This window comes from Lactuca sativa, chromosome 3, assembly GCF_002870075.4.
Source record: "Lactuca sativa cultivar Salinas chromosome 3, Lsat_Salinas_v11, whole genome shotgun sequence".
Taxonomy (NCBI): Eukaryota; Viridiplantae; Streptophyta; class Magnoliopsida; order Asterales; family Asteraceae; genus Lactuca; species Lactuca sativa.
The window spans coordinates 13,312,023-13,384,111 of NC_056625.2; the positions used below are offsets into that span (position 1 = coordinate 13,312,023).

At 37.1% G+C, this 72,089-nt stretch overlaps 2 protein-coding genes across 2 annotated transcripts; one reads left to right on the top strand and one right to left on the bottom strand.

The window, feature by feature from the left end:
• The first annotated feature begins 29,178 nt into the window (after positions 1 to 29,178).
• Positions 29,179 to 31,322, top strand: LOC111886470 (reticulon-like protein B1). Its single transcript, XM_023882712.3, has 5 exons — positions 29,179 to 29,486; positions 30,269 to 30,449; positions 30,519 to 30,660; positions 30,745 to 30,814; positions 30,914 to 31,322. Exons 1-5 carry the CDS (start codon positions 29,300 to 29,302, stop codon positions 31,087 to 31,089), a joined length of 756 nt encoding a protein of 251 aa, XP_023738480.1. The 5' UTR covers positions 29,179 to 29,299; the 3' UTR covers positions 31,090 to 31,322.
• Positions 31,323 to 32,098: 776 nt separating this feature from the next.
• On the bottom strand, positions 32,099 to 40,400 carry LOC111886521 (uncharacterized). The gene is made up of 16 exons (XM_023882776.3): positions 39,672 to 40,400; positions 36,806 to 36,927; positions 36,611 to 36,699; positions 36,493 to 36,528; positions 36,306 to 36,402; positions 36,105 to 36,147; positions 35,925 to 36,025; positions 35,779 to 35,843; positions 35,178 to 35,674; positions 34,518 to 34,584; positions 34,290 to 34,421; positions 33,629 to 34,197; positions 33,406 to 33,544; positions 33,004 to 33,072; positions 32,794 to 32,913; positions 32,099 to 32,690 (listed from the first exon to the last, which is right to left on the bottom strand). Exons 1-16 carry the CDS (start codon positions 39,887 to 39,889, stop codon positions 32,577 to 32,579), a joined length of 2,478 nt encoding a protein of 825 aa, XP_023738544.1. The 5' UTR covers positions 39,890 to 40,400; the 3' UTR covers positions 32,099 to 32,576.
• Between the last annotated feature and the right edge of the window lie 31,689 nt (positions 40,401 to 72,089).

Below are 72,089 nucleotides of genomic sequence, written 5' to 3' on the forward strand. Positions count from 1 at the left end.
AATGGTTTTCAAAAAGGTTTTCAATTGTTTCAAAGCTCTTACTTATACTGTTGTATCTAAAATCATTTCAAAACTGGTTTATAAAGGTTCCAAAGATTTCTACAGGTTTTCAAACTTATTTTACCAAAGAATGCCAAAATGTGATTTTCCTAAGTATAAAGGTTTTCCAAGGTTTTCATCAAATTTCTCTTTCACGTTTGATACTGTCTGCGGTCTGTATTCTCTGTTTTGACCTTGCGAGATGTATCTTTCATTTGATACTGTCTGCGGTCTGTATTCTCTGTTTTGACCTTGCAAGATATATCTTTCATTTGATACTGTCTGCGGTCTGTATTCTCTGTTTTGACCTTGCAAGATGTATCTTTCATTTGATACTGTCTGCGGTCTGTATTCACTGTTTTAGACCTTACCAGCTATACCTTTCATTTGGTACCTTCTGGGGTCTGTGTCTCCATTTGTTAGACGGAACCAGGCGTGTCGTTCGTTCTATACTCTCCTAGAGTCTATGATTCCTTTGCCTTAGTCAGCAGTCCTCACTGCCGAGGCATATGTATTTCCCTGACTTCTCTGGCTTTCTTTAATAATCAAATTTCGTATTTTGATAATGATAGCGATTAAGGGAAAACTACTTTTTACCACGTAACTTTGTCCAGTCTTGGTAGAAGGCTGCTTTTATTAAAGAAAATATAGGATTTTCTGGAAAGAACTCTAATACACTGTAACCTCTTAAACTACTACTTTTATTAAAGTTATTTGAATAAAAACGTCACTAAATGCTTATGAACTCACCAACATTTGTAAAAATGCTGATACTCGCTTTTCAAATAACTTGTATTCTCAGGTTAGCAATTAGACAGGTACATCCCAGGAGCTGTTGATGAAGATAGCTTAGTACCATGTTGTATTTATTCTATTACTTGTATTACCTTGTTGTATTGTAAAGTAAACCATGTAAAACTATTACTATTAATGCAATGTTTTGTTGTACTTTGATTACTATAATGCATGTGTTGTGATACTTGACATGACGTCATCCACCCCAGAACGTTTCTGTCGTTCCGGTTTTGGGGTGTGACATAGTGTGGGCAAAGAATCATCATCATCACCATCTTTTCCTCCTTTTGGACCCTTGTAAGTATCAAAGGCTCCAAATTTATTGCTTATCATTGATAGATCTTGAGTTTTTTCCATCTTATTGATGTTATTGCATGCTTGAGCGGAATAAATCCATAAAGTTGGAAACTTTATGGATTCTAAGAGTCCATAGAGCATTATATTGTTCGGATCTGGAAATTGGTATGGATTTGAGGCATGCATGCAAGATTGAATCTCATTTCCTCCCTTTTTGACCTAGAAATGGATGATCATGTTTGGTGCATGCATGGCCATTGTGACATCCCCAATTTCTCGGCCAGAAACGACTGATTTGTTTATGCTTGTTTTTAAAATCAGAGTAATCTTCTAAAGAAAACAGTTGTGGAATTTGTTCCCAAAATATGATAAAGATTTATCAAAGCATTTCTTTAAAGAAATGTATTTTCATTATATAACAAAATCTCGGGATGTCATGTTCCGATACAGACACATAAGCATAAACATAAATTACATTATTTACACAAAAGATTTTACATCTCCTTTAATCTCTCCATGAAATATATCTTCGTATTGATACCTGTGATACAAAGGAAACTGAGTGGGTCAGGCTTGGGAGCCTGGTGAGCATATAGGGTTTTCAACCCACAATAATATAAATATTATATTCAATTATCAAACAATCAATTCAATTACCCACCCCCATTATCTCTATCTATTTCTTAAAGATTTATCCTAAGAACCGATTACCCTTCTCCCATTCATTCCTAAGGATTGCCCCAAGGAACTGGCACAAAATCTAGTGCTGCCAAGGTTCTTAGATTACCTCTGGTGAACATGTAATTCACAATAATTAATGAACACCTAGTTCAAGAAAACCTAATGAACACTTACTTCCAATATTACCCAATGAACACCTAGTTCACAAACATTTAATGAACACTTAGTTCAAATATTCCTGATGAACACTAAGTTCAAATATCTAACGAACACTTAGTTCGAATATCCCTGGTGAACCCAATCACCTAAGGAACACAGAGTATGAAAGCTCTTAGTTCAAACAACGTGATAATAAAGTATATCTCGATCCTGCAAAACCACTAATATTATAAACATATATAAATTATATTTCTAAAACAATATATCCCATCCCATCGATCCCCACATACTGACCCTATACTATGATCTTACGAGATCTAGCCTAAGGAATCGATATGAACAACAAACTGATGAAGCTGCTTCGGAAATTCCCTGGCAGCAAACGAGGATCAATAAAGACATCGAATGAGGGGAATGGAATAAGTTTCACCACGAACCTTCGTTCGTAAAAGAAAGAACCACAAGACAGTTAAGTCAGGGGTAGTTATCTAGATAACAATGCCTAGGCGTGGTCCGACTATCATGAGGTATTATACCCTTAGACTCTACCTATCCCAGCATCGAACTTTGCCTAGCAGTAGCCTGAATACATGAGGTATTTCACCCCCAGACGCACCCTATCCAGCAATATAACACCAGACATACCTAGCAGTGGTCTATTATCGACACACTTTATTAGGTAGTCTACAAAGTTCCCTTAATTACTTCGTGAAAGAAAACGCCGACATATGAATCTCGGTCGATCACTTCATAAAAGAAACGTTGACTCCAAAGCTCCCTCAAAATAAAAGTATGGGGAAGTACTAATAGAGTATTCCCATACGCTCCCGTAACCGACACACAAAACTGTCAGAAAGACTTTGTACATGATAGTACTTCTGGCACATTATACTACTCTGGTATGCGAAAGTGTAACATCCCAATTTTCAAGGCCAAAAATTTCCTTTTTAAATAAGTTATTACATAAAACCATTAGTATAAAAACATATTATCATAAAACCATATCAGAGTGTAATCCCTAAAGATCTCATGTGCGGAAAACATAGTGTGATGCGCTGCGATCAAGCTGACACCTTTCCTTTAAACACGAAGTACCTGAAACCAAAACTGGGATCAAGCTTAGTGAGTTCCCCCTATCATACCACATACCATACAATCACATAACATACATATATTGTCAGGCATATCTGGGTGCCTGACCTACCCCTTCGGTCCTCTCGACCGGATACTGGCTAACATATCTGGGTGTTGGCCTCCCCTTCGATCCTCTCGACCGGATACTGACTAGCATATCTGGGTGCTGGTCTCCCCTTCGGTCCTCTCGACCGGATACTAGGGAATATTTCACCCCTTAATACTACCACATAACACATATCACATAATCTATCTAGCATGGCTGGGCATGACTACCCCTTCGGCCCTATCGACCAGTAACCGGGGACTATTTCACCCCTACCACTACAACATAATAACATAACATAACATAAATGAATATAGTGTTAGGCATATCTGGGTGCCCGACCTACCCCTGCGGTATCTTTCAACCGGTATCCGGGGACTATTTCACCCCCTACTACTACCATATAATATCATATCACATGTATCATAATCTGTCTAGCACATAAACATCACAGGTAGTAGCAAACATAGACAATTATCACAAAGACAATCATCTATCAACTCCTACTGGTGGGCCGACATTGTGGCCGTAGACCCACCCCTACTGGAAGGTAACTCACCTCACACTGCTGAAGTCCCATAGACTAACCCCACATTGCTGAAGTCCCGTAGACTTCACCCCAGCTGCTAGATGACAGATTCCCGAACTGTCAACACCAAAATAACACCCAATTAATAATTAGGTCCCAACACATAATCATATATACTCACTTGGATAATTACTACATCACCCCAAGGTTGGCTTTATGCAAGCCCAAGGCCCAATCCTTAGGCCCAAAGTCCACTAGGAAATCAAAGCCCAACATATGGCCCAATTTTCCAAATTGGGCCTAGGCCTATACATGGTCTTATTCTAAGGCCCAACATCATATAATCATTAAGGCCCAACTATGGCCCAATTATCCAAATTGGGCCTAACCCCTTACATGGGCCTTACCCTAGGCCCATTAAATTATTTTATTCCATATGATTATTCTTGGATGACCCATTAATAATCCAATCATCAAGTCCCAAAAGAAAGGCCCAACAATAAACCCAAGTGAAATTAGGGTTTCACATAAAATGATGATTAGGGTTAAGTTTCCTACTTAACCTATTAAGGACTTAATCCATTAAGTCCAATATTGCTTAGATTAATCTTTGCCAATGATTATTATTTAATATCTCAACTTATTAAATAATTCTCGTGTGTGTGACCCGATTAATTCTTAAAGTTAGGTTTTCATTGGCATTAGGGTGTTCCAATCCAAATATGAGCCCATTTATTAATTTGTTGGCCTTTAATGACAATTAGGGCTTTATTGGGCCTAATAAGCCCACTAAAATCTTATTAAGCCCATATGGGTTTTATTGGGTCCATTAGAGTCCATTAAGCTTCATTGGGCCCATTAGAGCTCCTTTGAACCCATTTGGGTTTCTAGCACCCCAAACGAATCTATCACAAGAGGCAAAGCGCACCGCCACCCGACACGGCGGCTGGTGGCGGCAGCCACCACCCTAAGGTGGTAGAATTTCCTTTCATTATTCCATCTTACAATTTACAAAGAAAATACTAAAAATAAACGCACACACACACTACACTAAGCAAGGTAAACACACACACAGCCACCTAATGGTGGCCGGCAGTGGCGCATGGCGGCAGCCACCACCGGAGGTGATGGTGGCAGTGGCGTTCCAACAAAATCCGGACAAACAATATATGCAACATAGTACATCAAAACCCTACACACCTAAACCATTGGTGGAACACGCACACAGCCACCTTCCATGGTGGCTGGTGGCGACGAAGATGGCAGCAAGGGAGTGCCATGGTTGTTCTTTGCGGTTGTCGGGCATCAAACACATACACGGTGTGCACAGCAACGAAAAACACACATACACACACACTTCTTCTTTTGCTCATAAAGGAAACCCACACCCACCTGTGGTGGGTGGCGATGGCGGTGATTGATGATGACCGGAGCAATCGAGAATCGTTTGAGTGGCGGCGGCGATGGCTAGCAGCAGTCTGAACGAAAGCGGAAGGGGGAAAAATGATAGTGTTCTCAACCGAGGGGTGGTAGTGTCCGTCACTAGCCACAACAGCGACCACGACGAAAACTCTTGGCGGCTTCGTCTTCGACGTCAGCGGTGCAGCAATGGTATCCGGCGGCGATGTGGCAATGAAACAGTAACACGAACGTCATGCCGACAGCTAAATCGCATGACAGCTCCATGGTGGTTTCCGGTATCTACAACGACATTAACGGAGGAGTTGGAGGCACCGGAAGTGAGGGTGCCGGCTGGAGAGATAAGTAGGGTTAGGGTTTGGTAGCGATGGCTTTAAATAGGAAGGATGGTCACCGGGTTTAAATCCCGTGATCTTCAAACTTATATTCATTTTCCAAGTTCAACCCCTCCCCACAACATTCGTTTTCAATTTAAATCCAAAAGTTACCCTTTAGCCCTCCCTTTCCATAATTCCTTACAAAATAAATCCCTAATTTACCATACATCCCCTAAGCCTCAAAAATCCCTTCAAATGAAGTCCCAGAAGTTACCATTTAGACCCTCGGCATTAAAATCCTTTACACCTTAGGTACACAATTTACTCTATAGCCCCCAATATCTTAATTATGACATAATCAGCCCTCCCACCTCATTTCTTTTTAAATTAAATTCAAATAATTACCACGGAGCCCCTGTCTTCATAAATATTTATAAAATGAGTCCCAAAGTCACGCTTTTAACCCCCGACTTCTAAAAATGTGGCAATTAACTCCTCGAACCCAACACCCTGCATAAATAATTATTTATTTTAGGCTACCATTCGTTCATTAACTTATTCATTAACTTATTTATTTAACTTCGACATGTCATAACTTCTTCGTTATAACTCAGATTTCGGCGTTCTTTATATGTACGGAATCCTTGTAACATATACTAAAACTTAGTTAAGATTACTCCTTCTAAATAATCTTCCATCAAAAAGTCATTTTTGATGCTTATCGTCTCTAAATTGACTAGCCTGGATCTACGGGCGTTACAGCCATAAAGGAACATTTTTATGGACCTTATGGTCCCATTTAGCTTCTAGATGAAATGGAATCGAAGACGTAATGGAATAAGGAATTAATATGGTGACCCTTAGCCACAGACAGCGCTCACGACGTGAGTTGTAAGATCTCACGATGTGAGATTTAGAGCATCCCCGTCTTCTATTAGAACCCTTAGAACTCACGACGTGAGAATGGGTACTCACGTCGTAATGCCTGTTCAGGTGACTTCTTTGACTGAGTTGACTAGTTTGGGTCGATTCGAGTGGGAATCGGACTGGGTTTATTGTCAAGACGTGACCAATGCCTGGCCATGACGTGAGGTGAGTTGACTTTGACTAAGTTTGACTTAAGGATATTTTAGGTACTTCGGATTATGTTTGATATTTGGGTCATTCTGATGATTAGGTGTCAGTTTGAGCTGAGGTTCGGAGTCGGGACCTTATCAACTAGTGTTTAGTTTCTGAGGTGAGTTTTCCTCCCTATACTTAGGGGTCAAAGGCACCAAGGCCGACCTATTAGATTAAATATCTTGTTATGTTTTAGTATGATATCGTGTTGTAGTGATCTATTAGATCAGTACCCTGGTATATAGGACGATGATATGCTTAGTGATCTATAAGATCTATCTGATTGGCTGTTAACTGGTTATGTGAATATTTATCTGTTATGTATATGTTGGCATGTTGTGTGTGGTTGGGTTGAGGCAGACCAATATAGACTGAAGGTGTAGATGTAAAATTGTAAAAGTCGAAAATAGTGTTTTGTATAGTTTCGCATTTTATGTTATTTTACTAAGTCATCTTTATGCGAAGTGAAATGTCTAGACTTAGTATATTTTTTGTACACTCATGTTCCCTATAAATAGGAACTGAGGTTAGAAGTAGAGGGAGATTTTTTCGTAACTGATATCTCTTTTCTGCTTATGTTGTAATCAGTCTTTATCAATATGAGATCTGATTAATATTTACTCTTCGTGTTCTAAATCTTAAATTACTCAAATCAAACTTTGATTTCTCAAATCTGGATAACAATTCTCATCAATTGGTATCAGAGCAGGATTCAAACTGATTCGATCTGATTTTCGTGTTAGAATCATTTGCTTTTTGAGTTGCAACTTTACTCAAACTTTTCCGTGCATTTTGGTTTTCAAAATCGCATTTGATCTTCAGATTTGAATTGATTCTGTCTTTGAATTGTTAAGTCGAGTAATCGATTAGTGTTTTGTGATCAATTCAATTGATCAAATTCTCTAATTCATCAAGTTTTTCAAGCTTTCTGAAAATTTCTGTGTTCATCAATGGCGAACTTCAACATGAGTACAATGACTTCCTTCTCTCACTTGCTTGGTTCTTCAACCAAAATTCTGATGTTAATTCCAGAATACTATGATCAGTGGGCTGATAGAATGGAAGATTACTTAAATGGAATTGATGAAGAACTTTGGAATTGTATCGATGGAACAGTGCAAGCTCCTGTTAATACTGCATCTGCTGAAGTTGCTGATCAACAAAAACGGTTGAAGAATAATGAAAAGAGGTGCATGAGGGAACTAAGAGGTGCTCTACCTCCTGTGGTTTACAATTACATCCGTAGTTGTAAAACAGCCAAGGAGATCTGGAACACTCTAAAAGAGAAGTATCAAGGTAGCGAAAAGACGAAGATCAACTCTGTGAAGCAATGTCTAGTTGAATTGAAGGAATTCAGACAAAAGGATGCAGAAACTCTTGAAAATTACTATGATCGTCTGAATGAGCTTATGTTTCGCTGCAATAGGTATGGAATCACTAGGTCTCTCATGGAGTTCAATTTAACTTTCATTATGGGTCTTCGCAAGGAATGGCGAAGTGTGAGCATGATGATTAAGAATCAATAGAGTTTTGATACAACTAAATTGAATGATCTCTACAATCAACTGAAAACACATGAATGTGAGGTTTTAGAAATGTATGAAGAATCAAAACAGAGTATTGGAGGTCCTTTGGCTCTTGTTTCAAAGGTATCAGAAACTGATGTTAATGAAAAAGATGGTTCAGATGAAGAAGGATTTTTGATGAACTCTGATGATGAAGCTGTGGCATTCTATTCAAACAACAAAGTTAAGAAGTTTTTCAAAAAGCCTTTTAATCCAAAAGGAAAGGCTAGTGATGTGAAGAATGCAGCCATAAGAACTGGAGGGGAGGAGAGGAAGAAGTTGGAGAAAGCTGATGAGAAACAAAAAGATGCGAAAGAAGAAAAGAAGCTGAAATGTGATTCAGGAATTTACTGTCACTACTGCAACGGTGCGAATCACTTCGCAGCCGATTGCATGTTGCGAAAGAAAGAAGAGAAGAAGGAAAAAGTTAAAGATGAAGCATACTACTCTGAAAAGATTGAAGAGATACATGCTAAGACCAAAGGAGTGTCTTTGGTAGCGAAGGGTGAATCTATTGATGAAGAGAGTGGAACGTATCATATCTGGTCTTCAGGATCTGATGACGAGGAAATAAGGCATCCCACACATGGAGCAATGTACGCAAGTTTTGAAGATTGCGAAGAGGACATTTCAGGGAGATGCTTCGTATCTAAATCCACGGACAAATCACCCATGACAACCAAGGTACGTGCAATACTTGAATCTTTTAATATTCCTTTATCTGGTTATGATGTTGAAATTGTTTCATTTGATGATACTGTGGCTTATTTTGATTCTGTTATTGTGTCTGCTAGTACTGAAGCTCAAAAATTAAATTTGAAACTAGGTGAGACATGGAGAGAATTAGAAATAAAGAGGAGCATAGTAGAAAAACTTGAAATGCAGATCAAAAATATAGATTGTGATAGGAATAATCTTACAAATGATGTTAGGTTCTTACTAGCACAAAGGAACATATATTGTAATTCTGCTAAACGATTGTATGCAAAATTAACTGCTTTACATCATTCTTATGACATAGATATCCATACGGTATTGTCAAAATTGATGAATTTCTGAATGCTGATGAGTTGGTTAACATTGTCAATGAAAGTTTGACAAAGAGTGAACAAGTGAAAATCTTAAAGAAAACAGAAAATTCAACTCTTGCCTCACAATTCAATTATGCTGATATTGATGAAAATTCAGATAATGTAAGTGAAATCAGTGAGATAAAAGAGGAAGAAGAGGTTGATTGTTCTCAATTGTCAATTATTAATATCACATCTAAGATCAAAGGTAAAGAAATAATAGTTGATTCGATAGTAGAGGATGAAATTGATAAACCTTCAACTTCGCAACGTTGTAAGTTTGATAATGTGGAAGTTGAAAGCTAGAAATTTGATGATACTGATGAGAACAAAGAAGAAAAGAAAGATTCAAATGAAACACCTCAACGAGTTGTGGTTGATCAAGTGTTTGAGAATACAAAAGAATTTGACAAAATTTTAAATGACAAAGGCGCACATTATTTGGAAACCAACACTGTGGTATATCCAAATTTTGTATGCACTGATAAAACAATTTTTCCAAATCAAGTTTTTGTCACTACTGGAAATGCTGAGAAAGTGCATCCTGAATTCAACAAAATGATTGAAAAAGATAATCTAAAATCAACCACAGAAGGTTTTTTCGCAAATCAAAACACAGAAGCAAACAATTTAACTCAAAATTCTTATGTGTTTCAAAAACAAAAATCATTACAAAAATGGGTGGTTAAAGGTGAAAAACCAAACAAAATTTTTGAAAAAGTTGAAAAATCAAAGGCTGAAGTGAAATTAAATTCTCATGAATTCAAATTGATGGTTGAAAATTACTCAACGGAAAATAATGTTTAAAAAAGAAAAGCAAGAAAAGCAATTTTCTGGCAAGTTGTGTCTAATGACAAACCAAGAGCTGAAAAAGAACAAATTTCAAAAACAACATCATCAAAATTTCAAAGAAAAAATAAACCAACAGATTCGAGTTTTCATAAACCAATAAATTCTGTTGACAAAATTCCATATGTTCGCAAATATGACAACAATCGAAAATTTGAGAATTCGCAAAAATTTGCAAATAATCAAAAGTTTCAAAATGTTGGCAAATTCATGAATACTTCATCAAGTTTTAAAAATTCAACTCAAGAAAAAGTGAAATTTTCACCAAAACAACCAAATTTTCCAAATCCTTCAGTCTCAAAACCGACCAAAGTTTCATATACAAAAGGAAAATCTGATGTAAGTACGATCAATCGTTGGTTTGAAGGGAAAGGAAGAAAATATCAAAGTGGGATGTTTTCAGAAAAACAAATCAAGAATGCATTTGATAAGTTCGCAAATAACTCTTCCACTGCTAGTTCAACATCTCATAATTCGCAAGTTCCGGTTCAAAAATGGAAACCAGTTATCAAAAATGCGAATGTTGTGAAGGATAAGATTACAATCAATGGAAATCCAAAACTATTGAATGACTATATCTCAATATCTAGATCTGATGATGTTGATATAATGGATTCTGTCACAAACAAAGTGAAAACATGGTTTTTAAATTCCAAGAATTTGTTTCATTCTACTAATGATGGACCCAACAAGTCTTAGGTTCCTAAATTCTTTCAATAAATGCAGGTGATGTGTGACCAGCAATATGATACGAAATGGTATATTGATAGTGGTTGCTCTCGTCATATGACTGGAAGAAAGGAAAACTTACGAGATTATAGAAGCTTGGAAAATGCTGGAGTAGTCAAATTTGGAAATAATCACAAGTGGCAAGTGAAAGGCTATGGGAAAGTCACAAATGGAAAATTCACTGTGAACAAAGTTGCTTATGTTGAAGGACTTCAACATAATTTGATAAGCGTGTCACAACTTGTTGTTGGTACTGGAAATCAAGTTGTATTTAATGAAGAAGAAAGTATCATTTCAAATGCAAAGTCAAATGAAATACTTCTCAAATCCAAAAGATATGGTGATATGTTTACACTGAATATCAAACCAATTGTGGGAAAACCTGCTGTGTGTTTACTATCAAAAGCATCTAATGATCTCAGCTGGCTTTGGCATAGAAGATTGTCACACTTGAACTTTCGAAATATTAATAAACTTGTCACTGAAGATTTAGTTCGAGGGTTACCAGTACTAAAATTTGACAATGATTCTTTGTTTGCAGCTTGCGAACAAGGAAAACAACATCGAAAAGGTCATCCGATTGTGATAGATTCAAAAATCGTAGAGCCATTGGAACTTCTTCACATTGACTTATGTGGACCGTCGACTGTTGCAACAATCAATAAAAAGCGGTATATTTTAGTTGTTGTAGATGATTTCTATCGATTCACATGGGTGTTTTTTCTCAGGTTGAAATCTGAAGTTGCTCAGACGATGATTGATTTTATCAAAAAGATTGAACTTAGTCTGAAGAAGAATGTACGAAAAATTAAAAGTGATAATGGTTCTGAGTTTAAAAATCAAACTCTTGATATTTTCTCACAAGCAAAGGCATTTCGCATAATTTCTCATCACCATATACTCCACAACAAAATGGTGTTGTTGAAAGAAGAAATCGATCTCTATGCGAAGCAGCCAGGACCATGTTAACATATGCGAATCTACCTCAATATCTTTGGGCAGAAGCTGTAACATCCGGATATCCAGATATGGGAATTTGAGTATTTTATATTGGGGAATGAGGAGACTCGGCGAGTTGACGCCTCAACTCGTCGAGTAGGATCGCGTTTTGGGGACTAGTTTAATGAAGGGACTCGACGAGTCGGGTATTTGGACTCGCCGAGTCGGCGCTGTCAAGGAAAACCCTAATTGTCCGGGTTTGGGACCTATTTAAAGGCCCTTATGGCCTTCAGTGGCGGCCACCTACACCTTTGAGAGACTCCTATCGAACCAAAGAGCTGAGAGAGTGAAGAAGAGCCATTTTGGAGCATTCTTGAGGTGGTTGTGCAATGGAGTAGTCATTTCCAGCAAAGGGAGGTCAAGAGGGTGTCGATTCAGAGCTTCTGAGCTTGCATCTTCACCATTGAGGTATCAAATCGTTCTCCCTTTTCTGTTTTGGGTAAGATTGGTGATTTTAGGGTTTTCTAGCTTCTTTTATGGCTTGATTTGTGGAGTATAGTGTCCCATTGAGTGTGAAGCCATAGATCTGGACCCAAAGAGGTCCAGAGAGTCCCTTCCATCCTGCTTTATGCATTCTTTTTGGAGTTTTGAGCTAGGGCTGTTATGTAATGGAGGGTTTCACCCAAATGAGCTTGTAGAACCTTGCATGAGTGCCCAAGGTTCGACCTTTTCGTGGTTATTGGCTTTGAGGGAGTTGGATCTATGGTTTGGTGAAGCAGATCTGACCTCAGAAGTTCAGATGAGGGTTGTCATGGGAGCAACTCGCCGAGTCCATAGGCAAACTCGACGAGTCGAGTCGGGGTTGCCCCGCGTTTCGTTGCCGAGTAACTCGACGAGTGGAGAGGGAACTCGTCGTGTCTAAGAGGTTTAAAAAGGATTTAAAGAACCCGCATGGACTCGCTGAGTCACTCTTGTGTACTCGCCGAGTCTGGTCAGTGTTGACCGTTGACTTGAGTTGTCTTATGTTGACTTTGGGAGTTTTGGTCAACAGAGGTAATAGAGGTCAGGGAGGGGTAAAATGGTCTTTTACCCATTACCTGACTAGAGAGGGAAAAAGTAATCGCCGGTTAATTAGAGTTGGGACTTCGAGTACTAATTAGAGACATTTACCTTATGTGTTAGGCGGTGGCAAGTCCGAGGTTCGCATGTGCAGATAATTGCTTTCTGATTTCCAGGTGAGTCTTCTCATTGTACTTTACCTTGAGCAGGCAACCAGAGTTATGTGACAGAGTATTTGTATGATGTGTATGTTACGTGTTGTACTGCATTATTTCTATGTGATTTATGTTGTGCATGTTTACAGAGTTAGAACCGGAAGGTTCCCAGAGTTGGAACCGGAAGGTTCACAGAGTTAGAACCGGAAGGTTCACAGAGTAGGGTTCACAGACCCACAGAGTTATAGCCTCGAGTGGCTAATATGTGTTATGTGTGGTATTTTGTGGAACTCACTAAGCTTCGTGCTTACAGTGTTTTGTGTTATGTGTTTCAGGTTTCTCTCAGGATCACGGGACGGCACCGGCTCGATTGTACACACCAGAGAAAGAGTCATGTTTTGAGGATCCTGGTTTATTATGCAAGTGAAAATGGAATTATGTTTTGTAATTCGATTATGAATGAGATTTTAAGCAAAGTGTTTTTAAGAATTAAACGATTATTTTTAAATGAAAAATTGTTTTGAAATTTTTGGTGTTACAGAAGCAGTGTCCACTGCATGTTTTACTCAGAATCGATCATTCATTCATCGAAGATTCAATGTTACTCCATATGAAATAATCAATAATCGGAAACCTAATGTAAAATTCTTTCATGTTTTTGGTTGCAGGTGCTTTATCATGAATCTCAAAGATAATTTGTCCAAATTCCAAGCTAAAGCTGATGAAGGCATATTCTTAGGATATTCACAGAATTCAGTTGCATACAGAGTGCTTAATAAAAGAACAAGAAAAGTTGAAGAAACTTTCAATTTAACATTTGATGATTACTATCTTAAACAAATGGTTAGTAAATTTGAAAATAAATCAATACTTGTGGATTCAAATACTCAAATTGATAATTCTGAAATCAATGATTTTGATTATGACTTAATTTTTGGAATTCCTGACAGGGCAATTGACGCAGAAAATAATGCTCTTGATAATCAAACATCAGAATCCTCAAAACATACTGATGATTTAACAATAAATACAACATCGATATCTTGTGAAAGTACGACTGATATTCGTATGGAGGAGGAACATACGAGTATTCATGAAGATACTCAGCCAAATCTCGAGGGGGAGAATGAACTTATGGAACATCAAGTTGAAGGGGAGCATTCGCAGAATCAACAGGAACATCATTTTGAGGGGGAGCATCAAGATGAAGATCATGTTGAGGGGGATCATGATGAAACATAGACAATTAATCTTGATGAAAATGATGATTTTCATGAACTATATGATAACTTTTCTGTTGCAGGATCTGAAAATGAAGATATGTATGAAGATGCACCATTAGAATTTGATCCTAATTTTCCACCACTTGAGAAATGGACAAGAAATCATCCAAAAGAACAAGTAACTGGTAATCCACAAGATGGTGTGTCGACTAGAGCTCAAATTCGTGCGAAAAATGAGGTACTGAATGCGAACCAAGAACTATGTATGTTTAATGTCTTTATTTCGAAAATAGAGCCAAAAACAGTAAAAGATGCTATGGAACGCTCAGATTGGGTTGTTGCTATGCAATCTGAACTGGCTGAATTTGAACGAAACAAGGTTTGGAGATTAGTTTCTAAACCTTCTGATGTTTCAATTGTCAGATTAAAATGGATTTTTAAAAACAAAACTGACAAAGATGGCAATATTATTCGAAATAAAGCTAGCCTAGTGGTTAAAGGTTATTCGCAACAAGAAGGGATAGACTATGAAGAAACATTTGCACCTGTTGCAAGACTTGAAGCAGTTCGCATATTTTTAGCCTATGCAGCTCACAAAGACTTTGATGTTTATCAAATGGATGTTAAATGTGCATTCTTAAATGGAGAACTAGAAGAAACAGTGTATGTTGAACAACCACCAGGATTTATAAGCAATAAACATCCTAATCATGTTTACATCCTAGATAAGGCTGTATATGGATTAAAACAAGCACCAAGAGCCTGGTACACAACACTTACAAATTTCTTGAATCAATCTAAATTTAAACAAGGATCAGTTGACCCCACATTATTTCGCAAGAAAGTTGGGTGTCATCTAATGTTTGTTCAAATTTATGTTGATGATATTATCTTTGGCTCAACTGATCCAACATTGTCAATTGAATTTGAAAATCTAATGAAAAGTCAGTTTGAAATGAGCATGATGGGAAAAATTCATAATTTTCTTGGCTTAAACATAATACAGAACAGGGATGGAATCTTAATCAATCAAGAAAAATATACGAAGAACTTGCTTGAAAATTTTGGAATGTCTAATAGCACGAAACTCAGAGTACCAATGGCAGTAGGAACAAGACTAACTCCTTCGTTAGATGCTCCTGCTGTTGATTTAACACTTTATCGAAGCATGATAGGGTCTTTATTGTACTTAACTGCAAGTAGACCTGATATTATGTTTTCGGTTTGCAATTGTGCTAGATATCAAGCTAATCCCAGAGAACTTCATTTGACTGCAGTGAAAAATATTTTTCGCTATCTTAAGGGAACAGTTTCTTTAGGACTTTGGTATCCTACGGAAACGGGGTTTTTCATTCAAGCTTTTTCAGATTCTGATCTAGGAGGATGTACTTTGGATAGGAAAAGTACGAGTGGTGGATTTCAACTATTGGATGGGAAGTTGGTAAGTTGGCAATCAAAGAAACAAACTTGTGTGGCTATATCAACCGCTGAGGCGGAATACATTGTTGCTGCTGCTTGCACTTCGCAAATTCTTTGGATTCAGATTCAACTTCGTGACTATGCAATAAACATGAAAAAGATTCCTTTGTATTGTGATTCGCAAAGTGCAATTCGCATTTGTCATAATCCAGTACAACATTCAAAGACAAAACACATTGCTCTTCGATATCATTTTATCAAAGATCATGTGGAAGATGGGAATATTGAAATTCATTTTGTTAAAACAATTGAACAACTTGCTGATATTTTTACAAAACCTCTTGATGAAAAATCATTTGTTAGAATTTTAGCAGGTTTGGGGATGATTAATGCAAATTCAATTTCAAAAACTCATGCCTAAAAGTCTGGTTCAGCAGTTATGAGTCAAATTTGTTCAGACGTTACTGTTCATTCAGAGGCTTCGCATGGCTTCGCATTCACATCTTTTCGCAACTGAGATCATAACAACTAAGATAAGGTTTAAGACTAATTTTGAATTTTTTTTAACTTTTGAAAAATCAAAAATCCAAAAAGATTTTATTTTGTTGTGTTCTTAATTTTGAAAAATCAAAATTCCAAAAAGATTTTATTTTGTTATGTTCTTAATTTTGAAAAATCAAAAATCCAAAAAGATTTTATTTTGTTCTGTTCTTAATTTTGAAAAATTAAAAATCCAAAAAGATTTTATTTTGTTATGTTTTTAATTTTGAAAAATTCGAAAATCACAAAAATATTTTTGTTTTCTTTGTTCTTTAAATTTTGTGTGCTGAGAATTTAATACAGGGCTAAAATGCGAAGATGTCATACTTATGTGTTTCTACGGGAAGGTAACAAATTCTTTTAAAAACTAGTTAGGATGTCCCTAGAAGCATGCTGCTGTATGTAGACCAAAAGCCTCAACAAGACTCTATGTGTGAAAAGAAAGCCTTAATGAAATTATCACATGAAAATTTCTTCCCAAAAAGGCTTATATTCGCATAAGTCAACAGAGCTAACTTACTCTTCTCAAATGAGTTAAGAGTTTTCTGTTTTGTCCATTATAATAGAGGTACACTTCGATTCTTATCCAATCTTTTTAAACCAAACAATTCTTACACTCCATATTTTTGAAGAGATTTGTCCTTGAGGTCTTTGATAAAACCAATCAAAACCTAGACAAATCACAAGTCTGTGTTTATGATCTAACATCATGAGTCCGTGATGGAAGTGAAACCCAAAAATCATAAACCTTAAGGAATTGACGGGGAACTTTGTTCCAGATTTTTACGAAACCTTTGTTTCAGTATCAAAAAATTTCAAAACTTCAAATCATATTCAATTCGCATGTGTGGTCTTGATCAAATATTCACAACCAACAATGTTTGTTACCCAACAAGATCCAGAACAAATTTCTTTTGAATATGATTTCTGTGTAAGTTTCATTCGCAAATCCTAGTCATGATAAATATTTTCACAAGCCAACTTGTCACTGACTACACTGGTCAAACAAGTAATTTCATTTACAATTTCTCACCTTATGTTAAGGCTGATATGTAATGAAATTTCAAACCAATCCAAAATATCTTTTAAAAGAAGCCCTTCGATACTTCTCTACAAGTATTCGATTGTAATTCACGGGAAACTACACAAGCTGTTGATTATCTCTCTTGATGATTAACGAAGCAACCTTTGCCTGGGGTTTCACTGCATTCATGTCAAATTAAATTTTTGACATCACAAAATTCCAAATTTTTTGATTCTCATCTTATTCTGTTGACACAATGCACACACGAAATCCTTGAGGTTCTGAGTACAACCAACTCAGACTGATGATTTCGCAAATCTGGCATATGACTTCACTTTATATCCCAAAAGTGAAAGAGCCTTGACTCCATGCGAAAGGTCTTAACGGTTCAGATTCTATAACGGGAAACTTGACAGGCTGTGTACTCAAGATGGTTGGTATTCTATCCGGTTTTCAAGGAGTTGTGACAGTTACTTTTTGAAGCAAGGTTATCTTTTGCAGTCATGATCCAATTTTCAAGGTGCCACATCGGATAACATTAAATGCATCCCACTTTAATTTCAAATCAATTTGAGTAACCTATAAAAGGGGGATCAAGAACACTATGTACGGTTACACAAACAGAATTCTCACAAACCTCCAAAGTTTCAACCTTGATCAAACTTCATCTTTTTCAAACCCTAAAAATGGCAGCCACTCAATCCAACACTGATGAAGTTCTTTCTCACTCCCTAATGAAAATCCAAAGCACAAACTATCAAGTTGATCCAAATGTATCTTCTTATCCTGAAGGTTTGAAGATGCTTATCGTTGCCCTGAAACGATCCCCTCTGTCAACTGCCATGTTTAGTTCCTTCTCCGTTCCGATGACATGGTTATCCTTGGCAGTTTCAACGGCATCATACAATCATACAACGGATGTGATAACATTCAACTTAATCAACAACAAACGGGTCAAACTGTCCAAGAAGATGTTTGTTGAATTCTTGCAGATTCCAAACAACCCTCCATTTGTCAAACCTGTTAACTCTCAAATCATTCACATGTTCAACGAGATGGGTCATCAACCAGAGCTTGAGAAGATCAGTGACTTTCGAAAGTCTGGGTTGTCGTGCATATGGAATTTCTTATTTGGAATTTTTCTTAGATGCTTAACAGGAAGATCAGTTGGACTGGATAGAGGACGAATGGAAGTATATGCCATGGTTATGGGCATATACTATGATATAAACGTGGATTATGCCACCCAATTATGGAAGGAATTTGTTAAGAGTCTTGAAAACACAAATTCGGAAAAGGGGATTTCGTGTGCAAGATATTGGAGCTTGATTCTGGAGAAGGTCTATGAAAAAGAAGCAATTCCAGTAATGGAGGATGTTGAAGTTGTAGAATTTTCTTTGTATCAGTTTCCAAAGGCAGTAGAAGATGATGAAGCAATTTTTACTCATGTGGCTCGCATTCCAGATGCGATGCTTTGCAAGGTATCTCAAACTCACAAAGTCTTGGTGAGATATTTGCGAACAATTGATCAATCAGAGCAGACTGGAGTATTATTGGATGTTGCTGCTCCGTCAAAGAAGAAGAAGCTCATAAAGAAGGATGCGAAAGGTTCATCTTCACCACAAGTTCAAGATGAAGATATTCAGATTGAAGAAACTTCATCTAAGTCAAAGAAAGAACTAATACCTTCTAAGTCTGGGGTATTGAAGAAAATTCGCAAGGCTGAGGTGAGCAGTAAAGGCGTTACTATTCGCAGTATTCCAGCTCCGGTTTCTCCAGGAAAGAAAAGACAAAGAGCTGAAGATGTTGCCAAGAACATGCAACGTACTCTCGTCAAAAGAAGGAAGATGGTGATTCGCAATGAATCATCTGATGAAGAAATAGTACCAGAAATTCCACCAGTGCCATCTACGGTAAATGTTTCATTACCTATCATCCATACTTCGCAAATCTCTACCACCTTACCACTCACCAAACCACTCGAAATAATCACTACCAAATCAGTTTCTGAGGAGGTACCTATTTCTGATACGGTTGTCAACGTATCTGATACGGGGGCAACTATCCTGAGTGTTGCAACCACAATCCCAATCTCCTTACCTACTTCATTACCAATTGTTTCAATTCCAGTTACAACTTTATCCACCACCTCATCAATTTTTGATCATGCTCTTCAAAAACCATTTACAACACTTTTTCCATCTCAATCACCCGAAAATCCTCAACCTTCGCAACCTTTATCTGATAATGAAGCTGAAGGAGGTGCCTTTGGAGGGATAATTGAAGATATTCATTTTGATTCAGAGGAGGAGGATATTCCTGATCATATGCTTATGACAGGAAAACAATTTAAAATCCTGAATCAGAAGTTGAATGCTATTATTCAGTCGCAAGCTGATTCCGGCAGGATGTCTTCTATTTCGGCTATGGAGGTTGATGTAATGATCAAAGGTGTTGAGAAGCGTATTATGGAGAAGGTTGATCAATCCGAAAAGAATAATGAGCTTCGCATTCAAGCACAAGGGAGCCATTTTTCTTCAGTGGTTAAGGATTTGAAAGCTGCTGCAAAAGAACGTCATGTTCTTTTTGTACAAGATGTGAAGAAAGTTCGGGAGGATGTCAACTATAAGCTTCAAGAGTTGAAATCTGAACTTGCGAAGGAGCTTCAGGATATTCATACTCAAAATGCTGAAGTTCAAAAGCAGATTGCGGAGGTTTCTTCAAGAGTACAAAAGTTTGTTGATGTTCCTATTCTTGAAGCCCATAACGAAGAAACAAAGGAGAAGCTTGATCAGCTAACCAAGTTGGTGTCTGAGCTTAAAATGGTGGTTTCGCAATCGTCAACTACACAAATTCTCACTCCCGAGTTTTTATCTCTAAAGATTAATACTTTAGAACAAGCAATTCAGAAAGCTCTTGCTCCACTCGCCAATTTTACTTCTTTACTACCAAGGAGTGCCCCACCTGCTTTCACAGGGGTGCAAGGGGGAGAGAAGAGTTTAAGTAAAGAAGAGGATGCGAAGACAGTTGGAAAAGTTATATCTACTCAGCTTATAACTACTCTTCCCATACTTACGAAGCCAATTTCCTCAACCACAGTAACCACAAAAACAATTGCCAAAGGAATCGTTATTGGAGAAAAAGAAGGAGGTTTAAGTTCAAAACCTCAAACAGATATGGTGGGAAAAGGAAAAGGGATTTTATATGAAAAATCAAAGGAGGAGAAGAAAGCCGAGGCTGAAGCAGAGTTGGAAAGGATGAGGCAAGTACAAAGCATTATGAGGCAGAGGGCAAGTGATCCTCCCACGATGAACAAAGGAGATCCTGCGAAACTTTACTCTTACGAAACTATAGAGTCAAAAGTTGTGGGGAGGGAAATGTACGAATTCGAGAAGAAGCCAAAGAGAAGTTATGATATTGCGAATTCAGACAATTGTCAACTGGATTTTCCAATCAATGAAATGCTATTCATCACTGCTCAGTACAAGATTAGTGAGAAGTTTGATAATCCTGATGATTATACATACATGAAAATCAGATTTCATGTTGTCTTGGGGAAGAATCCGGATGAAGTTTGGTCTTTAATGAAGATCAAAAAGGTGCTGACAATCAAGAAAGATGTATTGTTTGAAGACATGCTTCAAAATTTTCGTTATTTTGTTATCCGAGCAGACAACAAGCAGTATGACTTCACGGTAGCTGATTTTCCTTTGATGAACTGCAATGATTTAATTCAAGTGGCTCTGATTTTGAAGCATATGGAAGAAAATAATCTCAAAGGCTCTGAGACTGAAGTGTTCAAGATAGGTTTCGCACATGTGAAGACATTCATCGACAACTACTTCGATTGTTTGGCTCTTACAGATGAAGAACTGGCTAATGTGTTAGGAAGAGAAGTGAACGTTCCTTGGGAAGAAACTTTATCTCAATCAGCTTTATCGAAATATGTTGTTGGGGAAATATTCCTGAAACTGTTCGGCATGGTGTTTTCTGGAAGAGATACAAAAGGGAAACCTAAGAAGTTCTTGTTTAAAGTCTCAGAGATTGAAAGATATAATTCTTTGCATTATACGCATTTTATTGTTCGTATGAACAATTGCAAGAAGAACAATGAAGGAGACAAGAAAGATCTCAAGAAGGTGATCTTCTAGTATGGAGAAGTGCGAAAGACAATCCACTCAGCTGTTCAAAAGCTTATGGGATGAATAGCTTCGACTGTTTACAAAGGGGGAGATTGTAGATGTAAAATTCTAAAAGTCGAAAATAGTGTTTTGTATAGTTTCGCATTTTATGTTATTTTACTAAGTCATCTTTATGCGAAGTGAAATGTCTAGACTTAGTATATTTTTTGTACACTCATATTCCCTATAAATAGGAACTGAGGTTAGAAGTAGAGGGAGATTTTTTCGTAACTGATATCTCTTTTCTGCTTATGTTGTAATCAGTCTTTATCAATATGAGATCTGATTAATATTTACTATTCGTGTTCTAAATCTTCAATTACTCAAATCAAACTTTGCTTTCTCAAATCTCGATAACAGTTCTCATCAGAAGGCCTAGAGACCCATGGCATCCCGGATAGACTATAGGCCTAAGAGGCATACCAGTCAGGACAAAGGCTCAAAGAACGGTTCGGATAGGCTGAAGTCCCGATGAAGCATTCCAGTCATGTTGAAGGTTCTGTGAGCGTTCCAGATAGTCTGTAGGCCAGTGCGGTGTTCCAGATAAGATGAACGATCAGTATGCATGTTGTTTGTTATTGTACTTATGTTTACGTGGTGGTACTTTGATTGAACTCACTAAGCGTTGGCTTATAGTTTTGGGTTATGTTTCAGGTATTTCAGATGACCACAGGAAGGCGAAGGTGTGACCGTACACATCCTCTTGTTTTGACTTATGATTTTGGGAGACTCTTATGGTTGGAATGTTTTGAAAACTATGATTTGTAAACAATCTATGAATTTGGGTGGTTTTTTAAAGTTTAAATTTCTTGTGATTTTTATGAGTGTTACATGGAGGTTGAGATAGAGGGTGTGGCTGATGATAAGAAGGGTTTCCAAGGACTTAAGGTCCTTAAATAGGATCCAAGACCCTAAAATTAGGGTTTGCATTCTCCATGAGTACACCCTGCGTACTCTAGGCATGCCTAGCATACTCAAGATAAACCTTGTGACCACTTTTAATGAGCTACGCCCCACGTAGGGCCTCCTTATAAAAAATGCATATTAGCTTCAAAAGAATTTACCCACGATCCGGGTGTTACAAGGATGTTTAGTTCGAGTTAAATCAAAGGAGTGTTTAGTTACACCCTATATTGTAAAAAATATTACATAAGCAGGAAATTTTGATGATTATAAGCTTTGTAATCTTATCTAGTTATACACTAGGACTTGAACATGATGCTTAGTTTAATTATGTTTGGATATTAGGTAGCATCGTATTAAGGATGTATGATTAGGAATGGAGAGTAGAACTCAATTCTGTGAGACTATCAGGTGTTGATGGTAACCATTACGTAATAGAGTACGATAAAGTATTCCTTTGTATAACCAGAAATGGTGGGTCCACATCAGGAAAATGTAATGGTATGTCTGGTCATCTCCCAAAGTAAGAGGACAACACTTGATCATTCTAGACGGTCTTGTGAATTAAGTTGCTAGTATGGGCTCATAACCTACAAACACAGATGAAATGGGATACCATATTCATCAAATACTCTGATGGCTTAATTGCCTTTATGACTTACACCAACCTACGAAGCCCCTAGCGGTGTAGTCAAACCATTGCTCTAAACGATTTATCAGGCGAGTTGATAATCATGGACTAGGATTTGTGAGAATCGGTTAGGATGGGTATGTATGGGTGTAATGTTTTATAGATATCTAAGTTAAGGGATATATCTATTGTTTGGTAATAGTTGATTTTGCAGGATTCAAAACTCTAAGTGGCTTACCAGGTTTCCCAACCTAACCCAATCAAATTATATGCATCACATGTAACAGGGTTAAAGTTGTTGGAACTTGTTTAGGATACCAAGTGATTAAAAGACAACATGAAATAGTATTCAAGACCATTAGGTCTTTACGTTGTAACAATGTTATGTATTGATTATGACATCCTTAGAGTTTTTTGTATTTTGAAACAACATCTTTACTCAAAGATATTTTAATAAAATGGAACAGTTTTCGCAAAATGTTTGATTGTACTTGGATTTTCTGCAAACAAAAATATTATGATTTTTAAAGCTTAAAGAATTTTTTTGGCTTTGAAAAATAGGGGATGTCATGACTGGTAACAAAACGAAATTTCCTGATTCCAAAGGTCAACTCAAACTACCCAATCTTAAAAAACATTTCCTCTACATTTCTTCGAGGATTTATGAGAAGTTATTTGCAGAAAATACAATGCCAAAGAAAAGGATCACCTTCTACCCATGCATGCATATCTAACCACCTTCTAAAGCACGTATATTGGAAGATAGCATTGCATGCCAATCGATTTTTCAGTTTACTAAAAATATCCACAATAACGATAGATTTTACAAGATAATGTAAGAGAATCATAAAAAATGCAGTCATACTGAAAAATGAAAAGAAATTAGTTTCAAAATGACATTAGCTGCAAAAGAAATAAAGAAATTAGTTTCAAAATGACACTAGCTGAAAGACCAAATAAAGAAATTAGTTTTAAAAAGACATTGAACATCATTCCATACTATTTATGGTGTTTCAAACTAGATTACTCTACACGTTCAATACATCTCCGTTTTTCGAAACACAAAATTTAATTCAAAGTTATTTTCACACTATTATTATTGATCTAACTAGTTATCTAATGTACCGGGTCATTACTAAGGCTAGGTAACTAGCTATGTAACATCACGATTTCCAGGTATGAGATTTATTCTTTAAAAGGCAAGTTTCCCTTGGAAATCGGCGAGTTGATGGCCTCAAATCGGCGTGTTGAAAGGCTTTTGGGCCATGTATCTTTTTGGACCAACTCAACGAGTTGGTGAGGAAAACTCGACGAGTTGGCGGCTGGGTGAGAAACCCTAAATTTTAGGGTTTTGCACCCTATTTAATCTCCTTAAGTCCCTAGGGTTGATCCTTTATCAGCCTCGAAACCCTTGTTGTGACCCTAGTGAATCCTAATCACCCTTCCCTCTTATTTTGTGTTTTAGTGTGCTTCTTTTGGGGCAAAAGGAGAAGAAGTTGGAAGAAGGAAGCAAGGATATAACAAGCTAAGCTCTCATCTTCAGTTTGGCACTCTTTTGGACCATTGTAAGTATTCAAGATCTGATTTTTATCTATCTATGTAGCTAGATCTTGAGTTTTGTCCATTTTTCTCCTTATTCTTAGATGTTGCAATGGATGGACTTCATAAAGTTTGCAACTTTATGAATCTCCAGGGAAAGGTGACCTTATAGTGGGTTAGATATGGTCTTTAGCCAAGCTTTGATGCCATGCATGGAGTTTAGGTCATATTTTCCCTTTTTGACCCATTTTGGGTTTAAGACATGCATGTCTATAAAGCACCAACCTTTAGGACGTTTTTGAGGCTAGAATCTCTTCTGGAAAAGTTGGGTTCCAGATCTCAAGGATTTTGTGCTAATGGTTAAGCCTTTGAGTTTTCAAGCCTTGTGGAAGGGTTTTTGAGCATTTGGAGTAGCCCCAAAGGATAAAGTTGGAAACTTTATCCTTTTAGACACATTTGAAGTTCAGATATGAGCCTTAGAGTCCCTGAAATCGAAGAATCATCTGAATGTGTTAAGCTAGGGAAAACTCGGCGAGTTTTCCAGCCAACTTGGCGAGTTGGCTAGGATTTTCCCCAACTTTTTGAGTAGTGTAGAAACTCGACGAGTTGGGTCAACATGGACTGTTGAGTTGGGAGCTGAGATTCGGAGTCAGACCTTATTAGTTTTGCACTACTTGTGAGGTGAGTCTCCTCACTATACTTGCGGGTCGAAGGCACCAAGGCCGACTTTAAATTTAAAAGCCTGTTGTGCATGCTATAGTGTTGTAGTAATATGTTAAGTCGATATCCTGGTATTTAGGATGTTGCTATGCTTAGTGATCTGTGAGATTTGTTTGTCTATTTGTTGATTGGTTAGTCGTATGTTATCTATATTATGTGCACATGATTTGTTGGCGCTAAGGCTTCACTACTTTGTGCGTAAGCAAACAGGCCGATGCATTCCAACCCGATGGTTGAGGGCCTAGGGTATTCCATCCCGATGATGATTGGACCCATAGTATGTTGGCATTCCAACCCGATGGTTGAGGGTCTGGAGTATTTCATCCCGAGGATGACTAGACCCATAGTATGTTGGCATTCCAACCCGATGGTTGAGGGGCTTGGGGTATTCCAACCTGATGGTTGATTGGGCCCAAAGTATGTTGTTATTATAACTGTGCTATTTGTTATGTATTGGTATTTTGGGGGAACTCACTAAGCTTTGGACTTACAGTTTGGATTATGTTTCAGGTACCTCAGTGGATCGCAGGAAGACGAAGGCGTGATCGTGCACCTCCTCATGTTTTGATTTTACGATTTTGGGATTTCTATGATGTGAAACTTATTTTGAAAACAAATTGTAATAAATGATGGTTTTATAGTTGTTTAAAAAGTTTAAAATTTTCAAGAATTTTACGAATGTTAAAAGCTATCTAAGAAATTAAATATGAATTAACAATACATTTTAGATATGATCGTCGCATTTTGGACTAGTGAATTTTACTTAATAATAAAAGATATCCAAATACAAGTAAATGAACTAGAAACTTAAACGTAAAACCTCAAATCAGATGCCATTTTTTCTTGCAAAAATTGTCTAAAGTGCAAGCAATTTCCGTGTAGAGTATGGAATACCTTAAATAGTTGTCTTTCGATTCGGAACACAATGCAAAATGGATTGGATCAGGTCCATATACTCCAAAATGGCCTCCAAAATAAGAGGTTATTTTACAAAAAAAAATGATTATTTTCTTTAAATGCCATAAATATTTGACTAGTTTAGTCAATTTCCTAAAAGATTATATTTTTAACATACTCATTGATTTAAAGGGATAAAGAATCATTAAACAAATGGATTTTCTAACATGTATTCTATGTGTACAGATAAAAAAACATTAATTATAAGAAATATTACAATAATTAAATGTGAAATGCATTAATTATAAGAATATTTTTCATTAAAAAATATAAAATACATTATCTATGAAAAATATTTCGAATAATTAATGTATTTTATATTTAATTATGATAATATTATATATATATATATATATATATATATATATATATATATATATATATATATAGAGAGAGAGAGAGAGAGAGAGAAATAGCTAGGTTCAAATGTGAATTAACATCTATTATGCGAACGTATAGATAATGCTATTATGTGGGAATGACAAACAAAATATGTTGTTTGATAATGTGAATACGTTCAATCTTACATAACTATTTTCATTAGTACACATTTTACCAATTAAATCGTCTATAAGGTTTTTATAGATTTATTATTATTATTCATATTATGTCAGAATGTTGTCATAATGTTTATTGAGTCGTATTATATAAGAATGAAAATGAGTGAAAAACGATATGTGAGAACAAAAATGAATAAGAATTAGTGAGAATGAATGGAATCCCCTAATCTAATAAATAAGTACATTTTTGCCAGATGACATTCTCTTAGCCCCTCCCAACTGATTTTTCCCGCTCATTTTCACGTTGTGAAGTTTCCTAAATTTCCTCTACATACGGTTTCGTTTTATCTCACAAACAATTACAAATTAGCCGCTTTTAGAGGAAGTTAGGGTTTTGAAACAAAATCATCTCCAAATCAATTCCTATAAACTAGGGCGGTACACATCCTTCTTCAACTTCTTAGTGTCTTTGAACATGAGACACAATCCTCAAACATCGAGATTATGGTCTCTTCATCCGTCAATTAGAGGTGAACATGTTTACGGTGGTGTTGTATTTTTTTATTCAACCGAAAGATGTAACGATGTAAGATGCTTTGTTTTATGTATTTCATCTGATACTAAAGCCGATAATGAAATTTCTACGTCTGATTTTAAAATTTTCGGGCGAAATAGGATGCCCTCAGGTTTATGGAGATGTGTTTGAGGAATCCAGATCATATCTGGTAATTAATAGAGGGGAGAATGGGGAATTACGTGTTGGAGTTAGACGCCAAGCTCGCCAACAAAGCTCCAAGCCCTCTTCAGTAATTTCAAGACAGAGGATGCATCTTGGAGTTCTTGCAACCGCATCACATGTTGTTTTAACTCAAACCCGGTTTGCAATTTACTACAAGCCAAGGTATGTTAAAAACAAGTGAATCTTGATTTTCGATTCAAAAGCTGTAAACAATGGGTTTACTATTGGCATGAGATTCAAAATGCGGTTTGAGGGTGAGGATTCTCCTGAGAGAAGGTAACCCCTACATTTATAAATTATTTTTAATCCGGGTATTTATTCTTTTTTACATTTGGATGCTCATAAATTAAATTTTTCTTTCATTTGATCGGGTTCCCTATCCTCCACCTCCCTCCCTCCTTTGCAAGCGCAAGCAAACACGTAGTAGGAACGATGGCAGCCTCCGCCATATCAACGTCGTTTACTTTCTCTAAAGTTTCACGGCACGAACTGTTTCTCAACGTTATATATATATATATATATATATATATATATATATATATATATATATATATATATATATATATATATATATATATATATATATAGTAAATGTGTGCTCGCGCAAAGCAGCGACGATAAATAGTTTTTTGGACGAATAATTTTCTTACAGGAATAATTATTAGATTTTGTTATTAGTTACTATATAATAAGAAAAATTACCACTTTTAATTAAAATATTTATATTTAGAACTTATATTTATATTGTATGTTTATACATTTGATGTAAATTAATTATTATCAACATCTAGTTTAAGAAATGTAAATTAACTTATATTGATGAATTTAATATTTTAAAATTGTTATTTTGCTCTAAATTAATTTTTTAATAATTTTCCTTAATTAAAGTCTTTAAAGTTTTGGCAAGTATTAATGGTTTTGTTATGCATAATTGATTTGTACCAAAAACTTTGTATCTTATACCTATTAAAATTCAAGGTATGACTAATATTGTTTATATACGATTTAAGATATATATATATATATATATATATATATATATATATATATATATATATATATATATATATATAGAGAGAGAGAGAGAGAGAGTTAGGTTCAAATGTGTTCACTATCTGTTGTGTGCATGTATGATTGATTCTGAACCAATCATTTTAGTTATTTTAAGAAAGTAATTAATGCATATTAAATGCTGAAGATGTAATTAATAACTATTATATCTTCAACATGTAATATGCATTAATTACTTTCTTAAAATAACTAAAATGATTGGTCCAAAATCAATCATACATGCACACAATAGATAGTGAAAACATTTGAACCTAACTATATATATATATATATATATATATATATATATATATATATATATATTGACCTTAGAATATATATTATAAGAGGGTGTTTGGATAAATTAGTTTATAGCTTATTAGCTTATTGCGGTGAGAATAAACTGTTTTTGCAAAAGTATTTGTGGTTAAGCTAATTGCGGTGAGAATAAGTTGTTTTTACAAAAGTATTTGTGGTGAGAATAAACAATAAACAAGGAAGGATGTTTATTAAAATCAATTTATTTAGCTTATTTTTAACGCTATAAACTGATTTTTAAGAATTTATATCCAAACATTTAAGCTTAATTTGTTGCCGTAAAAATAAACATTAAATAATAAACAATAATCTCTTTCCAAACACCCCTAAATATCCCCCAACAAAATATATGGAAATATACGGGGATAAAGAGTAGTTAATTCGAAGTTCGTTTTCTTATTAGCCTCGTAGATATCATTATCACCAATCAGGTTAAAGCCAATTCCGAATTAATAGGCTCGGAAAGTTCCCAGACCTCAAGCTCAGGATCAGGTTCGGTAGATAATCTTCTGTTTATGACCCACCTACGCAGCTAGTCTCACACATTCTTTGCGTTACTGAATACTCCAGAGCGATTCATCATCAATCTGTTTCAAAACCAAAGATTTTAGGTTCAAGATTTGGGTTTTTCAGATTTCAATCGACTGAGCGAACATGTCAGATCACGAGGATCATAAGTCGGAATCGTTGATGGAGAAGATATCGGACAAGATTCATGGTAAGGATGATTCTTCTTCGTCTTCAGATTCAGACGACGACAAGATTTCAGCGATGAAATCGAAGGTTTTTCGCATGTTCGGTAGGGAAAAGCCCGTCCACAATGTCTTCGGCGGCGGAAAGCGTATGTTATCGTTATTACTTACCCTTAACACTTCAGTTTTACTGGATTTTGATTGGTCTTAAACCCTAACTTGCTTTAGTTACTTCTTTAATAATCCTTTCTCCCGATATTACTACTTCGGTTATCGTTTGAGGTTTCGTCTAAATGATTCATGAGTTGTATATACGCGAGTAACATAATTTACCGATTTACAATCCTAGATGATAATCGACTATGTTCTCTAATTAATAGATCGATTTATTATTCTGAGAATTGTCGCTTTTATCATTTACTTCGGCCATAAGGAAATAAGTATTCGTCCTATTACAATATCAAGACCTGTTGATCTCTACCAGGTAGTTCATGCACAAACTTGATCGGATCCAATTTTCTGCATCTGGATCTAGACCTGACATATTGTTATACCTCTAATAAATCTATTTTTTCTTAATCAAAACCATTTTCTCTATGGTTGTCTAAAGTTAAAGCAAAAGGTGTATCTTTTTCTTTAATCATCAATCCACGCTGTTAACGAAGCTCTTTTCCAGTTAATATGTTACCTTTTTGCTTCATAAAGGTTGCTAACATTCCAATTATCGTTTCTTGATGAAAGCTAAATGTTAATAATTAATATCAATAAAGCCAAAGGTGGTTTCTTCTTGGGTTGAAAAAGTAAAAGTTTCTACTTGTATGCAATAATATAATACCACCAATGTGAAACATGCTTAATGCTATTGCTGAAACAATCAATGGAGGTCTTACTCTTTATCTGTTCATCATCTAACTTTTTACTATCTGTAAAGCTGCCGATGTGCTCCTATGGAAGGACAAGAAGGTATCTGGTGGAATCCTAGGTGGAGTTTCAATCATCTGGTTCCTTTTTGAAGTGATGGAATATCATCTGCTGACACTTGTTTGCCACAGTCTGATTCTTACATTGGCAATACTATTTCTATGGTCAAATGCCTCAGCCTTCATCAACAAGTAAATGTTCTTATTTTACCAATTGTCTCACCAATTTGATACTCATTCATGAGTTGATGTTTTATACAGATCTCCACCAAAAATCCCACAAGTTGTGATTCCAGAGAAACCAGTTTTGGAAATTGTGTCATCCCTGAGAATTGAGTTAAACAACGGTTTTGCAGCTATTAGAGATATCGCTTCAGGGAAAGACCTCAAAAAGTTTCTATCTGTAAGTTTATTTTTTCTTCAATCTTTTATATTCAATTTTATACAAAAATCTTCGTTTTCTTAATTATCATTGTTGTTTAATCAGGTTATTGCTGGATTGTGGTTTGTGTCAATCATCAGCAACTGCTATAACTTCTTGACATTGGTTTACATATGTAATTTCCTAATACCACACAGCTATTCCATGTCCGTTAACAACTTTCAATAATGAAATACTGATTTATTTATTTATTTTGAAAAAAAAAATATTGCAGTGGTTGTGTTGCTGTTCACGGTGCCTGTGGTGTATGATAAATATGAGGATAAGATCGATCCGCTTGCAGAGAAGGCATTGATTGAAATCAAGAAACAGTATGCGGTTTTCGATGCAAAAGTGTTGTGTAAGATCCCGAGATCCATGAAAGAGCTTAAAGCTAAGAAAAAGGTTTAAGAATATGCAACTTTGTTACTGGTTAGGTGTGTCTTATATATCTAAATCTTAAAAATGGTTGATTATTGTGTTTTTCTTGATGATTTGGGGTTTGTGAGGTTGGTAATAGAGATTGATTGATACGCTAAAACCCTCCTCCCCAATATAATTTCTTGTGTTTTTAGAGTTGTGGTGATGTCTTTGTGTTTTTTTTTTCTATTTTTATATATACATGGTGTTACAGTTTTTGTTGACGTGGCACTTTGTCTTGAAACTAATATATGATGTAGTATGTTTGTCTTAGTGAGAACACAATTTTGGTGGTGTGTGGTCATTTCTTGCATGATGTGTATTAAATCTTGTCGACTACATTAGTGGGGCCTAAATTTTACTTTCTTTTATTTATTCTGATTTTGATTCAGTAAATGTCACCATCAATTATGGAAATCCGTGGTTTTTAGCTGTCATTATAAAACAAGTAAATGTTAAATGACCCAACAACTTGATTTCGATCACTTAAGTGGGAGTTGTAAATTGTTAGAACAGAGCGGAAAAACATGATCGGTTTCAAATTACTGGATCTTTTTTAATAATTGATGGTGTGAGTTCACTTCCTGTTATTAGTTATTTTGATCATGTGTCTGGGTTACAAGGAATTTAATCTTGTGACTGTGCTAAAGACACTTCAATTTAGTCACACAAAAACGGCATTGCTGGAGAGTATATTGATGAGTCCAAATTTGTAAGCCAGCCTCAAATATGACTAAATATGAATATATGTACTCATACATCCAAAAGGTGGATAAAGTCGAGAAAAAATGCAAAATCTGCAGTACAAAAAGGGTTTATGGAGACAACCATCCGGCAATTATCTATGTTCCATTGTGATCATATTTCTCATGTCCAAAATTTTGTAAAGATTTTGGGTCGTGGCCCTTGACCCCACGTTTTGCAGTGTCCACAAGTTGGACTACTAAACTTAGTACTAGATCATAGTTTAAATTGACGTTGCAACTCGTGTTTATTCCAATTAATCGGCACCAACAAGGTTATATTATTATTTGAGAAGAATAATAAAATATTACACGAGGTTGCAACATCCACTAGAAAAAGGAAATATCGTACATACAACACAAGCGCACACACTATTTCGAGAATAAAAATCAAACAAATATTGTGTAATTTTATGGGTGGGAAACAACAAGACAAAACAAATGGTACAACACACCACACAAAGGTCCAGGAAGAGGAACAGGATCACTCATATAATTGTAAGCCACCCACGTGTGACCTGCCCCCTCAAACAGACCCACAGTTTTGGTACAAAACCGAGCCCCTTGATGTTGATGTTTTTGTATGGTGGGTGACTACAACGTGTACATGAGTAGTGTGATTGATGGATGGATCCTTTATTGGGTGGTTGGTTCATATTTCATATGGAGGGGGCCAGATTAATTAGAGACATATATGATACTTTTTAGGTGAGAGTGAAAGTGAAAGTGAGTTTATCAGAGGAAATATGATAATTGCTCCTTTTTCCTTGAACCCCCCTCACCATATTGCTCGTTCCATTGCTTCAGTTCCCCCATTATTGACCCTTCCGATGCAAAACTAGCCGCCACCTGTACACAATTACATTTATCAACACAACACACAAATACATATCCCCCTGCCCCTGCCTCATACAAATCAATATAAGGGGCATAAACGTCATTTCACACCCACCTGATTCTTGGCTTCCCTAAAGTCCTCCATATTTAGTGGCCTGATGGTAATCACCTTCTCCTCTGTAACTTCTTCTGGAGATCGAGTCCCCTCTCCCCTCTCAGCTCTCAGTTTTTTTTCCTGCACAAACAATTAAACTTAATTATATATATAAAAAAAAGATAAAAGTCACAGGTAGGTTTTAGGTTTTATTCATATTATAATACTCACAATATCCTTCAATCTTTCTTGCTGTATCAGCTCCCTAACTGGTCGATAAGCAGCAGTCGTACACAGATTCTGTAATGTCACAAAAAAATTAGTTATATATAATCATGTCATATGATCATAGACATTAATTAACCCAGAATATACCAAGAGGCTGTATTAAATCCTGTATGTGTAGAGTGATTGAGTAAGTGATGGATGATGATAGACATAAGTGTTGTATATATAAGGTATGTTTCTTTTCTAGACCGAATAAACCATCAGAATGACATTTCAACAAACAACTTTCACAGTATCCATCAATTTTAGCGTGAGAATATTTGGGAGGAAAAAAGAAACACAAATAAGTAAAAGGGTTGGTGTCTGAATCCAGATTAATTAAGTCAAAAAGAAACAGCCCCTAACCTTCAGATCACTTCCAGTATATCCTTCAGTCATACTAGCAAGTTCACCAAAGTTCAATCCTTCATCAATCTCTTCTTTTCCCAAAAGAGTCTTCAATATCTTTTCCCTATTTTCCACCGATGGTAACCCCACCATTATCCTATTTTCACCATCACAAAACATTTAAAAAAAAAAAAAGTTCTAAATTTCATTATTTCAATTCAAAAAGTTTGAAAATACATACCTTCGCTCAAAACGTCTGATAATAGCCTCATCAAGGTCAAAAGGGCGATTAGTAGCAGCAAGAACAAGAATCCTTTCACCTGGTTTAGTCAACAACCCATCCCAATGAGTCATAAACTCATTCTTAATCTTCCTCATGGCTTCATGTTCTCCAGCTCTTGACCTTTGACCAAGCATACTATCCACCTCATCAACAAATATAATAGTAGGCGACACTTTAGCTGCAAGTGTAAACAAAGCTCTAACATTCTTCTCATCTTCACCAAACCATTTTGAGGTAATGGTGGACATTGAAACATTGATGAAACTTGCTCCAGCCTCGTTGGCAATGGCTTTAGCAAGCATGGTTTTCCCTGTTCCAGGAGGGCCAAATAGTAATATCCCTCTGCATGGCTTCAGAAGTCCTCCAATGAACAAATCGGGTCTTCTTAAAGGCAACATCACCAGTTCTTGAAGTGAATCTTTAATGTCATCTAATGCACCAATGTCAGAAAATGTAACCCCGATTTCACTTGCGGGTATCACTTCTGGCCTTATTCGCTTCTCAAATTCGTTATCAGCAGGAACTTCCTAAAAATTAAGATTACAATAACTAATTTAAATAAAAAGATTTTTTTTTTTTTTTTTATAAAAAACTTAAAAGAAAGATTATAAAAACTTACGGGAGCTTTAGGTGTTGGGGTGACATTATCAGCATTCTTAGGAGCCGAAGAAGCTTCTGCTTCATTAGGACCACTGGTGCTTTCAGCTTTGGTTTCTGGTTTTGGGGCAACAGAATCTTTCACAACTGTATCCTGTAATGATTAATTGTATATAATATAAGTGAGTCAACATTGATAAAGGATTTTGATAGTGAATTTCTAATTAAAGATAAAATATATATCACAAACCTTTGAGGTTGAGGTCTCCTTCTTGACAGATTTACCTTCCTGGAACAGGCTCAACCCATGAGACAAACTGTTTTATGTGTCAAATATAAAAGTCAGCAACATATTTAAGGAAACAAATAATTAATGGTATAATCGGATAAAAAGAAAAGTTCATCACAAAAATGGGAAGGTTGTTATACTATAAAATCATCACCTAGCTTTTCAATATTTATCACAAAATAACCACCCCCACCTATTTTGCGATAAAAAGGTTCCCTAATTCACAAAATTGCTTTTTCTGACATCACATTTTATTATACATATATATTTTTGTGAATATGATGTCATTTCGCAAAAAATATAATGTCTTTTAGCTATATCTTTGAATTGCAAATTTTAATTCAAAATCTTTTAGGTAAATTCGAAAAACGTCACCCCTGGTCGTCAAATGAGAGAGTCAAAAACCTTAACTAAATTTGTTTACATTTGAAATAAATACCTTCTATAATAGTCAATTTCGGGATTTTTATTTATTTTCGCGAAAAAAATAAAAATCATCACAAGCAAAAAATTTGACATTTTGCGAAATAAGTGGTCATTTTGTGATAAATGGTGAAAATGTGGTCATTTTGTGACATGAGCTTCCTATTTTATGTGATTAACTCTTAAAATAAATCAGACCTTGTAGAAGAAATAACTAGTTTTCCATTTCTATACTCTGGATTCTTGGTATGTGTGAGATGATATGAGATAGCTGAAACCACGATTTCCTCAATGTAGTTGCTAAGATCAATTGTATCAGCCACACAAATAGACGCAAGATCATCACAGTCAAGATCATTGGCAGCAAGAACTTCACTAATATGATTTCTGTTATCTTGAAACTGGATCATCTTCATATCTTCTTCAAGTTGACTTTTCCAACTCACAAGATGGTTTTCTTCTTGAGGAGGTTTGATTTCAATGTTGTATGGGAACACAGAAGTAATCCTCTCGTCTAAGTCTCTGTAATCTTTCTCAGAGTCAATAACTTGTGACCCAAGTATCAGTATAGGTCCAGAAATTCTTTTTAACATTTTCTGGAATAAGGTGTATAACTTTTGGGATCTACATAGAAGCTTCTCGATGTCTCGTAGGTATAACACTATAGGACTGTTCTTGGATATGAAAGTAAGAACCTGCAATTAATTAAGTTTTAAAAGAGTTATACTTGTAGCAGAAGGCAGAGAAACAAATTAAATGACAAGAGATTTTATATATATATATATATATATATATATACCTTGTACAAGGTTTGTACAAAAAGTTTCTCATCAAAAGACAAACTGCTTGTGCGCCTAAGTGGAGCTGAGAAGAAGGATACGCCAAAAAGGTTATATTATTGTTAGGATTTTTTTCTTAGTGTAAAAGTTGGTTGTAATAATTTACCTGGATTTGGTGGAGTAGATTTTGAAGCAAGCTCTTCAATATTAGCTGATGAAGATGCGTTTCTCCGAAGATTTGGAGTACTTGAGAAAGATTCAGTCCCCCTATATATAAAAAGAGAAATGAAAAAGAGTTTGCACACTAGATTTCTATATTTTTTATCAACAAGATTGTATGTCATACCTTGATCCAAAATCAGAAACACTGCTCTGTCTACGTAATGTTCCTGTAAAAGACAACAGTTATATGAATCAAATGTAAACAAGAAGAACAAGTATAAGTTTATTACACAGACACCATGAAAGTATATATACGACCTTTTGAAGGAGGCAGTTTCTTAAAGATGTAAACTGTGAACAGTAACAACGGAAACTAATTAAATACCTTTTATTTCCTGTTTGGATTGAAACATAGACATGGTTGATTCAAATAAGTCTGACATTCGCCCCAAGGTTGTTTCTGAAGTGGATCTTTTGAAGGTCTATATACATATATAGGTAGAAAATGCATCAGTAGATAAAACAACAGAATAGGGAAAGTATATGATTGAAAAAATGTCCATAATGCTTACAGTTTCTTTGGATGAAGCACCATATTTGCTCTGGACCTGACAAAAATCAAGAGGGGTAGATTAGATAAATTCAAACAGTATGTAATTTTTTTTTTAAAAAAAAATGACATATGCTCACCTTAAGTGAAAAATCATTGACGTCAAGCAACAACAACTTGGCTTCAAAATAATGAGCCAAAGCCTTGGCAAGCATTTGCTGATAAAGTTCTTTAAATCCACAATACAAAGACAAATTTTAGTGAATGCAGTTAAAGAGATATTCAAGTGCGATTAATTAACAGAGCTAATTAATGTTTTTTGAAATTTAAGTAACCTGCAGGACCCGACAACAATATAGTTCGACTTGCTGGAGAAAGGTTTCTTGTGTGCTTTGAAAAATCGATGTTCTTCAGATAAACAAAAGCTGCACTTGTAAGTAAAACCCTTGTCTGTTCGCTGTTGAAAGGGTAAAAAAGAAAAAATAAATAATCATCACAAATTAAACCAAATTTAGAATATTCAATGCCTTAGTTTTAATTTTAGACTCTGCATTATGTAATTGTAATGGGGTGTCAAATCGGAAAATCTTGTCACAAGGTTTTATGTAAAACAAACACAACACGACACTTAAATTGACGACCTGAATGAATATCAATCTGCCTAACTTAAAGAAGCTCAGCGACGGAATAAGTGTTTGGACCGCGTTTATATATGTAGTTGGTCGGTCCTGTTCTAGTTAAGGTTATTTTTGGTATTTTGCCTAATATAATAGCTCAGATTTTTGTTGTATTATTGGTTTTTAAGTTTGTTAATAAGAATACTCTCTCCTCACGTGTAAAAGTATGTCACATTAACCGAGCCACATTAAATACTATCACAAAGATAACATAAAATAATCATTAGTTTATGGGGAAATTACTAATCTAACCAAATTCATTAATGACTTATCACTTTTTAGCCAAAATTTTGGACTTATTACAAGATAGTCATCGAAACTGTAGGTGGTTAAAATGGCCTACTGTTTCGCCCATTTACCTACTGTTTTGATTTTAGTATATAAAGAATTTTTTTTTCACTTTTCTTTACGAAACCGTAGACGAAAAAATGGTCTACTGTTTCCTTTGAGAAGTCTACTGTTTCCCAAAGAGTAGATTAAAAATGATCTACTGTTTCATCTAAAAACCTACGGATTTGGGTTTTTTTTTTGGGTATTTTGACTACTATATCGTAACTAGTATATATTAAAAGAAAAATCTCTTTTAGAGTAAAAGTTATTGTTTTTTTTCTCATCTTAAAAAAAAAACCAAAACCTTACGAAACAATAGACCATTTTTAATCTACTATTTAAGAAACAATAGACTTCTCAGAGGAAACCGTAGACCATTTTTTCGTCTACAGTTTCGTAATGTAAAATGAAAAAAAAAATCCTTATATACTAAAATCAAAACTAGGCATGAGCAAACGGACCGAACCGGCCCGACCCGGGAACCGACTTCGGCTAAAATCAAGAACCGAACCGGCCCGGCGGTTCTACCGGTTCTGGGTCCGGGTTTTACCGGGTTTTCGATTTTAGAACTAATCTGATTTGACATGCTTTCTTGCGGGGCTTGTAACTCATTCAATTTTTAACCAAATCAAACGTTTTTATAGTCTAAACTTAACTACAAAACCTAAACTACGTGTAGGAAAAAAATTCAAGTAAAAAAAACTTAAATTGAGTGAGTTATTCACATTTAAACAACAAAGTCAGATTACGTTTAATTGTTGTAACATAAAAAATTTCTGATTTGACACCCTTCTTTACAGGGCTTGTAACTCATTTAATTTTTAACCAAATCAAACGTTTTTTATAGTCTAAACTTAACTACAAAACCTAAACTACGTGTAGAAAAAAGATTCAGGTCAAAAAAACTTAAATTGAGTGAGTTATGCACATTTGAACAACAAAGTCAGATTACGTTTAATTGTTGTAACATAAAAAAATTCTGATTTGACACCCTTTCTTACAGGGCTTATAAATCATTTAATTTTTAACCAAATCAAGCGTTTTTATAGTCTAAAGTTAACTACAAATCCTAATATACATATAGGAAAAAAAATTCATGTCAAAACAAGTTAAATTGAGTGAGTTATTCACATTCAAACAACAAAGTCAGATTACATTTAATTGCTGAAACATAAAAGAAATTCTGATTTGACATCCTTCCATGCGGGGCTTGTAACTCATTCATTTTTTAACCAAATCAAACGTTTTTATAGTCTAAACTTAACTACAAATCATAATCTACATGTAGGAAAAAGATTCAGGTAAAAAAAAATTAAATTGAATGAATTATGCAACTTTCAAAATTTGATTTGAGTTATCCGGTCCGGTTCCCGGTTTTAAGCCGGTTCTTACCGGATCCCGGTTCCAAAAATTGACAAAATTATAGTATCAGTCCCGGCCCGACCGGTTCCATCGGGTTACGGTTCCGGTACCGGTTCCCCGATCCATATGTTCATCCCTAATCAAAACAGTAGGTAAATTGGCGAAACAGTAGGTCATTTTAACCACCTTTGGTTTCGATGGCTATTTTTAATAAATCTTAAATTTTGGCTAAAAAGTAATAAGCCATTAATGATTTTGGTTAAATTAGTAGTTTCCTCTTAGTTTATTTAATTGGTACTTAAACGTAACAAATAGTAAAAACAGATGCTAAATCATGTTGATTTCACTAAACCACGTTGGGATTTTTACACTAGCACGGACAAAAAATTTAAATTCAATTTCGTCCGGGTGTTGTATCCTTTTGGCATGTCATGATGGATGACACGCCTACATAGTGATGATGTGAGTGTTGATAGATTGAGATGGGAGGGACTAGAGACACCTCATCACAAGTATGGTGAGTCATATACGAGTTGAAAATTAATTATTATTATTTTAAAGACGGCCAAAACAGAGCCATGTGTTCTGCATCTCCAAAAACCCTAAACCTCATCAAACCCCAAAGTTTTCATTCATGGATGCTCTCACTAATAGTGAACTCTCACTAATAATCACTATTAAGATCTGTCCAGCAGTCCAGCCAAAATATCATACGTAATATTTGTTTTATTAAGTAGTGTTTGAAACTTGGAATACAGATTTTGTTTAATGAATATCCATTAAGTCCATTGAATTGAATGAAGTGAAATAGATTAATTAATTAATTAATTACCTTAGGTAATAGGGAAATTGGTCGAAGGTGATTTTGCTGTCTTTGCCATCGACGATCATACTAAGCATCTCACGCTCCATTGTTTGTGGAGTGAGTCCGTTTCCTGTTGAATCATCACCACCACCGGTCCACCTACTCACTGTCTTCCCCATTCCAATTCCAACTCCTACTCCTATTCCCACGCTCAACGCAGACATGAACAATTGCTTGTTTTCCATCTCTTCGGATTTCAAATTAGGATTACAAAATTTTTCACTGGAATGGAATTACAGGATTAATACAAAGCAGAGGATGAAATTCTCCAGAATCCGATGAAGCTATAACTGCAAGCAACTATCGGAAAACACAACACCAATCAATCAAATCTCTCCGAATCAAACCAGCATCAAGGTATATCTCCTTTGTGTTTCGATATTTCAATAATATATTTCCTTCTATCTCCGATCACAATCGACGCTTCCACTTCCTCTTATATGATTGTTAAACTGTCTAAGGATAACTCACAGGTGTATGCGTATGCATCACACACGCACCGAGTTTGACGATATAGAGAAAATTGGTCAAAGTAGTTGAGTCAAAGAAGCGGATGTTGAAGAAGACTGTGTAGTCTCCGGCGGCGGCGGCGGCAGCGATTGTGAAAACGAGAGTGATCGATGGTTATAAAAAGGAGGGAGGGAGGGAGGAGGAAGGTGGAGATCAGTTATTGTGTTGTGATGTGCGTGGGGTGGGGGTGGGGGTTCAGTTCCCAATATTCAAAAGTAATGGCGGGGTGTGGGACTTTGTTCACGAGTTGCTCACGTGCCTTCAATCAATCACTATTGCATAAAAGGATGAAATGTCAGGGCGCCGCAATATCATCCAATTGCTATAAAGGGAAACCTCTATTTTAGTGTTACATTTTTGTTTACTCCATCCCATCCCTTATCTTCTCCTTCTCCAACTTGCGTAAATTCAGACCCTTTCGTATATAATTATTATAATGTTTAGTGATCAACAAGTTGTATATACTTGAACGAAAAACAAGTCAGTTTTTGCAAGAGATACTTACCATGAAATTCATCCTTGAAAATCTCTCGTGTTTTATCATTTGACAATTTCTTGAAATTCGATCCTTCAAAACATAACAATAAAAAAAAGATAGAAAAGAATATGATCTTGTTTTATATAATAGGGTTTTTGACATAAAAATCCTTAAATTTGTTAAATTTTATCAATTTTATCATTTGTTCATTAATGTCTAAAGTTTATAAAGAAAATTATCTTTGTTACCGGTAATAATTGGTTTTGTATATTATTTCTTTGAGATGTTGACCTCTGGTTGGTTTGTGAACATTAATAGGGGTTGCATGCACAACTAATGAACTAAATATGTTGATATATATCGTAGGCGATTTGCACATATATCATTAGTTACACCGCATCAATGGGTCCATTAGATATTTTATTTATTAATTAATATATACTATACTTATGTGCATATTTGTTTTTAGCCTATGTTTTTTAAATTCATGTGTAAAAGTTAAAGTTAGGTCGTTCATTATCCTCTGGATAATTAACGCCTTTTGTTTGTGAGAACTGTGATGATTTTAACATCTTTAAGTGTATGATGAAAAAATAGGTAGGTGGAGAATCTAATGTGTTTATAAAAAGTTAAGTGAGTGTTTATATGATAATAAAATGGTAGGTGAACAATTAGTTGGTTTGTGAGAGTTTGGTATGGCAGTAAATAATAGTGTTAAGTGGTTGCTAGTGTATTCAAAAACTCTATTGTTAGATATGTTTTCACAAAATGTAGTGTTAAAAGCGAAAGAAGAAAAGTAGAAAAAAACATTAAATTACAATGAAAACACTAAAACTACTTCAGAAATATTTCGGCCTGGAATCAAAATGATACTTCGAAATGCCTTGTGATAAAGCGGTTATTTTATAAAAACCAAAAAAAAAAAAAAAAAAAAGTAGTAGTAGTAGTTCATTTTTGTTATCTGGCATGTTCCAATTAATTTTTTGTTATAATATATTATATAAAAATTTATGGACAAACAATATATGATAATTAGTATATACTATTAATTATTAAAACCCTAGCTACAGTTAACTCCTTTTTTTTTTCTTATTTTCACACGGAATTCTGACTTTCTTATTTTGCCACCGAAACTTCTATTTCTCTTTTTCTCGCACAAACTGACATACATTTTGTCATCGTTATCTTCCTTTTTCTCATTCTTCTTATCTAAGATTTTTTGTTTACCACCGCCTTCCCTCACCAATCAGATGCAAGAAACCCTTATCTAACATTCTTCTACGCCAGTCTCTCTTTTGACATCGGTTGCGTCTCCCTTCGATTATGCACTTCTCTCTCTCAACAAAAAAAAAAACTTCTTGTGCGTCACTCATATCGGCGACTGTCCACTGCCGCCGTCCGCAACATTTTCTCGACCTCCGACACCGACAACACAACCAGCTGCCACCAACCGTAGCTTCCGCCTTTTGGCTATACCACAAACAAATGCAAACCCTAGCCTTAGCTACTACTGCTGCGGCCTTCGGTCCAGGTGCACCCGGATACTGTTGCCGGTGCGTTGAGGTTCTGGTGAAACCGCCCTACCCTAAAGCGCTGATCACACCAAATGACCACTGCCACCACAGTCAGCGCCACCTTAAACCATGCCAGCCACCTTCAACCTATTTTTAATCCCTCTACTCGCTTGTATGTCTTAATATTATGTCAAAAGCTCAAATCCTTCATTGACTTTCTAAATTTTCATCTTGATATTGTAATTTACAACTTTCAGGATATTCGATTTTGGGAGAAGATGATCAAAAGAGAAGGTTATTTTTCTCTTTCTTTCACCCTTTACTGAATATGTGTGTCTACAGGTCGTGAAATGGCAGGATCTTGAAATAAAGCGCCTAACAGATGAAGTCATATGATATTCCATGGATAGAGGTCAGTATTTGTCAATAATATTCTATTTTCTTCAATATTCTTGACATGTATTTGGATATTTTAAAACCGATATCTGATTTCATTTTAATTTGGACCTAATCTACACCCACTGACTCACTTTGTTTGTTCTCTCTCACTGCGTTTGTAATTTTTTTGAAGGAGGAAGGTCTCAAGTGAAGTTGATAAACTATAACTTCGATATTAACCATCAATTCATCCAAATCGTAGGAAATCATCAAAAAAAAATTGTAAGGTTAACATCTCTTAACCCTGAAATTTACGTGTTTCAAATTCATATTTAGTTGATGAATTGCAGTTAGAAATATTGATTTCAAATTCAATTTTACCATCTAATTTGATGTACCCATTTGTAATGTATCTTTGATGACTTGGGATTGGAATAAAATTAGTGTTACTTCTCTGTAACGGTGTTTGATTTTTTTTTTTTGACTAATCTTATTTCAATTTTTACACATCTGAACCTAATTAGGATTACCAATGGTATTATTTATTGGTATATTTTCCTTACAAGTAAAGAACATTACTTAAGAGTCTACTTACCTAATCTTATTCCACGTGCTCCTTATTGAGGGCAGAGGGAATTGTTGTGCCACATTAATTCAGATTTTTTGGAATAAAGGACAATAAAAGATTTATGTGTTGCTTTAATTTCAATCTTTGTGTGAGTTTAGTTGTTTATTGTTGAGTCCAAACTAATGACCAAAGTCTATTTGTTTAATGTTATTAGAGTCTATTGTTTTTTTTTGGTTTATGCGTACAACAATTACTATTTGTATACAATTCAATTTTGGTGAACGATTTCAATGGATCTGATTCGATGTAGGCATGTTCGGGTGTTGTTCATTGTCAGCTAATGGATGTCCCTCATCCTGGAACTGTTCTGATGCATAAACTCAATTTCAATGCCAAAACTGAATACCACATGATTCAGAATTACAAGGTTCTTGGAGACGTTTTCAACAAACTGAAGATCGCTAAGGTTATCTTACTATCTCCTACTTTTGTTATTGCAGTTTGATTACAATCGGTGTTGCTACTCGATACATTATAGTTGTTTGTTCTTTCGATTTGAATACGATCAGATTTCAATTTGTTGTTGATTTTAATTGCTAAATTTCAAAAGCAACAGTCATCGATTTTCAACTGTTATTATTATTTTCATGAATTTTAGCAACTAATCATTGATTTTGAAAGACAATACACATCTGATGGATAGAATTACTCATTCATTTAATCTTATATGTATAATTACAGCACATCGAAGTAAACAAAGTGGTGAAAGGAAGGCGACTGGATAACCTCGAATTCATGCAATGGATGAAACGATACCGTGATTCAGTCTGTAGAGACGCTAATCAAAAGTAACCTCTCTCCTTTCTCCCCTTTCCATTTCTGTTTTGCTAAACTTTCACACAAATCTGCTATGTTCAATTCATGAATTAACCTTTTTTGTATATGATCTTCATCTTCATCTACATTTACGTTTCACTTACAATCCTCAAGAGAGAAGAGAAGCTTACAAAGGCGGGAAAGACTTCTTCCTCATGTGAAAACTTTTCAATATATTGTCTGCTTTTTAAAGATGTTTAAAATTCAACTTAAATTTTTGTTATTAGCGTATTCTACTTAGAAAGTAAAATGATATAATTGGGCGTAAGTTGAAAAAGTCACCCACTTATCCATTGTACCTTGCCATAAGTAAAATGGTATAGCTGGGAATTTGTAACACCTCGTTTATTTATTTAATAAATAAATTAATGAATGAATGAATAGTAGCCTAAAATTAATAATTATATAGCAATGTGTTGGTCTCGAGGAGCTAATTGTCACAATTTTAGAAGTCGGGGATTAAAAGTATAAGTTTCGGACTTAGTTTTGTAAATATTTATGAAGGCATGGGCTATATTGTAACTTATGGACTTATTGTGAAAGAATCTTGGATGCAGGAGGGGCTGCTTTGTAAAATATGGCCTAATCTTGAAAGGAAATCGGATTGGTGGGACCAAAGGTGTTATTTGATCATAAAGTTTGTGTGATCGGGTATTAAACCCGTCACCTTACTCTACCCATGCTAACCCTAACCCTAAATGAGATATCACCAGCCGCCACCCTCCTTAAGCCTCCCATCACCTCCGGTCGTTGCCACCATGGAAGCCAACATCCATCGCTGTTATTTAGCCATCGTAGCAACACCACTACCGGGGAAGTAGCAAGCATCCGGGAGGTCCACTGAAGCCGGAGGAATTGAACTTCACGACTGTCGTTCGCTACTGGTACGCCGCTAAGGACCACCGAACCTCCTCCGTTCTTCTCCTTATCTTCCTCTCTCCGCCATCGTTCCTGTCGACGACAGTCGCACGTAGCTGGGAAAGAACCACCATGACAGGCGATTGGGCACCGGATGGGGGAAGCTGTCATCGTGTTGGGACCGTAGCACCACTAGAAACGCTGCCGCTGCATCCATTCCATGACCATCGAAGGCTTCCCTTAGTTTTTAGTGCAGTGGGCAGTTCGTGGGGCGTGATTGTTGCCGTTGCCGTTCACTAGTCGGGGTCACTACTCCCCACCCCCTGTCCTTTTGTTCGCTGTCGCCGCCTATACATTGCTGCTCCGGTCACCATAGGTGGGTGGCTGGGGTTGTTTTGTAACAGATTAGGTGTGTGGTTGTATATTCACTAGTAGTTCTTGTGTTGGGTGTTTTGTTGGCCAGAAAATGGAGAAGAGAACCACCATGGACGCCAGGCATGGTGGCTGCCGCCATGTGCCACCGCCGGCCATCATTAGGTGGTTGTGTGTGTGTGTATTTTAGTTAGTGGGAGTGTGTGATATTAGTATTTTTCTTTGTATGATGTAATCTATAATGGAATAATCAAGGAATACTCAAACCACCACCGGCCGCCGTGTCAGGTGGCGGTGTGCTTTGCCTTGTCATGTTTGATTCGGTTGGGATGCTTGAAACCCTAATAGGCCCAATGAAGCCCTAATGGGATTAGTGAAACCCTAATGGGCCTAGTGAAATCATAATTGGTCAAAGGACCTAGCTATTGGGCCTATTGGGCTAAGATGGGTTGGAAACCCTAATTTGGGACTGATCGGGATTGCATCAAAATTATTTAATGAACTTAAAATATTAATTAATAATCCTTGCAAATTAACCTAAGGCTATGTGGGACTTAATGGATTAAGTCCTTAATGGTTTAAGTAGGAAAACTTAACCCTAATCATCATTTTATGTGAAAACCCTAATTTCACTTGGGCCTTATGTTGGGCCTTTCTATTGGGCTTTTAGTGATTGAGCCAATAGTGGGCCATCCAAGAATAATCTTATGGACTAGAATATGTAGATGGGCTTTAAGGTAAGGCCCATATGAGGGGTTGGGCCCAATTTGGAAAATTGGACTGTAGATGGGCCACAATTTAGGCCTTAATGATTGTATGATATTGGGCCACTAGAAATGCAAAATGTGAGACTGGACTTTTTGGTTGGGCCTTAGAATAAGGCCATGTAAAGGTTAGGGCCTAATTTGGAAAATTGGGCCATATGTTGGGCTTTGAGCCATAGTTGGACTTTTGGCCCTTTGGATTGGGTATTGGGCTTGAATCAAGCCAAGTTAGGGGTAGAGTAGTCTTTTACCCCCAAGCATAGACTTATGATTATGAGTTGGAACCCAATTATTAATTGGGTATTGTTTGATGTTGACAGTTCGAGAACTTTTCAACCAGCCCTGGAGTTTTATCTGCGAGACTTCAGCAATGCCAGGTGAGTCTCCTCACCATACCAATAGGTCTAAGGCACCCAGGCTAGCCCATTTTATGATGTGTGGTATATTAGCTGAAGTTATACTATGTGACATGTTAGCTGGTTATGTGCTAGGAAGTATGCTAGTGGTATATGTGGTATGTTTGTATGGAAGACCATGGGAGTGCCCATGACACCTGGGTGTAAGACCATGTGGAGAGCCCATGGTTTTCCTACTATGTTGTAGTGTTTGTTGGATAAGGTGTCTAAGTCCATAACTATATTCGGTATGTACTTGACCCGACCCGATATTGTCCATTTGGGTTGCATGACATCATGCATTTGGATAGACAAAATGAGAGAAATAACACTTGTGGTTTATTAATATATTATAAGTTCTAATATATTAATAGTATTATTTAATTAGTATTGATTAAGAATTAATTTGGAATTAACTAAGTGATCAAAAGACGACTAATTAAATATATGGGTTGATTATATAAATCATCCATAACTTGTATAGTGGGCTAAAAGGCTCCATAGATTATCAATTTGGGTTAAACCCATAAGATGCTCCATGGGAGTTACAAACCCATGGGTCATGGAAATGAAGAGTCATGTCACATTAGGGTTTACATGGTGTAACCCTAGATGTGACACGCTATATAAGGAACATGATACTCACCAAAATCCGTTACACTAAGAACAAGAGAGGGCAAGCAGATTTTTTCAAGTGTTATACATACTCTAAAGTTATTCCAAAGCATTTGGTGTTGTGTGAAGCATTTGAGGCATCACACTTGGGGTGCTAGGCTCTTAAGGTTTTCAAGGAATCAAATCAACTACAAGGTATGTAATTCTAGCCATATTTTAGATTAAAAGTTCCCCATGTATGCTAGAAAAGATTATGAACCTTGGAAATCATATTTTGCATGTATTTTAGACAAACATAGATCAAAGGTTTTCTAGGGTTGCATGTATACTTAGGGGTGTTAGAATGCTCAAAACCCATCAGTGGTATCAGAGCCAATACTTGTTTGTTAATACTTGATGCAAAATAGTGTAAAAAATCGATTTTTGAGCTGTCTGCACAGGGGACTCGACGAGTCCAGGTGAAAATGCACCAACTCGGCGAGTCAATTCATGCACTCGACGAGTTGGCCAGGAAGGGTGCAGAATTTCGATTACTGTTGCTAGAAATGGACTAGAAATATTACCCTAAACTGTTTTGGTGTTGTAAAACTTGTTTTAGATGGCGTAATGGTTGTTCTAATCCATTTACAATGGCTAATATCAATTTTTCATGATTTTATGTGTTCATATGTTATTGAAACTTTGATATGAATATTCATGTTCTTATGAGTTTTTGATAGATCATAGGAATTACTTGTTTAAATCTTTAATTCATGATCTTTATATGTTTTAATGGAGTCCATAAATTGTCCTCAAGTTATGGATAACCAAAAGTCTCTTTGTGTTAAAAACCATTAAAAGAACACATAAGTTATAAAATGAAGAGTCTTCATTTTAATAACTCATAAGTTATGAATTTGAAAGGTTTTGTAAAATTACAAGACTTGCCCTCAAGTTTTGGAACATGTAGTCACTTAATAAACTTTAGTTCCAACCCCTAGATTTTTAAAAGTTAAAAATCAACCCTTATACTTTATAATATTATAAGTTAATAATATATATATATATATATATATATATATATATATATATATATATATATATATATATATATATGTATGTATGTATGTATAAGAGCAAGTCGTCTTACCATTAGTAGGCCTCATTCACGAAGCCGGTCTATAAGGGGGGTATAAGGTTGCTGCCTATAAAATGGCAGCTTAATGGGTGTCTACTCTCACCCACCGCTTCCTTAATCGGTGGAGGGTCGTTAGCCGAACGGGTAGGACAAGGACTTATAAATTCTCATTAAAAGTACGATGAATATTATACAGTAACTAAATGTTTTATTAAATTCCCAATCTTAGTTACTTTAGGAAAATGTGAATAAGGTGCTAATCCATGAAGTTACACTTTACACTTTGTTTAACTCATTAGTGGAGCGTGTGTGGTTAACCGACACACTAACCTGGACTTAACAGGCACATCGATTGATTGATAAACTTTAAGGGTACCAAGTGATTTGCATGGTTACTTCACACCTCATTTTGTGATCCTCGGTATCCCTGTCACAAAACTTGGAGGGCACACTCGAGATTGAAACATGCCTTTGAAAAGTTCATTTAATCTCAAAAGAATCTAGGAATTTCTAAGAACCAATTAAAACCTAATAATTTATATTTCGGTTTGTGGTGGAAATTGGTGAATCGTCATTCACCTACCTTTCAAATATGTTATAGCTTAGATTACGACATACCTTTTCTAAGTTATGATATATTGTGATTGGATCATAGCCTTAATATTACATTTGGGTGTTTTATTAAGGTCTACCTTTATATCTAAACTAAACTTGTTCTCTTCTTTTTCAATTGTCTTCCAACAACAATGCTTCTGGCTCAAACCCTACTGGCTCCTTTTCCCTCATGAAGCTATATGGGAGGGTCATATTCGATGGTTCCAACTTTAAGGATTGGATCCGGAACATCAGGATGTGACTCGTTACGAGGATAAGGAATATGTCCTCGATAAGGAGCTAAAGGAGATCGATGAGTCCACTGTTACTCCCCAAGAGATCGCTGACTTCCGGACTCGTGAAAGAGATGCCACCAAAGTGGCATGCCTCATGATGGCCACCATGACAGCTGAACTCCAGAAGTCCTATGAGGACTACTACCCTTTTGAGATGCACCAAGATATGATGGAAATATACGATCAGAGTGCTCGTCAAGAGCGGTATGAAATAATCTCCTCCATGATAACAACCAGGATGAAGGAAAGAGATTCCGTCATGAGCCACATGCAGAAAATGCAAAGGTATGTGGATCGTTTGCAGAAGCTTAATGTGGACTTCCCCGAGGAGCTTGCAATAGATGTCATTTTGCACTCCTTACCCTCGTGTTTTGATCAATTCCGCATGACATACCACATGAATAAGGAAGAAGTCACACTCAGCAAACTTCAAGGATTCCTAAAGACCACAGAAACAGGTCTTAAAGGTAAGTCGGTTGTTAACACTTCTACTCCTACTCCAAACTCCACCCCTGTCTTGGCAATCAGGAAAGGTAGAGGGAAGAAAAGGAATAGCCCTTCGAAGGGTACCAAGGGTAAGAACCTTGATGGCTCTTCTTCAAGTGGAACCAAGAAAGGTTTCGTCACTCCTTCTTCTGACCCAAAAGAGGCTGAATGCTTCTATTGCCATGAAAAGTCGCATTGGAAGCGGAACTGCCCAAAGTACCAGCAAGATGTGAAGGATGGGAAAGTTAAACCCAACCATGCAGCTATTTACACTATTCTATCTAATAACTCACCCTATTCTAACTCTTGGGTCCTTGATACCGGTTGTGGTATTCATATCTGTTCTGATTTGCAGGGACTAAGAAGAAGTGAGAATGTGGAGCATGGAAAGATAAACTTGATAATGGGGAATAGGAAAGCTTCACCTGTCACCAAGATTGGAGTTTATTCTTTATTTCTAAGTAGTGGGTTTACTTTAGATTTGAATAAATGTTGTTATTCGCCAGAAATGGAAAGAAATATTATTTCCTTTCATGCTTTCTACAAACAAGGGCTTACCTTTTCTTTTGATAATGAAATTGGTGGAATAAATGCTTTCTTTCATAATGTTCTTTATTTTAAAGCATTACCTTGTGATGGTGTGTATGAAGTTGTATCTGTTGTAGATAATCTAGGAAATAATGTGTTGTGTATTGATTCTTCTGATAATAATAACTTGGATAAAGCATCATTATGGCATTGTCGTCTTGGACATGCGAGCAAGAAACGCATAGGCCAACTCCAAAAGGATGGAGTATTGGAGTCATTTGACCTAAAGTCAGATGATAGTTGTGAATCATGCTTACTTGGAAAAATGACAAAGTCACCCTTCACTGTTTCTTGTGCTAGGGGTGAAGGTTTGTTGGATCTAGTGCACACGGATGTGTGTGGAACCTTCAAATCTGCCACAAGGGATGCTAATTGTTATTATTTGACTTTTACTGATGATTATAGTAGATATGGATATGTCTATTTAATCAAGCATAAGTCTGAGACTTTTGAAAGGTTTAAAGATTTTAAACAGGAAGTCGAGAATAAATTGGGCAGGAACATTAAGATGCTTCGATCCGATCGTGGAGGTGTGTGACAATAGTCAAATTCGGGTCAAGTCTAAGCTGGACAAAGTCAACGAGTCAAACCGGTCAACTCAATTAAACCTTGTATAATAGGGTTTGTATTATGTAATTTCTGTATAACTCACTATTGTGACATCCCCAAAATCACGGCCAGAAAAGACCGGTTTGTTTATGCTTTGTTTAAAAATCAGAGTTACATTTTAAATGAAAGTGTTGCGGAATTTGTCCCAAAACAAGATATGATAAAGATTTATCAAAAGTATTTCCATAGAAATGTATTTCATTAAAAGACTTGGGATGTCATGTTCGTACAGATCAAAAGCATAAACAGTACAATATAAGCCTTACTACATTATTTCATATCTACAGGCCTATATCCGTAATCCCTCGTCCAAAACATCACATCTATGCTCATGCGCCACTACCTGTAATACATAAAACTGAGTGGGTCAGGCTTGGGAGCCTGGTGAGCACATAGGGTTTTCAACCCACAATAAATAAGTTTATTAATTTCATCAATCAACAATAACCCGATTACCCGTTCCCGTTATCCTCACTTTACGTCCCTAAACACCTATCATAAGGGACCTAGCCTAAGGATCATCATCGGGACGGACACTACTACTAAGGGGATTCCTCAGCAATAAATGTCCTAAAGGTAACCATGTAGGGGATGGAGTACACCGGTGAACACATCGTTCACAAACACCTACAGGTTGCGAGCCTGCTAGTGTTCCACTGGACTGTCTAGAAGAGTCCGTGGTCGTCATCCATACTCCGCTAGATGACAGAAACAACAACATCAACATCGAGGCCTCTCATCATTTTATCACACATCAGCTATTACATCTACCCATGTTTTACCCCAACATTTTCGTAGATATAAAATACATATACAGTTTAAATCATTGAAAACATGTATAACAATGTTCATCCAGCATAGATAGCAAGTATTCAGATAATATGCACACATAGCACGTAATTTATATAAAATACTTCATATCTATGTGTAAGCTGAAAGTAACTATGCACTCACCTGGTTAGGTGGTGACTCAGCACTCGGACAGCGCTTCGATACTCTCAAAACGATATTCCTTCGATAAAACCTAGTATCGATACCACTAGGGTTTAGTTTAACGATAACCGCGACAAATTAATTAGTCCGAGTATTAATAATACTCGATATAACTCATAATAATAGCCCAAATAATTATTTTAAGGACCTAATAACATTCCTATAATTATTTGAAAGCTATATTAAAAATTGCGTAAGCGTAGCACACTTACAACGAATTTTATCGAGAACCGGGACTTGATTGGAGCAACGTTTCGAAACCGAAAAACTCCTTTTTCTCGGGACTCCGGGAGCCTCGGGGCTTCCCTAGGGTGCTAAGGGGTTCTTCCTAGGGTTTAGGGGGTTAAAATGGGCTAGAGAGAGAAAGTAATTTAGAGAGAGAGTGAGTTTTGGTGTGAAAATGAGGGCTGCCTTCGGACCCCTTTTATAGGTGCGCAGCTCGGACATTACGCTGGGCGTACTCCTCGGATAAGAACTCCAGCTCGGACCCAGCTGTCTTCCACTCGTCGGATGGATCAGACCGAGGTTACGCGGGGCGTTCCGGATCTCGTACGCGGGGCGTAGGGCGAGGCTTCGTGGCATGATCCGAAGCGAGATTTGAGACCTTCATCGGACGGCCCACAACGCGCCACGTCACCAGTCTTGCACCAGACTTCGCATTTTCATACTTCGACTTTAAAAATTCGTAACTTTCTCATACAAACTCCGTTTTTGACGTTCTTTATATCCACGCGAAGGTGGGAACGTACTCTACAACTTTCGTTTAGACTTCGTCGGCTAATTTTGGCTCGATTTTAAATTTTATATTATTAACGGGCCGGGACACGATTGGTCCGTTAAATCCTCATAACTTCTTCATCCGACATCCGTTTTCACCCATCTTTTTCTCGTTACGCTACCCTTAACGAGATCTTCGATTCTCGTTCAGGTCGTGTCGGCTAAAAACCGCTCGATCTAATATTCGAATTTCGGGCTGTACACTGCTATTCCGAAACTTCGAAAAATCATAACTTCTTCATACGAAGTCAGATTTGGGCGTTCTTTTTATCGATGTTCTTATTTTAACATATTCTACGACTTTCGTTTAGATCGCTAAGGCTAAATCTTGCTCTATCGTAAATTCACTATTTACGCTTCCCGGTGCCGTGCCGGTTTTACCGTAAAACTTCGACGGGTCATAACTTCTTCGTTATAACTCGGATTTCGGCATTCTTTATATGTACGGAAACCTTGAGACATATTCTACAACTTTATGTAGAGATATCGGGATTATCTTATACTTTAATTTTGACGCTTATTTTTATTATTTATTAATTATACATTTATAATTAAATTATAAGCACATAAATACACATAATTCACATAATACTCAAATATTTCATCTTTATTACTTCAAAAAGAGTTACAAGAGTTGACCTAGACTATTACATTGACAAAAATGCTTAGCCCTGAAACCCGGGCGTTACAATTCTCTCCCCCTTAGGATGATTCCGTCCCGGAATCATGCATCAGCAAACAGATGTGGATAGCGACTCATCATGTCATCCTCTGTTTCCCAAGTGAGATTCGGCCCATTCGAATGTTTCCATCGGACTAGCACCAAGTCGACCATCTTGCGTCGTAACTTCTTAGTCTTACGGTCAACAATTGCCTCAGGCTCTTCGATCAGCCTTTTATTCTCATCCATCCTTAACTCTGAGATTGGAATTATGTCGGGAACATCTCCCATGAATTTCCTCAAATAACACACATGGAAAGTGTTATGAATACCATTGAGTTCTTCGGGCAATTCCAGCTTGTAAGCTTGGTTCCCAATCTTCTGAAGAACTTTGAACGGTCCAATAAACCTTGGACTCAACTTTCCTCGTTTCCCAAATCGTATAAGCCCCTTCCATGGTGAGACTTTAAGCAGAACGGAATCCCCAACCTCTAAGGTTATCGGTCATCTTTTCTTGTCAGCATAGCTCTTCTGACGATCTTGAGCTGCTAACATTCTTTCCCTAATCACCTTCAACTTCTCGGCAGTCTCATGGACTATCTCGGGGCCCATAAACTGCTTCTCTCCGGCTTCAAGCCAACAAGACGGCGTACGACACTTTTGTCCATACAAGGCTTGGTAAGGTGCCATCTTGATGCTCGAGTGAAAACTATTGTTGTAGGAGAATTCTACCAGAGGTAAGTGCTCGTCCCAATTTCCTTGGAATTCGAGGGTACATGCTCTCAGCATATCTTCCAGTGTCTGAATCGTTCTTTCGCTCTGGCCATCAGTTTGCGGATGGTAAGCAGTACTCAAACATAACTTTGTACCCAACTCCTCTTGTAGACTCCTCTAAAACCTTGACGTGAAACGACTATCACGATCTGATACAATCGTAAGAGGAACACCGTGAAGTCTTACAATTTCCTTCACGTAAGCATTTGCGAGCTTATCCATAGACCACTTCTCGTTGGCTGCTATGAAGTGTGCACTCTTGGTGAAACGATCCACGACTACCCAAATCATGTCGTGACCGTTCTTCGTCCTGGGCAGTTTAGTCACAAAATCCATGGTGATGTCTTCCCATTTACCCATGGGTACAGGTAAAGGTTCCAAACTCCCATACGGTTTCTGATGTTGTGCCTCAACCCTCGCACATGTTACGCACTCGGCCACATACTTCGCAACATCGAGCTTCATCGTCGGCCACCAGTAGTAGGGTTTTAGGTCCCTATACATTTTAGTGCTACCGGGATGAATCGAGTACATGGTCTTGTGTGCTTCTTCCATCAGAAGATCTCTTATTCCTCCCGTCTTAGGTACCCAAATTCGATCTTGGAATACCTTCAGTCCTCGACTGTTTGTACCGAACACTAACGTTCTTCCCAAACGTTCTTCCTTTCGGTCATTTTTCTCTAAAGCTTCTTCTTGAGCTTTCCTGATACTTTCGACAATCGTTGAAACGACTTCAATTCTTAACGCTCTTGGCCTTTTCCTTTCCAGATTGACTTTCCGACTGAGAGCATCAGCAACAATATTTGCTTTACCTAGGTGGTAAAGTATCTCACAGTCGTAGTCCTTGAGAAGTTCTAGCCAACGTCGTTTCCTCATGTTCAACTCCTTCTGATTAAAGAGATACTGGAGACTCTTATGATCAGTGAAGAGCTTGCACTTCGTGCCGTAGAGGTAATGCCTCCATATCTTTAAGGCAAAAACTACCGCTGCCAACTCCAGATCATGAGTGGGGTAGTTCTTTTCGTGCTCTTTCAATTGTCGAGATGCGTATGCTATCACCTTTTCTCTTTGGGTCAGAACACAACCCAACCCGACTCCAGATGCGTCACTGTAAACCGCGAAATCTTCGACTCCATCGGGTAGAGAAAGTATCGGTGCTTCACATAACTTCTTCTTTAGCTTCTCGAATGCCTCATCGTGTTTCTCACTCCATGTATACGTAGCTCCTTTATGAGTCAAAGCTGTTAATGGAGCAGCTATCGAAGAAAAGCCTTGGATAAATCGTCGATAATATCCGGCTAATCCTAGAAAGCTTCGAATCTCCGTGGGACTCTTTGGACGTTCCCACTTCATTACAGCCTCGATCTTTGCGGGGTCAACCATTATTCCCTCCTGGTTAACAACATGACCCAAGAATTGGACTTCCCGTATCCAAAAGTCGCATTTGGAGAACTTTGCAAAAAGCTTCTCCTTCTTCAACACTTCTAATACTTCCCGTAGATGCTTGCCATGCTCCTCTTGGCTTTTCGAGTAGATGAGAATGTCGTCGATGAACACTATCACAGATTTATCGAGGAATGGTTTACAAACCCTATTCATCAAATCCATGAATGCTGCGGGAGCATTGGTTAGTCCGAATGACATAACCAAGAACTCGTAGTGTCCATATCTTGTTCTGAATGCAGTCTTTTCAATATCCTGCTCCCTCACCTTCAGCTGATGATATCCTGACCTAAGATCGATCTTTGAGAAGTAGCTCGAACCTTGCAGCTGATCGAATAGGTCATCAATCCTCGGCAATGGATACTTGTTCTTCACCGTTGCCTTATTCAGCTCTCGGTAGTCTATGCACATCCTCATGCTTCCGTCCTTCTTCTTTACGAATAACACCGGAGCTCCCCAGGGTGATGAACTAGGTCGAATAAAACCGTTGTCCAACAGCTCCTGAAGTTGCGTCATGAGCTCCTTCATCTCCGTCGGTGCTAATCGGTAAGGTGCCTTTGCTATTGGTGTTGTTCCTGGTAACAAGTCTATACGAAACTCCATTTGTCTATCAGGTGGTAATCCGGGAAGATCTTCGGGAAAGACTTCCGGATAATCACACACAACCGGTATATTCTGCACCTCTTTCTTCTCCTTCTTGGCCTCGATTACGAATGCCAAGTATGATGCACATCCCTTTGACAAACATTTCCTGGCTTTCATCAGGGAGATGATTCCATAATTCACTCTGCATTTGTCCCCGTACACCATAAATGATTCTTTTCCGGGTGGGTTTACCTTTACTATCTTCTTTCGGCATTGAATCTCAGCATCGTTAGCGCTAAGCCAATCCATACCCAAAACGATGTCGAAACCGTTTAACTCTATGGGTAATAGCTCTTCGTGGAATTCGTTTCCGTTTAGGTCAATGACGATGTTCCTAATATGATTACTACAAGGTACGACTTTACCACTGGCAACTTCTACAATCAGGGTATTATCTAGTTTTTCTACAGGCAATGCTAATTTCCCACCAAATTTATGCGACACAAAGGAGTAGTTGGCTCCGGAATCAAATAGTATATTTGCAGGCAAACCATTTACAAGAAAGGTACCTGAAGCGACGTCTGCTGCCTCCTTTGCAGCCTCGAGCGTCATCTGGAAGGCTCTTGCCTTCGGCTTCGGTGGTATGTTGGGTCTTCCCGTCTCCTTCTTCTTCGAGCAATCCCTTGAAATGTGCCCCTCCTCGTTGCACTCATAACAGACCTTCTTAGTGAACGTGCATTCATTGGCATAGTGCCCAGGCTTTCCGCATTTGTAACAAGTGACCCCTCCGTCACACTTCCCAGAGTGCTTTTTCTTGCACTTGTCACACCACTTCGCTTCTGATCCTCCTCCTCTCGAACCAAACTTCGAGAATCTACCCTTCTTACCGGACCTTGAGGATCCGTCAAATTTCCTTTTCTCGCCAACCTCGACTTTGCTGGCAGCTCTTCCCTTAATCATATCCTCCACAGACTTGGCAGCCCAGATAGCTGCCTCCAAAGTATGTGCCTGACGCACTGGCACCGCGTACTCCCATGGTAATCCTTTTGCGTACTTATCAATTTTCGTCAGCTCGTCCGGAACAAGACGCAAGGCAAATTCCATCTTTTCTGTGAAGTTGTTCGTGTATTCATCGATTGACATGCTCCCCTTCTTTAGGGTTAGAAACTGGTTCTCTAGCTCGAGCAGGTTTTGAGCTGAGCAGTACTTTCGTTTGAATTGTACCAGAAATTTGTCCCATGTCAGTTCCAGGGGTTTGTTGGGGCTTAAAGTCTTCCCCAAAGTATTCCACCAACGTACAGCGCCTCCTCGAAACTGACGCACTGCAAACGTGGTCTGTAGCTTCCCTCTGCAACCGCATGTCATGAAAGCTAACTCCATCTCCGAGATCCAATCCATGACTCTGATTGGATCTTCCTTTCCCGTGAAATTCGATGGCTTGCAAGTCTGAAAATCCTTGTACTTGCATCCATTTCTCTCGAATCCGTCATCTTGGTTATTTTCTTGAACTATTGGTTGGTTGACTTGACCAACAGTTCCACTGTAGTCTCCTTCCTCAGTCTGCCCTTCGTTCAACTCAGGCTGTTCGATCTGAATAGTGCCTTCCTCTCGATTTTGCTGGAGCAAATGTCTAGTTTCCTCCATTTATCAAAAGCATTTCCATAGAAATGTATTTCATTAAAAGACTTGGGATGTCATGTTCGTACAGATCAAAAGCATAAACAGTACAATATAAGCCTTACTACATTATTTCATATCTACAGGCCTATATCCGTAATCCCTCGTCCAAAACATCACATCTATGCTCATGCGCCACTACCTGTAATACATAAAACTGAGTGGGTCAGGCTTGGGAGCCTGGTGAGCACATAGGGTTTTCAACCCACAATAAATAAGTTTATTAATTTCATCAATCAACAATAACCCGATTACCCGTTCCCGTTATCCTCACTTTACGTCCCTAAACACCTATCATAAGGGACCTAGCCTAAGGATCATCATCGGGACGGACACTACTACTAAGGGGATTCCTCAGCAATAAATGTCCTAAAGGTAACCATGTAGGGGATGGAGTACACCGGTGAACACATCGTTCACAAACACCTACAGGTTGCGAGCCTGCTAGTGTTCCACTGGACTGTCTAGAAGAGTCCGTGGTCGTCATCCATACTCCGCTAGATGACAGAAACAACAACATCAACATCGAGGCCTCTCATCATTTTATCACACATCAGCTATTACATCTACCCATGTTTTACCCCAACATTTTTGTAGATATAAAATACATATATAGTTTAAATCATTGAAAACATGTATAACAATGTTCATCCAGCATAGATAGCAAGTATTCAGATAATATGCACACATAGCACGTAATTTATATAAAATACTTCATATCTATGTGTAAGCTGAAAGTAACTATGCACTCACCTGGTTAGGTGGTGACTCAGCACTCGGACAGCGCTTCGATACTCTCAAAACGATATTCCTTCGATAAAACCTAGTATCGATACCACTAGGGTTTAGTTTAACGATAACCGCGACAAATTAATTAGTCCGAGTATTAATAATACTCGATATAACTCATAATAATAGCCCAAATAATTATTTTAAGGACCTAATAACATTCCTATAATTATTTGAAAGCTATATTAAAAATTGCGTAAGCGTAGCACACTTACAGCGAATTTTATCGAGAACCGGGACTTGATTGGAGCAACGTTTCGAAACCGAAAAACTCCTTTTTCTCGGGACTCCGGGAGCCTCGGGGCTTCCCTAGGGTGCTAAGGGGTTCTTCCTAGGGTTTAGGGGGTTAAAATGGGCTAGAGAGAGAAAGTAATTTAGAGAGAGTGAGTTTTGGTGTGAAAATGAGGGCTGCCTTCGGACCCCTTTTATAGGTGCGCAGCTCGGACATTACGCTGGGCGTACCGAGGGTACGCTGGGCGTACTCCTCGGATAAGAACTCCAGCTCGGACCCAGCTGTCTTCCACTCGTCGGATGGATCAGACCGAGGTTACGCGGGGCGTTCCGGATCTCGTACGCGGGGCGTAGGGCGAGGCTTCGTGGCATGATCCGAAGCGAGATCTGAGACCTTCATCGGACGGCCCACAACGCGCCACGTCACCAGTCTTGCACCAGACTTCGCATTTTCATACTTCGACTTTAAAAATTCGTAACTTTCTCATACAAACTCCGTTTTTGACGTTCTTTATATCCACGTGAAGGTGGGAACGTACTCTACAACTTTCGTTTAGACTTCGTCGGCTAATTTTGGCTCGATTTTAAATTTTATATTATTAACGGGCCGGGACACGATTGGTCCGTTAAATCCTCATAACTTCTTCATCCGACATCCGTTTTCACCCATCTTTTTCTCGTTACGCTACCCTTAACGAGATCTTCGATTCTCGTTCAGGTCGTGTCGGCTAAAAACCGCTCGATCTAATATTCGAATTTCGGGCTGTACACTGCTATTCCGAAACTTCGAAAAATCATAACTTCTTCATACGAAGTCAGATTTGGGCGTTCTTTTTATCGATGTTCTTATTTTAACATATTCTACGACTTTCGTTTAGATCGCTAAGGCTAAATCTTGCTCTATCGTAAATTCACTATTTACGCTTCCCGGTGCCGTGCCGGTTTTACCGTAAAACTTCGACGGGTCATAACTTCTTCGTTATAACTCGGATTTCGGCATTCTTTATATGTACAGAAACCTTGAGACATATTCTACAACTTTATGTAGAGATATCGGGATTATCTTATACTTTAATTTTGACGCTTATTTTTATTATTTATTAATTATACATTTATAATTAAATTATAAGCACATAAATACACATAATTCACATAATACTCAAATATTTCATCTTTATTACTTCAAAAAGAGTTACAAGAGTTGACCTAGACTATTACATTGACAAAAATGCTTAGCCCTGAAACCCGGGCGTTACAACTATCTTAATGAGAAAACATCACTTGGAAAGTTCGTGTGTTTAAATTTCTTTAACCTTAGTGCTAAACAATGAACAAGAACAATAAAACAATGTTGCATACTCATCGGGAGTGTGTAAGATCCTAAAACATGGCATAACGGGGTTTACGGACCTTGCATTGCGAAGCCGGACACTCACATTCGTCACACACGAAACCACTCTCAATCGTTTTCACTCTATCTCCCTTTAGTGTCAAAACTCTCCCAAATCTCTCTAAGTATGCGAAATCTCTCCCAAATATCTCTTTGTATGTGAAATCTCTCCAAGAATGTCAAATCTCTCCCAAATCTCTCTAAGAATATGAAATCTCTCCCAAATATCTCTTTGTATGTGAAATCTCTCCAAGAATGTCAAATCTCTCCCAAATCTCTCTAAGAAAGTGAAATCTCTCCCAAATATCTCTTTGTATGTGAAATCTCTCCAAGAATGTCAAATCTCTCCCAAATCTCTCTAAGAATGTGAAATCTCTCCCAAATCTCTCTCTGAATGAGAAATCTCTCCAAGAATGTCAAATCTCTCTAAGAAAGTGAAATCTCTCCCAAATATCTCTTTGTATGTGAAATCTATCCAAGAATGTCAAATCTCTCACAAATCTCTCTGAGTATGTAGAATCTCTCTCAAATCTCTCTCGAAATCTCTCCCAACTTTCTATAATCACTCGGGGCATCCCGACCCTCGAATTTGGCGAAAACAGCCCAAAAACGGAAGTCTAGGCGAAAAACGGACTTAAGGAGCCGAAACCCCTCTTAGGAACCGAAACCCCTCTTAGGAACCGAAAGTCCCCTTAGGAACCGAACCCTCCTGAGACGAAGGCTGCTGAACCGAACCTCACTCAAAGAACCGAACCCGAAGGCTCCTGGAACCGAACCTCGCATGCCTCACCCGAACCCGAACGTTTGGTCCATTTCGGGTCAAGGTTCCCTCGGTCTAGTTCGTTTCTGTCTTGCTTCGGACCGAGCCTTCGGACTGACCCCTCGCCCTTCGCTTCTCGCTTCTGGTTCGCACCTTTCGCTTCCGACTCGGCACCAGCAAGGACCGAACCTCGGCCTAGGACCGAGAGGTCTCGCTGGGAATGCTTTTTTGTCCCGGTTTTCGACTAAATTCGCATTTTAGGCCCGTTTTTAATTGTTTTAACACGAGATTTTCACCCAAAACTTTATTTTAACATATAGGGACCCTTAACTATTAATTAATCATGTTTTTAAGGATAAAACCTTATCCAAAAGAGAGTGGGTGAAGTACAAAGGTAGAGTGTTGACTTTACTTATTTCTATGACACAAGCAACCACTCCCATACCCACTCCATGTCACTATTCACCACCAGCCCATCCCTAGTCACTTCATAAGTCTTTTCTCATTATTTTCAGTCATTCCCACGTTTTTAGGGCTGGTCACTCAACCTCTCTCCTTATTTTTCTTTCAATTACTCTCATTTCACCAAAGATCCAACTCTAACTTTTCCCTCAAACTTTTCTCTCCAATTTGAGATCCCAAGGCTGATCATCAAGTGCTCTTCCACTCTTGGTAAGTATAATTCATCCTCCTTGTGATTACTCAAAATCATAGATTGCTTACATAAGCATCATCACATTCTTGATTAGATCTTCAAATCTTCAAGTGATTCTTCAAGTGTTCTTGGGTTGAACACTTCTCTTCTTCAACACTTACCTACTGAAATCACTCAAGGTGAGTTCATACCCCTATATTTTTATGTTTTCTTAAGTTTTTAGGGGGGGGGGGGGGGGGGGGAATACAAGTTAAAACACCAAGAACATAACTAAATTTTTCTAACAGCTTTCATCAGAAAAGTTGGACTCCATTCACGGACTGTTTTGGACAACTTAAACATTTTTTTTGAAAAACTGTTTTAGGTGTAAGTAGTTCCAATTCTTAACTTTAAAATGACTACTTGCACATCTCCATACGATTTTTCTACAATTTATGGTGATTTTTACAAAACTGCCTATCATTTCAAACACCAATCCGGACCAGTCTGTGATTATGGACTTTTTCACCCAAGTTGGAGGTCATTAAAAATCATGATAAAAATTATGAGTAAACTAGACACATTTTGGGAACTCTCAGAATTTACGGATTTAGTTTTCAACTTCGTATGATTTTTCTATGACTTTTCAAAAACAGTGTAGAAAGGTTGAAAATTTGTTAACAGCTTATAACTTTCATAACACTTAGTATTATGTTGAGCAAAGTGCATAACGATAAGTTCTAAATATTGAATGTCTTTCCTTGTTAGTTTATCATCATAAACTGAAACATAGTCATTCATGATAAGATTATTCATTCATTTAGAACACGTATATTAAGCTATAATGAGCATAGTTTATGGATTCATAGCATTAAGGCATTCATAAAAGAATTCTTATACATTACAAACGTTTTGGATAAACTATAATAGGTATAGTTTATGTATCATTTACTTCTCAAACTTATTTACCAAAGTTTTTCAGTTTAGTTCACGTAAATCTGTTAATGAATAAATTTGTGAGTCATTCCCTTCGGGTTACTTCCAAAGTAACAAAGTTAAAAAGTCCTGTAAATTGTAACCAGAGTCTCTTGTAGGGAGAACGTGATAGTTGTGTATAGATCTATATTGGGTTTGACAAACCCACACCAGAGCTGCTTGCAACAGCTAGACCGGCAGGTCTGTGGTGACAAGTGTTATTTAACGGCGACGCTTGAAGAACGTCGTATTACGAGGCCGTCTATGTCAAGTATGGTTATGATAGCTCACATGTGGTATTAACAATCATAAGATTTACGGGTTCTAACTTTAAATTAGTGAGTTATGTCGATTTAGCTCTCAGAAATTACTTTAAGTATGGAATAATACTTGTGCACTTTCATGTCAAAAAGGGGTTTTATGTTGATTTAAAACCACGTTCATATCATTAACTCTGGAAATCACTTGTTCATTCTCGGTCCTGGTATTTAGGATCACATAACTTTTATAAGGAAAATATTGGATTTTCTTGGTAGCATACAACTCATTATAAAGATCGATTTTCCAACTCTTACTATCAAAAGCTTATGAACTCACCAACCATTGTGTTGACACTTTTTCAAACTACTTGTATTCTCAGGAAATCGCTAAACAGGTAACAAAGTACTTTTGAGGATGGGACGTTGAGGCGTCAAACTTATCATATTTTGTCAACATATTGTAATTGATTTTGAAACATGTTATTCATACAATGATGTAACTCTTTCAATTATATATATATGTTGGTTGTGTTTACTTTCATCACTATTGCCATTGTTGTTATGATACTACACATGAAGTCCTCCACCCTCGGACGTTTCCGCCATCCTTGGTTTGGGGGTGTGACAAGGTGAGTATCTTAGTACAGATTTCCTTGACTATCTTAAGGAATGTGGGATTATCTCACAATTGAGACCTCCCAGGACACCACAGCTTAATGGTGTGGCTGAGAGGCGCAATCTAACCTAGTTGGATATGGTTCGTTCCATGATGAGTCGAGCTTCGCTACCAATCTCGTTTTGGGGGTATGCCTTAGAGACTGCCGCTCATATCCTTAATATGGTCCCTACAAAGAAAGTTGCCAAAACTCCTCATGAGATGTGGACTGGTAAAGTTCGCAAACTAGACCACATCAAGATTTGGGGTTGCGAGGCTTTTGTGAGACGCAAGACTCATGATAAGCTCGAACCTCGAAGTGGGACGTGTATTTTCATCGGCTACACACATAAATCCTTTGGTTACCTCTTCTACAGACCTAGTGACAATGTGGTCTTTGTAGCAAGGAGGGGTGTCTTTCGAGAAAGATAGTTCATAAGCCAAGGAAACAGTGGGAGGCAAATTGACCTTGAAGAAATTCAAGAGTCAAGTGGTGAAGGAACTTCAAACCCTAACACTCAACCTGAGGAAGAAACTCCTGTTGATCCAATTGACAAGTCTGTACCTCTAAGACATTCCACAAGGATTAGGAATGCATCTGAGCATTATTATGCTTTCCATATTACTACGAAAGGCGAGACACTTACCAGTGATGAGACATTGGTAAGTCTGGATGAACCTAACAGTTATGCGGAAGCCATGGCAGGCCCCGAGTCTGCCAAATGGATAGAGGCAATGGACAGCGAGATACAATCCATGTATGACAATCAAGTTTGGAACTTGGTTGAAAATATACCCGGTCGTAAGACAGTTGGGTGCAAATGGATCTTCAAGAAGAAGACCAACATGGATGGTAATGTACAAACATATAAGGCGCACACATGGGTGTACGGCCGTACACTCAAGGTGTCACACCCCCAAACCAAGGATGGCGGAAACGTCCGGGGGTGGAGGACTTCATGTACAGTATCATAATAATAATGGCAATAGTGATGAAAGTAAACACAACCAACATATATATATATATATATATATATATATATATATATATATATATATATATAATTAAAAGAGTTACATCATTGTATGAATTACATGTTTCAAAATCAATTACAATATGTTGACAAAAACATGAAACGTTTGACGCCTTAACGTCCCATCCTCAAAATCCACTTGATTTCCTGTTTAGTGATTTCCTGAGAATACAAGTTGTTTGAAAAAGTGTCAACACAATGGATGGTGAGTTCAGAAGTTTTTGTATACAATTATGAAAAAGCTTGTCTGGTAATTGTATAGTTGTTCCAGAAAAATCCGATATTTTCCTTAAAATGAATACTGTAGTCTTGTATCCAAAGACCGAAACGTATGAGTAATCTTCCTTATTTACAGAAAATAACGTGAGTTTATTTCAACATAAATGCGTATGATATTAATGAAATTCTCGTAAATTCTTATGTTTGTTAATACTTTCTGTGAGTTATTATAACCATACTATGACCTAGGTGGCCTGAAAACGACGTTCTTCGGGCGTTGTAGAACTGAAATGACACTTGTCACCACAGACCTGCCAGTCTAGCTGTTGCAAGCAGCTCTGGTGTGGGTTTGTCAAGCCCAATATAGATCTATATACAACTATCACGCTCTCCCTCCAGGAGACTCTGGTTACAATACAGGACTTATGATTTATGCGAAGCGAATGTCTCACAAAGTTATTAACGAATTTACACTTAACGTAATGAAATTTTCCCTTTTGTATAAATGTACCTTTCTGAAATGTATGTATTTGGAAATGTATCATAAACTATACCTATTATAGTTTATCAAAACAAGGGTGGTAATAGCAAAGTACGTAAACTATACTTAACATAGTTTAATAAAATGTTTGTGTGTAATGGGTGTACTTCAATGATAACACTTTGTTTATTCTATGCTTTATCTAGTAAAAATCCATTTGTTAACTGGTGTATATCTAGATACTAACACAAGAATGTCATATATTGCAATAACACAAACACATAATAATATACACCTTGCTCAACATGTTACAAGGTGAAATGAAATTGCTAGTGCTTTTCTGATTATAACATTTTATGTAACTGTTATTAGAAAATTTGTAGAAAAATCATAAAATGTCCAAATCAAGTTCTGAAACTTCTGAGAGTTTGGAAAATGAGTCTAGTTTGTTCATAAATTTTTCCATAATTTTTAGTGACCTCTAACTTGTGTGAACAAGTCCATATTCACAGACTGGTCCGGATTGATGTTTGAAATGATAGACAGTTTTGTAAAAATCACCATAAATTGTAGAAAAATCATATGGAGATGTGCAAGTAGTAATTTTAAAGCTAAGAACCTGAAATACATGCACCTAAAACATTTTTGAAAACAAAAATGTTTAAGTTATCCAAAACAGTCCGTGAATGGAGTCCAACTTTTCTGATGAAAGCTGTTAGATAAGTTAAGTTATGTTCATGGTGTTTTAACTTGTATTCTCCCCCTTAAAACTTAAGAAAAACATGGTAATGGAGGGGTATGAACTCACCTTGAGTGATTTCAGGAGAGGATTGGTGAATAATGGAAGTGAACAACTCAAGAACACTTGAAGATGCTTTGAAGATTTTTGAGAATCTAACATCAAAATGATGGAATTTGTGTAAGCATTCAATGGTTTGAGTAGAATGAAGAGTGATAATCACAAGGAAGGCGTATTATACTTACAAAAAAAGAAATAAGATTGAAGATCAGCCTTGAAGTCTTGAGATAGAGAGAATAGGTTAGAGAGAAAAGTGGTGTTTGATTTTTGGTGGAATGTGATCAAATGAGAGAAGTGAGGAGAGGGGATGTTTTGTTCCAGCTCTAAAAACGTGGGAATGGGTGGTAATTGAGTGTAAGGGACATTGAAGTGACCTAGGTAAGGTGGGGAGGTGTGGCTGGTCATAGAGTAGGTGTGGGGGTGGTTGCTTGTGTCATAAGGTAAAGCAAAGTCAACACTCCACCTCAATTATTCACCCACTAGATTTTATTTATTAAATAAAGATTTTCATAAAAATATGTTTAAATTGTGATTATTTAGGGTCTTATATGTTAAAATACGAGTTTGGGTGAAAATCCCCCGTTAAAATCTCGAAAAACGGGCTCAAAACGCTAAAAATATTGAAAACCGGGCAAAAACTGCTAAATTCCGAAATTTGGGCCGAGGATGCGAAGGTTCGGCTCCTTAGGAGCTTAGAACCGAAGGTGAGGCTTGGTTGTGCATGGGAACCGAGAGTAGAAGAGGAACCGAGAGTGGAGGGGTTCGGCTGCGCAGGCTTGCTCCTCGGACAGAAGCTCAAGCCCTCGAACTGAAGGTCATCTCCTTAGACCGAAGGTGTAGTCCTCTCGGACCGAAAGTGAGAAGGGAAGAGTAGAAGGTCAGGCTCGGTTTGGGAATAATCAGAGGACCGAAATAAACATAGCACTCGGTCCATTTCGGTTGAGAGGGCTCGGCTCCTAAGAGGTTTTGGTTCCTGAGAGGGTTTCGGTTCCTTGAGAGGGCTTTCGGTTCCTAAGAGGAGTTTCGGCTCCTTAAGTCCGTTTTTCGCGTAGACTTCCGTTTTTGGGCTGTTTTCGCCAAATTCGAGGGTCGGGATGCCCCAAGTGATTATTAAATGTTGAGAGAGATTTTGAGGGAGATTTGGGAGAGATTTCGCATACTTAGAGAGATTTGGGAGAGATTTGACATTCTTGGAGAGATTTCTCATACAAAGAGATATTTGGGAGAGATTTCACATACTTAGAGAGATTTGGGAGAGATTTGACATTCTTGGAGAGATTTCTCATACAAAGAGATATTTGGGAGAGATTTCGCATACTTAGAGAGATTTGGGAGAGATTTGACATTCTTGGAGAGATTTCACATACAAAGAGATATTTGGGAGAGATTTCGCATACTTAGAGAGATTTGACATTCTTGGAGAGATTTCGCATACAAAGAGATATTTGGGAGAGATTTCACATATTTAGAGAGATTTGGGAGAGATTTGACATTCTTGGAGAGATTTCTCATACAAAGAGATATTTGAGAGAGATTTCATGCGTGACAATTGTGAGTGTTTGGCTCCGCAACGCAAAGTTCTTGAGCCCCGTTAAGTCATGATTAAGGATCCTACACACTCCCGATGAGTATGCAACATGGTTTTATCAGTTTAGTTCATTATTTAGCACTAAGGCTCAGGAAATTTTAACACAAGAACTTTTCCCAAGTGATGTTTTCCCATTAATATAGCAAGTTATGCAGTAATTACATAACGCAAACCCTAACACACAAGGTTTAATCGAGTTGACCGGTTTGACTTGTTGACTTGACTTGACTCTAGTTTGACGATTGTCACACAAGGTGGTCGTGAACCCATTCCCTTATGTAGGGTTTTAGTATTTAAGGTACATGCATGCATCCTTAGTTGGTAACGCTTTTATTATTCTCATCATAGTATTGTAAACCCTAGATCGCCTCTACAATGGAAGTTCTTTATCGAGCTCTACTGAGGCGTGACTACGTTTGAATCATAAGCTTCATATTGATTCTATATTGTGTTCTTTGTCGTGTTTGATTGAATAGTTTGTTCTTTATTAATATACATGTGAAAGATCTAAACGATCAAGAGATTTATTCTCATAATAAAAAAAGTTATTTTTGACGCTTATTGTCTCTAAATTGACTAACATGAATATGCGGGTGTTACACGAAGGCAGGGTGAGGTGGTAATCCTAGGAAATCCTAGGAAGCGCTTTAGTGCGAGTGATGCGCTATTCAATAGATTTTGGAGTGTATCAATATGAGGATGTGACTTAGAGGATTTAGGACGATTTTGAGGAAGGTACTGATAGGTGTGGAAGGTCGTATTGGGACCGTACTACTGGAAGCACAAGATACGTACTCGAATCAAGGAAATTCCAGAAAATTCTAAGGAACTGGTTGAGGGTAGGAACATGGTTTGGCACCATGAATCTGTTGTAGTATTTTAGGGTATTATCAGGTTTTTGGTTATGGCAGTCCGGGAAAGAGACAGGTTGGGTGATTGTTTGGGCCTTAGTGACCATGTCAGTTGGGGTTGAATGGTGCAGACCTAGATGTGTAGTTAATTTCAAGATATTGGTGGCCTCACTTGAGGAAGTGACAGTCGGAGTCGTGGGACTCAAGAACAAAACGAGATGAGCAGCTTGAGAATTGCAGCCTTGAGGTTGAGTAACCGGTCAATGGCTTATGATGTCATTTTCTATGACGAGAATTTTGTTCTTCCAGTTTCTATGTTGGGAGAAAGAGTGTGACAACCCAAAATTTTTTGTCTTGTAAGTCTAGCCAATTAATCGAGAGTCAGACTCGTTTCTGTTATCTTTTAGCATTGTTAAGGATCATTTTATAGGTTCTAAGCCTAGTACACTTAAGGATTGGGTGTAGGGTTATGTTAGCTTAGGATCATCGTGTTGTATTCGAGCCAAACACTCCTTCAAGAGGAGTGTACGACCACACACATGGGTGTACGACCGTACACTCAAGGTGGCCGTGAACTCATTCCCTTATGTAGGGTATTCCTTCATTATTCTTCATTTCTTACACTTTCAAATCAAGAACACCCAAATTCTCTCTCAAGTATCATCATCTTGATCTTCAAAAACGTAAGTGATTCTTCCATTTATTAGTTTTTATCCTTCTTAATCTAGTATCACCCTTTGATTTCATCCATGAAATTCATCTTTTTGGGTAGATCTTCAAGATCATCATCTTTCACGAAGAACACGAAGAACACACACTAGTTCTTGGTGGACGTGAACCCTCTTCAAGCTTCCAAATCGTAAGTATCTTTTCCATATACTTAGTATACATTAGAAACTCTTGATTAACACCTCAGAAACAACCATTTTGCATGAACAACAAGAGTGTATGGCTGTACATCCTTGCATGGCCATACACACCCCAAGACCCTCCAAAATGAGAGCTTTGTTCATCTTCTTGTTGTGCATTAGACCTACTAGTTTCCCCATGGATCAAATATCCCTTTTTGCATGTTTTACCATGAGTGTACGGTCGTACACTCCTTAACCGTACACCCCTTGGCCGTACATTCCCTTGTGTGGCCGTAAACTCCCTTTATTCAATCACATGTGATTGTAACACTTAGTTCAACTGTTTCCTAGTCCCTAAGGGTGTTTCCTTGCATGTTAGTTGTGTAAAACACTAATTATATGCATATATGTGCCATCATATGTCATTTAGGACTCGTTTGTGACTCGGGAATTCATTCGTGGAACTTCTCATCCTTACGCGAACCTTCAATTGAATCACCCACATAAGGTGAGTTCATACCCCTATAATCAATCTTTTAAATGTTTTAAATGCTTTTGGGGGGGGGGGGGGGGGGGAACAAGTTGAACACAATGATAATTGTGTAAATATTATTTGTGATAAAAAAAGGATTTCTTATGCCTTTATAAGTGATCAAAACCATTTCAAAAACTCTTTTGAAGCCATGTTACTTTATTGTTTATAAAACACCGTTTTTAAAGTACAATTAGAACTCAGTAGATAAATGAGTCTTTTATTCAAGTCAGTATCAGTTCAAGTAAACATACTAGTAAACTATAATAAGTATAGTTTAAGGTTTCAGTACATACTATAACGAGAAACAGAATGAACATACTATAAAGAGAAACAGGGAGGAACATACTATACACTAGAATAGTAGGAACATACTATAACAAGAACAAGATAACAATAATGTGAAACCACTACTTCACGACTTAACAATATACTTGCTAGGTTGCGTTTTGTAATCAGAGTCTCTTGGAGGGAGAGCATGAATTTGTGTATAGATCTATACGGGATTGACACCCCACGCCTTGCTGCTAGCTACAGTGGGAGTTGCAAGTCTACGGATGACAAATGTCACAACAGTTTCGGCGCCATTAGGTCGTCGTGTTAAACACGTGTCGTATCAGTATGGTTACAACCTTCTCACATTTTAACCTTAATTAACAAACTAGTTTTAAGGCAGTAAGTGCTTCATTAATTACTTATTCAATATTACTAAATACTTTCATTTTTCCCATTACATTCATATGGTGATCTTCTCCCATAAAAATAATGCAAACTATTTTCTAGTAAAGATAGTCTTAAACTTGGGAAAACTTACAAAAGATAAACAATACAGTCGAGTCTTAGTACATTCACTTAGAAAGGGGCTTATAATGCTAACTTTATGATTCCTTAGTGCATACATCAGGGATATATATTAATCGGGTCCGATAGACAGTAGAGTGTATGTTTTCTGCTTCATTTCTTGTTCCTTGTTTGGTTGTGGGCTTAGATCAGATGCACCCAGTCTACTATCTATCCGATCTTAGTTATATATATATATATATATATATATATATATATATATATTCCGTATACACCAAGTAATCATAAGGAGTACCAGGTATAGGTCAGGTCATAGTATACAAATTCAATACACCGTTTTCTAGTACAGAAAAATACTTTTCAGATAGAACATGTAGTAGACTAAACTAGAAACTTATCAGTAAAAGGGTTTAATCTATTTTATTAAACTAGTATAACCTAAAGGACCTTTAGTGGTTAATCCTATAATACCTTAGTTTATAGATCAGGGTTATATATAATTAATATCCGATAGGAAGTTGGATGTGTGTTTTCCACCTTACTTCCTGTTCCTTGTTTGGTTGTGGGCTTAGGGAAGATGCACACAACTAACTATCTGTTCGATATTAGATTATATATAGCTTGTATAAACTAAGTGATTATATAAGGAACTATTGTGGTTACCATTTTTACTAAAGGAAATAAGGGTTTTTATTAAAGAATGTCTTCATAAAGAACTATTACAATTAACTCCATAAGTACCAAATGAATACGCCAGGGTTATATACAATGAAGATCTAACAAACAATGAGATGTGTGATTTCCGCCTCATTCCATGTTCCTTGTTTGGTTGTGGGCTTAGGGCATATTCACATAATCGATTGTCTGTTTACTCTAAATAATATATAACTTGTATCCATTTAGTACTCATAGAAGGAATTGTAGAGTCATTTTTACTTTCAATCATCATATCAGAAGATATAGGCTCTTCTGAAGGAACATGCGAACTTTTCTAAAAAGAACCTTCAACATACTTTACATCACTAAAATACTTATGAACTCACCAACTTAAATGCTGATCTACTCTTTCAAAATATCTTGTATTCTTAGGGAACTAGTAGGCAGGTACGCGTTCTGGGATTCAGAAGATGAAGTATAGTAGCTTCATGTCTTGTTTTGTTATTTACTTTTGGATTCAATCTTTTTTGAATCATTACTTGTAAACACTTAAATATTAATACAATGGTTGTTTGTTACTATGATTTCTATGATACATGTGTTGTGATACTAAACATGACGTCCTCCGCCCTCGAACGTTTCCGTCGTTCTAGTTTGGGGGTGTGACAAAGAGAGTTCAAGAGTATGATTGCAAAGATCGGAGGATGACCGAGTGGGGGAAACCAGATGGTTGCGGTACCCACGATAAAGGTAGAAATGCACGAGAGGATTCTTGTGGTTTGATCTCCCCGATAAAATTTCATGTGTAGAAAGAGAGTCATTTCGTGGAGACTGTACAAGATAAGGACCAAGTGTATTCTTTCCTTTAGTTCAGTTGGAGCATGCCTTCGAAAGTTGTTCCAGGTGATTAGGAAAATACAATTACATATAGCCGATACCAGATAATTCTT

Excerpts from the sequence above, each read along its gene's own strand:
- LOC111886470 (XM_023882712.3), top strand. The coding sequence starts at position 29,300 with ATGTCAGATCACGAGGATCATAAGTCGGAATCGTTGATGGAGAAGATA. Across the intron at positions 30,450-30,518 it reads GCCTCAGCCTTCATCAACAA|ATCTCCACCAAAAATCCCAC; the intron begins GTAAATGTTCTT and ends TGTTTTATACAG. Across the intron at positions 30,815-30,913 it reads CTTGACATTGGTTTACATAT|TGGTTGTGTTGCTGTTCACG; the intron begins GTAATTTCCTAA and ends AAAATATTGCAG.
- LOC111886521 (XM_023882776.3), bottom strand. The coding sequence starts at position 39,889 with ATGGAAAACAAGCAATTGTTCATGTCTGCGTTGAGCGTGGGAATAGGA. Across the intron at positions 36,529-36,610 it reads TCAATGATTTTTCACTTAAG|GTCCAGAGCAAATATGGTGC; the intron begins GTGAGCATATGT and ends GATTTTTGTCAG. Across the intron at positions 36,148-36,305 it reads ATCCAAACAGGAAATAAAAG|GAACATTACGTAGACAGAGC; the intron begins GTATTTAATTAG and ends TGTCTTTTACAG.